We start from the raw sequence: 56,805 nt of genomic DNA on the forward strand, positions 1-56,805 counted from the left end.
CAGCGTTATTTCTGGTCACGGATATTGCGCCATTACTTAGGGACCGACCTACATAACTTTATTTATACTCCATGATTGTAGCAAGCTAGAGCGTCGGCTTCTGCACACGTTCTTACCTCTGCTGCCCTCTGCCGGCACACACACACACCTTTAGCGCAGCTTAGTAGTACGCATGCGCCGTTTCTCGACACTATACATGCGCACTAAAGCCCTTTTTTTTTTTTCTCTTGGCGCGTCTTAGACTACAATCCCCATAATGCAGTTCGCGGAACCGGAAACAGAGTCGATTTGAAAACTAGACAGTTACCGAGAAAATGTCAAGGCCGGGAAACGGAGAAAGCTACTAATGAGGGTGAGGCTGGCACTGCCCGTGCACACGTGACCGAGGCCGGGGAGTATAGTGTGTGTGTGTGTAGGGGTGCAGTGTGTGACTGAGGCCTTTCTGCACCTGGGAAAGCTGGGTGACCCTGCTGTGCCCTCCTCTGCGGTCACTGGTCTTGGCTACACTGAATTCTGGATTAGGGAGAGTTTTATGCAGTTATTTTTTTTTTTATAAAAAAATATATTAAAAATTGAAGTGTTTAACGCTTAGCGGTCGCCTGTCTCCACGTATGGGCTCGAAGCTACATGGGAGAACCAACTGGTGAGTATTAATCCCCTACTGACCTGAGAAGACCCCCCAACCACCACCGTCCCCCCACGGGGGCGCTGTCCGTGTCCTCCTGTAAGTGCCTCCACCCCGTCACCATGATTATTACTGTCGCACTGCGATCTATAGATCCACCGATGGCAGCTGTAAGGTCGCAGAGGGGAATGAGGGACTTAAAAAAATACATAGAAAAGTGGAAAAAAAAGTTTTTAGGAATATGAAAACCCCCAAAAAAACAAGTTTAAATAATCGTATCTGACATCGCCGCATCGTAAAAAGTCCGATATCAAAATGTAAAGTGATATAAACTACGGTAAATGCCGGAGAGAGGAAGAAAAAACCTGCAAGATGAAAATTAACTTCACCCCGTCGCTGCTTCTTCCAAATAAAAATGGCGGAAAAAGTGATCGGAATGAAAACGACGGCTGTGCAGCACAGAGGAGAGGTGCGACCGCCGGACAGGAGACCCGCCGTCGCCTCTCACCTGCCGGCTCTTCTGTAGGTGAGGCGCGATGACCTCATGGTGGTGTGACGTGCAATTAATCCCGTTAATCAAGAGGGGAGGTTGGCAGGCCTCTTGTCCAGCGATCTCAGATTACTGACCCGGCCGATGGACTGGAGTCCTGCAAATCTCTACCCGCTCCATCGTCAGAAAAAAGTTACTTGTTCTGAATTCTTTTATTTTTAATGAGGACATTTTTTTTACTGCACAATTAACACCAGGGCTGTGAAGTCGGTAAGCCAAACCTCCAACTCCACAGCCCGGCCTCACTACTCAGCGTGGACATAAAGTGCAGCACAGATTCATCTCAAAAAGCCCAGATCCTTAGATCAGAAATAGGACAGACATTGCATAACTTTCCCAAATTATTATGAAAATATTTATAGCACATCCTGCATTGAACTACTGTACCCAATTCATTATATATTTTAGGAGTCGGTCCATTTTATACCGACTCCATGACTCCGACTCCTCAGCCCTTGTTACAGAAGTACATGTACATAACTGTAGTTTATATAATTGATATTATATTTGTATTTCTTTCTTGCATATAACGTGTTTTCAATATCGTTCATGCTTTTACACTAAATACACAGATAAATTAATAATTCAGGTTATTACAGTCTTGCAGATACCTAACCCATGTAGTTTTTTATGTTACATATGCACAAGAAAAGAACACGATTGAAGAGGAAGCCTCCTTTTAATGCTGGTTTCACGGTCAGGGTGCAGACCGCAACACACGGACCAGATGTGACTCTTTTGACCCAAACTGACCTTATAGTCATATATTAGGCTACTGGGTTTGGTTCAGTAGACCCGCAACCGGTCCGTTTCCAAAGGCAATCTGTAAGCATATTTTTGTTAATCAGAAAGCAGTATGATGTAGGGGGCTGATGACCTGATTCCAGCGATGTGTCACTTGCTGGTCTGCACGCTGTCATTTGATGCAATCCATGTTTTCTCTGCTGCAGATCTGGCAGTGCACTCAGTGCAGAGCCCTATATAAACCCCGCCCCACCTCTGATTGGCAGCCTTCTGCTAATCAGTGGTGGGGGCGTGGTTACGCAGAGCAGTTGACTAGAAGACATGAGGCATTTAGTCCTGTAGTGATAATCTCCTGCTGATAAAACACTGATTTTTATTGAAACCATAGCACGCAGCATAGTAAGTGACACATCACTGGAATCGGGGTCTCGGCCCCTACATCATACTCCTCTCAGATTACATAACAACAACCTGTTGACAGATTCCCTTTTAAGCCCTTTCCGATGTGGTACGTAATAGTACGCACCATGTCGGCACCCCCCTGTTTAGCGCAGGCTCCGGCGCTGAGCCCGCACTGAACCGGGCACATGTCAGCTGATTCATACAGCTGACATGTGCCCGCAACAGCCGCGGGTGGAATCGCGATCCACCTGCGTCTGTTAACCAGTTAAATGCCGCTGTCAGTCTCTGACAGCGCATTGAACATTGCCGCACCAGAATTGCGGCATTATCCCCAGACATCGGTGACCCCGTCACGTTATCGCGGGTCACCAATGCATGGGCATGACAACCACGGGGTCTGCAGAAGACCCCTGTGGTTGTCCTCTAAACATTGCTATGAGTGGCACCTAATGGTCGGCGCTCATAGCACAGGAGCATTTCTCCTGCATACAGGAGATCTGCTCATCACCTCTTTGTAGCAGAGGCGATCAGACAGTTGCTGCTTCTAGTCTCCTATGGAGACTATAGAAGCATGCAAAAAGTGTAAAAGAAAAAATGTTTTAAAAAATATAAACGTTTAAATCAGCGCCAATTTTCCCCATTCAAAATAATAAAAAATAAACCCCACATACACATATTTGGAATCGCCGCGTTCGGAATCGCCCGATCTATCAATATAAAAAAAGAATTAATCCGATCGGTAAAAGAAGTAACGAGAAAAAAATTTCAAACACCAGAATTACGTTTTTTTTGTCGCTGCAACATTGCAATAAAATGCAATAACGGGCGATCAAAACATCTGAACTACCCCAAAATGGTATCAATAAAAACGTCAGCTCGGCGCGCAAAAAATAAGCCCTCACCCGGCCCCAGATCCCGAAAAATGGAGACGCTACAGGTCTTGGAAAATGGCGCCATTTTTTTTTTTTTAGCAAACTTTGGAAGATTTTTCACCACTTAAAAAAAAAAAAGAACCTAAACATGTTTGGTGTCTACGAACTCGTAATGACCTGGAGAATAATGACGGCAGGTCAGTTTTAGCATTCAGTGAACGTGGTAAAAAAAAATAAAAAAAAAACTGTGGAATTGCATTTGTTTCCCATTTTCACTGCACTTGGAATTTTTTTCCCGTTTTCCAGTACACGATATGGTAAAACCAGTGATGGCGTTTAAAAGTTCATCTCGTCCCGCAAAAAATAAGCCCTCGCACGGCCATATTGACCAAAAAATAAAAAAGTTCTGGCTCTGGAGCAAAAAACGGAAAATGCTCCGGTCATGAAGGGGTTAAGAGTGGCAGCAGCATAAATGGTTAAACAACCTGGATCATTGGTTCCTCTGACCTCGGTCAGTTGATAGGACAAGATACCCAAGCTGGCCTTCTTGCACAGCTACCTAAAAATAAGGCATTTCAGAAAAAAGTTCTTGGTCCCCTGCTGTGAAACTTTGTCTTGGAGGTCATCAGAGGTTAAAGAAAGTTCTCTGGCTCGGACAAATCCATTTTTAATTTGCAAAGGCTCCACAAATAAGTGTGACGGCCTCATTTATTTCCACTGTGGATTACTTTGGCGCATGTATGTACCGAGAGGTTTCCTGCTGCATGCGGTGGAGGTAATGTGAATACCGCCGTACAAGGCTGAATACTGGGGATGTATAGAAGTATGATACGGCCGTTGGCTTATTTCTCAGCGGTTGGCAGTATGTGTGTGGGCAGCGGGCCGGTGAGATGGTCTCGGCTCTGTCTGTAGAATGATGATGCAGAATAAGTCTTTATAACGCCGCCATGACTTCTCTGAATAATTGCATGTTTCCGGCTTATTTTGGCAGGTCACTGAAAGGGCGTCTGGTTTTCTGGTCTCTTGAAAAGGTCAGTTCCCATATTCACCGCTCTGTTCTATCACGTCCTCCCTCCCGACAATGTACTGAGGCTTAATTGGAGGCCTTATAATCTGATCGCGGTGTCGGAGGACTCGCCAGTGCTCCTCATCAAAGCGGCCACCACTTCAGTCACTCCATAACATAACGACTGCTTCATTGTTCAATCCTGGATTTCACTGTTTGGATTAAAGCTGACAATACACCTTAGATGGCGGTCGTCCAGCTACTACTTCTCCGGAAACTCCCACCCGCAATTTAGGCACGCTCGGCTCGGCCAAGCAAGCATGGGTTCTCAATAAGGAAATAGGAATAAAAGCCTATGGGACACCCCTGGCAGCAGCTTACCTTACAAGAGAACAGAAAGATTGGGCAGGTTGAAATCCGACATGTCCAACCATTCTTATCCCTTGACATCTGTCTTTAGAGGCATCCGTCCACAATAGGGACCCACAGTGAAAAAAGAAATCTATACGTTTTTTGCAGTGGCCCTCTGGATAGAAAATTGCAGACTGCTGTGCTTTACTATTCAACTGGACAAAAGGTGTATAGACACTTACCTGCCAGACACAAGCCGAAGAACAGACTTTTGCCCTCAGTCTGGTAAATGACGGCATACGGGAGTGTTAGAGTAGACATCAGGGAAAGTTCCCATGTGCACAGATCAGCGGAGTGTGAAGGAGACCAGGCGGTATGGTACTGCGATCCAAGAGATGGGACTAGCACAACACCTTGCCCCATATACAGTATAGATTTTTTTATCCGCAGAGTAGCTGATAAGTTAATTTAATCGCTGGGGGTCCCATCTCTGAAACGCACACCACCGATTTCAAGAACTGGGATCTCAAAGTCCCCATGTGATTGGTGCTGTAGTGAGCATGTGGGACCTCTGTTTACACATGTACTATAGACTTGGTGCCCCCTGCTCTCGAGATCAATGGGGATCTCTGCACCCAACAATCATACATCTCCCATCCAGGGCTGTGGAGGTGGAGTCGATATAAAATGGACCAATTCCTAAAATTATATAGTAATTTTGGTACAATACAGTACAATGCAGGATGTGCTGTAAATGTTTTCATAAGAATTTGGGAAAGTTATGAAATGTCCTATAAATGTCTGTTCTGTTCCCGATCTATAGGACCTCAGCTTTTAGTTGAGATGAATCTGTGCTGCATTTTATGTACATGCTCAATAGTGAGGCCGGGCTGTGGAGTCAGAAGTTAGGGAAATTGAGGAGTTGGAGGCTTGACTTTCTGACTCCACAGCCTTGCTCCCATCTACCCTGCACTTTGGTGATGAATGTGCTCTCTACTGTTCTGCACCGCCCTACATCTCTTCCCTCATCTGTTTACCACTCTACTCGTGCTCTCTACTGTGCTGCACCGCCCTACATCTCCCTCATCTGTTTACCACTCTACTCGTGCTCTCTACTGTGCTGCACCGCCCTACATCTCCTCCCTCATCTGTTTACCACTCTACTCGTGCTCTCTACAGTGCTGCATCGCCCTACATCTCTTCCCTCATCTGTTTACCACTCTACTCGTGCTCTCTACTGTGCTGCATCGCCCTACATCTCTTCCCTCATCTGTTTACCACTCTACTCGTGCTCTTTACTGTGCTGCACCGCCCTACATCTCTTCCCTCATCTGTTTACCACTCTACTCGTGCTCTCTACTGTGCTGCATCGCCCTACATCTCTTCCCTCATCTGTTTACCACTCTACTCGTGCTCTTTACTGTGCTGCACCGCCCTACATCTCCTCCCTCGTCTGTTTACCACTCTACTCGTGCTCTCTACAGTGCTGCATCGCCCTACATCTCTTCCCTCATCTGTTTACCACTCTACTCGTGCTCTTTACTGTGCTGCACCGCCCTACATCTCCTCCCTCATCTGTTTACCACTCTACTCGTGCTCTCTACAGTGCTGCATCGCCCTACATCTCTTCCCTCATCTGTTTACCACTCTACTCGTGCTCTTTACTGTGCTGCACCGCCCTACATCTCCTCCCTCGTCTGTTTACCACTCTACTCGTGCTCTCTACTGTGCTGCATCGCCCTACATCTCCTCCCTCGTCTGTTTACCACTCTACTCGTGCTCTCTACTGTGCTGCATCGCCCTACATCTCCTCCCTCGTCTGTTTACCACTCTACTCGTGCTCTCTACTGTGCTGCATCGCCCTACATCTCCTCCCTCATCTGTTTACCACTCTACTCGTGCTCTCTACAGTGCTGCACCGCCTGTTATGATCTGCTACAGAGACTAAGGAAAGGCAGGAGATCTGTCCCTACAATAGAACTAAACTAAATCCCTAAGATGTAACGGGGAACCTGATCCTGCGATCAGACCCGCTAAAGTCCTCGGCTAGTCTGAACGCAGACCTATAGATGTGGGGGAGGGATCCCTACAAGATCTAGGGACTGGGACAAGTTGGACACCTCCTAGCAGAAATAGTAGCAGTCAAAGACAAACACACAACAAAAAGCATAGAGGTCCGAAGACCTAGCAAAACTAACAGAGAACGGCAATAGAGCAACAAGCTAGCTCAACAGTAGTAAATACAAATGAAGTCTAGCAAAGCCAGGAGGGCGGAGCCGGATTAAATAGGCAAAATGGTCATGTGACCAGCAAACTAAAAAAAACCTAACAGGAGAGTTGTAACAGTACCCCCTCTTCTAAGAGGATCCTCCGGATCCCCTAGGCCCAGGCTTACCAGGAAACCTCCTGTGAAACGCTCGGACAAGTCTGGGGGCAGAAACATCATCCGCCCTCACCCATGAGTTATCCTCAGGTCCGAAACCCTTCCAAGCGACGAGATACTGCAAACTCCCTCTATACCGTCTAGAATTTAGGATGCGGGAAATTTCATATTCCCCGTCCTCCACCACCGGAGGAACAGTGGCAGAGGCGTCACCATCCGACACATCAGCTTTTATCAACAGAGAAACATGAAACACCGGATTAATCCTCCAGGACGTAGGAACCTCCAGCCTAACAGCAGATTGGTTAACTATCTGAAGTACCTTAAAGGGCCCTACGAACTTGGGACCCAATTTTTTAGAAGGAATCCTCAATCGCAGATTCTTAGAGGACAACCAAAACATGTCACCAACAGCAAACAAAACCTCTTGCCGTTTCCTGTCAAAGTACCTCTTAGATTTTTTGTTAGCCTCCTGAAGATTACCACGCACATCCGTCCAAACTCTCTCCAAATCACCGGCAAAACTCTCCTCCTCAGGCACAGCCGAAACCAATTTGGAGAATGACCCAAAAGACGGATGTCTCCCAGAACAACAAAAAAAAGGCGAACACCCAGCAGAAGAGGATGTATGGTTGTTAAGAGCAAATTCAGCAAGTGGCAGAAACTCAGACCACCCCTCTTGATTGTCTGCCACAAAACAACGCAAGAACTGCTCAACATCCTGGTTCTTCCTTTCTGTCTGGCCATTAGACTCAGGATGATATCCGGATGAAAACGACAAATGAACTCCCAACCTGTCACAAAAGGCACGCCAAAAACGAGCCATGAACTGAGGTCCCCTATCAGAAACAATGTCAGTAGGAACACCATGTAGTCTGACAATTTCCTTGACAAAGGCCTTGGCGAGTGTCTTAGCGCAAGGTAGTTTGATGAAGGGAACCAAGTGACACATCTTGCTAAAACGGTCCACGACCACCCAGATGACCGTGAAACCTTCAGAGGGAGGAAGGTCAGTAATAAAGTCCATAGCCAGATGTGTCCAAGGTGCACTAGGAACCTCCAGAGGGCAAAGCAACCCCGCTGCAGGAGTATGTGAAGACTTAGATCTAGCACACACCGTACATTGACGCACCCAGTTAATGACTTCCTTCTGCCATCCAGGCCACCAAAAACTGCGACCCACAAGTCTCTTGGTCTCAGAAATTCCTGGATGACCTGCCAACCGAGACTCATGACACTCAACAAACAAATCTCTCCTAAAGGTCCTAGGCACAAACAACCTCCCATGGGGAGTGTTAGATGGGGCATTCTCCTGTGCTTTAAGAATCTCATCCTCCAAAACGGAGTCCAAAGCAGCAATCACAACACCTTCTTGTAAAATGCTCTCCTCTTCCTCCTCAACACCGACCATGGGAGAAAAGCTGCGAGACAAAGCATCCGCTTTAACATTCTTGGTACCCGGGATGTAAGTAACGGAGAAATTAAACCGCGAGAAAAACAGTGCCCACCTAGCCTGACGGGCATTCAAGCGCTTGGCAGCATCAAGATAGATCAGATTTTTATGATCAGTGAAAACCTGAATGGGAAATTCAGCACCTTCCAAGAGATGACGCCAGTGTTCAAATGCGAGTTTAATCGCCAGCAATTCCCGATTACCAATATCGTAATTAAGTTCAGTCTCGGAAAATTTTTTTGAAAAAAAGGCACAGGGATGTACTCCATCCTTGTTTTCCTGAGACAACACCGCACCAACCCCCACCGAAGAAGCATCAACCTCAACCAAAAACGGCTTAGTCACATCAGGCTGCATAAGGATGGGAGCAGAGGTGAACCTCTCCTTTAGAAACACAAAAGCTTCAATGGCCTCAGAAGTCCACTGAACCGCATCAGCACCTTTCCTGGTGAGATCGGTCAGCGGTTTGACAATAATAGAAACATTTTTTATGAATTTTCTGTAATAATTGGCGAAACCCAAAAACCTCTGTATCGATTTAAAACCAATAGGCCTAGGCCATTCCTGCACAACTTGAACTTTAACCGGGTCCATCTCAAAACCTTCACTGGAGATAATGTAACCCAAAAAACTAATTCTCTGTACAGCGAACTCACATTTCTCCAGCTTAGCAAAAAGCGAATTGTCCATTAATAACTGTAATACCTCACGTACGCTCCGCCAATGAGACTCCAGATCAGGCGAATAAATCAGAATGTCATCCAAATACACAACCACATCTTTGCCGATTAAAGGTCTAAGGATGTCATTAATAAGATTCTGAAAAAATGCTGGAGCATTGGTAAGACCAAAAGGCATAACCAGATTCTCAAAATGACCCACAGGAGTGTTAAAAGCAGTCTTCCATTCATCACCCTCCTTCATGTGCAACAAATTGTATGCCCCCCGGAGATCAATTTTAGAGAACCACTTGGCCCCCACTAACTGGTTAAATAAATCGGGAATCAATGGCAGTGGGTAAGGATTGCGTACAGTAATTTTATTAATCTTACGAAAGTCCAGACAAGGACGTAAACCGCCATCTTTTTTTTTCACAAAAAAAAACCAACAGCCACAGGAGACTTGGAAGGCCTAATGTGACCAGCGGCCAAGCTTGTCTATATGTATTCCTCCAAAGCCTTTCTCTCAGGAATAGTAAGATTAAATAAACGACTCTTAGGAAGAGTCGCTCCAGGGACAAATTCAATGGTACAATCATAGTCTCTATGGGGAGGCAAAACTTGCGACTCCTCCTCAGAAAAAACTCTCCAAAAATCCTGAATAGGTACAGGCAATTCCCCTCTATCCACAGCAGCAATGCGCCCGTTACAACACTTGTCATAACACTTAGGGCTCCAGGACTTAATTTCATTGGTAGACCAATCCAGTACAGGATTGTGCAATTTTAACCAGGGTAACCCCAATATTACTGGAGAAGGCAAATTATCCAATACCACCAAATCCAACTTTTCTTGGTGAATACCATTAATAGTGAGGGGAAATTCACAGACCTTGTGAGTAACACTCTTCAAGGGAGAGCCATCGACAGAAACCACAGCAATAGGGGATGACAAAGTTTTAGGTTCTAATCTAAGTTTTTCCAAGAATCCCCCATCAATCACATTCAGAGTAGATCCACAATCCACAAATACCCGAAATTCAATTAATTCATCCTGAGCAGCAGTAGTAGCAGATAGGAATACTCCCTTAGAATTTAAACAGGCAATACGAGCATGACTGACCATTTTTTTTTCTTTCTTCTTACGAAGCACACAGCTCTTAATAAAATGACCAGAGCTTCCGCAATAGAAACACAAGCCTTCAGAAAGTCGGCGGTCTTTTTCCTGAGAGCGGGGTGCCATCGCCCCAATTTCCATCGGCTCTCCATTGTCAGCACAGAACCTCTCAGGACTCGAAGCTGACATAGCAGAGGATTTGCTCTCATTAACCCTTGCATGCAGTCTCCTGTCCACCCGTATAGCTAATTGCATTGCCTCCTGCAAGTTTCCAGGTGTGGGATAAGCAATCAGTAAATCCTTAACCCTTTCACCTAGCCCTGCCAGAAACAAGCTTTTCAAAGCTGAATCGTTCCACCCTACCTGGGCAGACCACCGATGGAAGTGAGAACAATATTTTTCCACATTACCTGATCCCTGCCTCAAACGTCTTAATTCAGACTCAGCAGATGAGACACGATCAGGATCATCGTACAACAAACCCAAAGCAGAAAAAAAACTATCCACTGAACTAAAGCACGGATCACTAGGTTGGAGAGAGAAGGCCCATCCCTGAGGATCTTTGCGCAAAAGTGACATTATGAACCCTATGCGCTGTGATTCATCACCAGAGGATCCGGGTCTCAAACGAAAATATAATAGACAAGCATTTTTAAAAGAAAAAAAAATCATGTTGTTCGCCAAAAAATAGATCAGGCAGACGTACCTTTGGTTCCACAAAATGCGCTCCAGAACATCTACTCATGTGTTGTTGGAGCTTGGTCACCTCCAGAGAGAGTCCCTGCAAGCGTTGAGCCAAATCTTGCACCGAGATCATGATGGAAAACTGGAGGTCTTTCCCCAGAGAAAATCCTTTCCTTTTTATTTATTTTTTTTTTTATGGCTGGACTTACTGTTATGATCTGCTACAGAGACTAAGGAAAGGCAGGAGATCTGTCCCTACAATAGAACTAAACTAAATCCCTACGATGTAACGGGGAACCTGATCCTGCGATCAGACCCGCTAAAGTCCTCAGCTAGTCTGAACGCAGACCTATAGATGTGGGGGAGGGATCCCTACAAGATCTAGGGACTGGGAAAAGTTGGACACCTCCTAGCAGAAATAGTAGCAGTCAAAGACAAACACACAACAAAAAGCATAGAGGTCCGAAGACCTAGCAAAACTAACAGAGAACGGCAATAGAGCAACAAGCTAGCTCAACAGTAGTAAATACAAATGAAGTCCAGCAAAGCCAGGAGGGCGGAGCCGGATTAAATAGGCAAAATGGTCATGTGACCAGCAAACTAAAAAAAACCTAACAGGAGAGTTGTAACACCGCCCTACATCTCCTCCCTCGTCTGTTTACCACTCTACTCGTGCTCTCTACAGTGCTGCACCGCCCTACATCTCCTCCCTCGTCTGTTTACCACTCTACTCGTGCTCTCTACAGTGCTGCACCGCCCTACATCTCCTCCCTCGTCTGTTTACCACTCTACTCGTGCTCTCTACAGTGCTGCACCGCCCTACATCTGCTACCTCATCTCTGTTTAGCACTCTACTCATGCTCTGTACAGTGCTGCACCACCCTACGTCACCTCACTCATCTGTTACCATCCTACCCTTCCTTTCCACAGTGCTGCACCGCCCCACACCTCCTCCCTTATTCCTGTCTACCATCCTTCCCATGCTCTTCACAGCGCTCTACTGCTCTTCTCCTCTCTCATATCTAACAACTCGCCTGTTTTCTTCACAGTGCTGCACTGCCCTACATCTCCTCACTCATCTGTTTACCACCCTACTCATGCTCTCTACATTACTGCACCGCCCTACATCTCCTCACTTTTCTCTACCACCCTACCCATGCGCTTCACAGTGCTGTATTGCCCTTCTTGTCTCTCATCTTTACTATCTTGGCTATACTTCCCACAGTGCTGCACCTGTCTACATCTCATCTCTTGTCTATTACCTACCTGTTCTGTCCATTCTCCTAATGATCTAGGACCTAACATCCTCTAACATCTGACCCTCTCACTCCTGCCTCCAAGATTTATCTCGTGCTGCACCAGGTCCCTGGAATGCACTGCCCAGTAAATCCAGTTAATTCCTAATATCCACAGTTTTAAGTGTGCCCTAAAATCACACCTTTTATAGACAGGCCTATCACATCACCTCACTAATCTAATTTATCTTAACTCTCCCTTTCTACTTTTCCCTCAGAATCTGGTCCCTCTTATGATCTGTTTCCACACCCTCAATATACTCTTGTGGGCAGGACCCTCACTCCTCTTGTAGGCAGGACCCTCGCTCCGTTTCTCTATGTGACTGCCAAAAAAAGCCACAATACAATGTCTTTGGCAGTCCCATAGACATGGATGACCTCCTCACATTTCCCACAGTGCATTCAGAGCCCCGTTCTCGGGATCGGTGGGGTCCCAAACGATCTTATCCTTAGGATCTGTGATGACTTGTGTGTGATTGTTCACGTGACACATGTGGTTGTCTATAATGTCCCCGTCTTCTCTTCCAGGTGTTGTAGATCATTCCCATAAGATCTTGGACTTTTCTCTGTCGTTGTCCCTCTCTGAGAAGTGCTGCACTCTGACGAGCTGAGTCCTATCCTTTCTGCACTCTTTATGGTGTCTTTATCACTCTTTTGTGTCTAACTTGTTTTTGAAGACCACCATGAGCTCTGTAAGTATTATAGTGAGTGTCCTAGTGAAATATATGGTGTAACCCTACATATAGATTTAGTTCTCGTCGGGAACCCTCGACTATAGTAACAGCTAAGCTCATATGTAATTATCACATGTGCTCGTGAAGTTTCCTTCTTTGTGCTCCCCAGGTCTCATATTTGATGAGGCTTTTCCCTTGTGTTTATAACAAGGATGAAATGTGGTATTATTTTCCACCCATTCAAATGAAAGGCTGACCACTTAATTTATCGAATAGCCATCTGTGCCACAGGGGGGAGTCACTCTTTACTTTGCTGCTCTCCACCATGGCATGGAACTTTTTGCAATTATAGGAAAAGGTTGTCCTAGAGGTTATCTGAAACTTCAGACAGTTTGTGTTCTTCCCATGTTCTTAGTAAATGGGCAAAATGAGGACTTGGGATGTTATTGGGGGAAATTCTTTGCTTCAGCTTTTTCATTTTGCTTTACACTGTCTGTCCCCCCACCCTTCCCTGTTGTGTTTTTTTTTAGGGTCAGAGAAAGCGTAAAGCATCAGCGGTGGGTAAGTCACGATTGTCGCAGAGAAGGAGAGGCGCAAGTACGACCAGCGCAATGGCAACAGTGACCGAACCCATCGAAGTAGAGGAAAGCGGTACATCCAGCTTACAAATCTTACGTTTCTTATGTTTTCTTCACATTTCATCATTGTCTGATCTGGTTATAATGCTCAAGTTGCTGTGTTGGCCCCAGAAAACTTAAGTAAATGTGTTTTTCAGGCAAGAAAAGTGTAACCTTTGTATTAAGGCCCAATGTAGATTTAGTAGAAAATCTGATTAGAGGGTATGTCCGGGACTTTGTTTTTCTTTACTTTCCCCCCAATGGGGCTAAGAACTTACTGGCAGGTAGTTGCCATCTACCTGCCTGTTCTGCCCTGCAACGATCTCTCCTGACTCTGAACAGTCAAGGACCGCTCCTGCCGGGGAATTCTCCTGCTTCTTTTGACCTCACGTCAACAAAGCAGCTCTTCTTATTCTGGGCTGCTTTGTTGACAAGTGTCACTGCTAACGTCCTGCTGTCTGACAGCCGGATCCCCGCTGCTTAACTGAGGGGAGTAGAAGAGAAGGAGCTGCCTGTGAATTCTGCTGTTTATGGTCAAGTCATGTTGACAGAGCAGTTCCTTCTCTTCTGCTCTGCACTTTCATCGGGGCATGACTGCCAATCTCCAGCTGATTGACAGCTGGCTCCCCACAGTTAGGCAGCAGAGAGCTGGCTGTCAGTCAGCATGACGTTAGCAGTGGCGCCTGTCGACAGAGCAGCCCAGAAGAGGAAGAGCTGCTCTGTTGACGTGAGGTCAAAGGAAGCAGGAGAATCTCCACCTGAGCCGGGAGAGATCATTGCGGGGCAGAACAGGCAGGTAGTTAGCAACTACTTGCCAGTAAGTTCTTAGCCTCATAGGAAAAAAAAGTCCCGAGTAGCCCCTTTAAAATGGCAGAAAAAGTAGAGGAGAAAAATCCTGAGGCTTCAGCTATAGACTTTGGTAATGGGGAAGCAGTTGCAGTGTACCTGTCCTTAGAAACCAGTCTACTGCCTGGCATGCATTAGTTATTCCAGAAGGTCATTTTCTGAACGGCTTAGGTTGTTGTTTTTTTTTGTGATTGGTTTGTAAAAGGTTTTTGTTTTGTCTTTTTTAACTTGACTGACATAGCAGAAAATGCTCTACATAGTCCTTCCTGCAATCCAAAATCTCTAGTGCATGGCAACCTCTCATCAAATAGCTCAACAGAGAATATTTTATAGACTTTGCCACAAAGTTTTGAGTTGTGATAACTGCGGTTATTTGGCTTTACACAAGGTTATTTATCTCTTCGGACAGGAGAAGAAGTCGTTGACCTAACGTGTGAATCATCATTTGAACCAGTGGTTGTGGACCTAACGCACAATGTCGACCAAACGCTCAATGACTCGGTGGTTGTAAGTGCTCACTTACTCACAAATATGCTTTATAGGCTAGTTCTTCATTGTTAAGTCTCGTCTTTATCATAGGGTTCGTGACCCGGAGTCTTATTCAGGTTTTCTACAAGATTTTTGAGATGTTTGTGGGAATTTTTTGGCCCCTTCATCCAGAAGAGCATTTGTGAAGTCAGACCCTGATGTTGGGGAGACTCCGGGCTCACAATCTATTCATTCTAAAGGTGTTGGATGGGGCTGAGGTCCGGGCTCTGTGTGGCCGGTCATGTTCTTCCCACCAAACTCTGTCCGGGCTCTGTGTGGCCGGTCATGTTCTTCCCACCAAACTCTGTCTGGGCTTTGTGTGGCCGGTCATGTTCTTCCCACCAAACTCTGTCCGGGCTCTGTGTGGCCGGTCATGTTCTTCCCACCAAACTCTGTCCGGGCTCTGTGTGGCCGGTCATGTTCTTCCCACCAAACTCAGTCCGGGCTCTGTGTGGCCGGTCATGTTCTTCCCACCAAACTCAGTCCGGGCTTTGTGTGGCCGGTCATGTTCTTCCCACCAAACTCAGTCCGGGCTCTGTGTGGCCGGTCATGTTCTTCCCACCAAACTCAGTCCGGGCTCTGTGTGGCCGGTCATGTTCTTCCCACCAAACTCAGTCCGGGCTCTGTGTGGCCGGTCATGTTCTTCCCACCAATCTCCCCGAACCATATCCTTATGGACCTTGTGCACTGGGCACAGTCATGGGGAACAGAAAAAAAGGGGCCTCCTTAATTGTCCACAACATCTTGTATGCTGAAGCATTAGAATTTTCCTGTACTGGAAACACCCCCATAGTATTGGGTGTATAGGGGGCAAGGGGCTGGGTGTTGTACACCAGGGGGGAGGGAGAGAGGAGTGAAGTGGGGTCGTATGTTATACACCTGGGTGAGTGCGAGGGGACGGATGTTATACACCAGGGGTGAGCAGTCCCGAATGAGAAACTGGAATTCATTGATTAAGAAGTGTTTCCCAATACATTTGTCCATATATTGTATAAGGGTTTTATTTCAGGTCTCAGAGCCTGAAGTCAAGATGGAAATTGTGGCTGTAATACAGACTATAGACTGCCATATAGTCATGTAAGGCCTTCCTTAGGCCGCTGTTGGTTTGGAATAGGTCAGTGTGATTCAGACAGTGCCGACAGGCCTGTCCCCGTTCCATTACACATCCCCCCCCCCCATGGTGAGGGCTCGGCTGCAGGGGTTCTGCGGTGGCTTCTTCTCCGGCAGCTGTACTGACAGTCCTTTGATCTGAAGATGTCTATTAATTATATTGAAAATAAGATCGTATTTATGACTTGTGTAACTATTTTTTTTTTTTCTTTTTACATTTATCTTCCGAACATGTGAGCAGATTGTTGCAGGTGAGATGATTTCCTGTTCCACATATTAGATTAATAGGAAAAATTGCATAATTTGTGTCACTCATGAGAAAGAGAAAAAAAAAAATAAGTGCACCCTTTTTGATTGCTAACTGCTGTGATTTTCGGGTCTAATCTGCTTTAACCCCCTTTACAACGAGTGCAGTACATGTACGTTGATCGTCGGGAGCGGGTTTATTGATCAGGCTCAAGAGCTGAGCCTGCCATATTCCCAGCAGATGATGGCTGTGTTTTTCAGCTATCATCTGCCTCCAACATTCACGGGTGGAACTGAGTTCTGCTCACTGCTGTCAACCTATTACATGCTGTTGTCAATCTCTGGCTCATATTTACTGGTTATTTTTATAGCAATAATGAGCATCATAAAATCAAAACCCCAAAAAATAATTGTGGAATTTCGAGGTTTTTTTTTTTCACAGTTTTAAAGCACTGGGAATTTTTAGATCCCCCCCCCCAGTATATCGCATGGTAAAATGGATGGTGTCATTCAAAGGTACAACTCGTCCTGCAATAAATATAAGACTTGTGTGAACAGAAAATGAAAAAGTTATGGCTCTTGGAAAAAGCGGAAGCCCAAAAAAAGCTAAATTTGGTTAGTCCTTAAAGGGTTATCCCGCAAACAAAGTTAAATTTAAAGTTGATTTTAATCCATACATCTTTGAATAACAGCAATTTTTACAATTGGATGGGTTTAAAAAAAAAAAAATGTTCCTTTTGCTTCCTCCCCTGCCCAGGAGCTGTGGTATGATCAGACCATGTTCCTGTACGGTCAGACTCAGCCATTACACAGTACACAGCAGGGGGACATTCATAAGATTATCTCAGCACAGGAACATTTTTTTTTTTTTTTAAACCCTTCCTATTGTGAAAATTGTTATTATTCCTAGATGTATTGATTAAAATCAACTTTAAAATTAACTTTGTTCATGGGAAAAACCCCTTTTAACTTATTCAAGCCTATGTTATATTTGGTGGTCTTCCTAGGCACTGATGGGCTGACAGACGGGACCCTTCCCTGCTTGTCAGGTTTCTTAGATGCTATTGTCAGCAGCGTCTAAGGATTTGGATTTTCTTTTCAACAAAAGAAGAATACCATCATTCTAATATGAGATTTCTGTATTCCAGAGCACCCAAGTCGTCGGAGGAGGAATGCCGGCCGCACCACCAACCAGACAACCAGCTGTATATTAAGCAGCGATGATGAGGATACAAGAGACAATGATATATTGGCGAGCACAAGATCCAGCAATCCCCAATCTACAAACCATACCAGCTCAAGGTATAATCTGCTGATATCATGTCATTGATGCTGTATATGGCGCAATGTCCCACCGGAGAAGTATAACATCTCCTATCCAGCCAGTAAAAAAAAAAAAAAAAATGCACTAAAGTTTAACTAATGAATTGATAAAATGCAAAAACTTTGTAAAACTTAGAGTTTTGTTCTGTATTACACTCTAGAGCTGCATTCACAATTCTGCCTGGTCGTTCTTTGAAAGGGGTAATCTGGTCACAAGACGTTATTACTTATCCACAGGAAGGTTGCCAACTTCTGGATTGGAGGGGCTCTGACCACTTAGACCACCACCGATTCCCAGATCCTGGGCACCATCGTTTGAATGGTGCATGTTCCCCCACTGATCCATTCATTCTCTGTGACTGCCGGAGTAAGACGGCTGCCTGTGTACTTGATTTTTATCTTTTTTAAGCGTCTAATAGGATAAATGACCAGTTGTCTCAGGCAGACAACCCCTGCATGCCGGCAACACACGGCCTGCACCAAAGAGAATAGCCAGTAAGCACGGTGTCTGGTTGGTGGGGGGCTACCAGCCATCAAAACTCTGCCAACCTGATATTAAAGAAGTTATCCACTACTTTTTCATTGATGCCTTATCCATAGGATAGGGCATCAATATTTGATCGGCCGAGGTCCTGCACCCGGCACCCCCGCCGTTCAGCTGCCATAGCTGCTGCCTGCGGTGGCCGCCGCCTAGAAGTGCTTACTTGCAGTGTTTGGCTGTCTAGCTGTAGTGGCTGCCATGGAGTACTACACATCCGCCTCGCATTGAATTGAATAGGAGGCAGATGTGTAGCACCCCATGGTGGCCACTACAGCTGGACGTCCGGCCACCGCCGGCACCAATAACAACTGATCGGCGGGATGCCGGGTATGGGACCCCGGCCGATCGAACATTGATGCCCTATCCTATGGATAAGGCATCAATGAAAAAGTAGTGGATAACTTCTTTAATATCAGGTCGGCAGAGTTTTGATGGCTGGTAGCGCCCCACCAACCAGACACCGTGCTTATTGGCTATTCTCTGCTACTGGAGCTTGTCACCTATTGAAGCAAATGGGAGCTGAGCTGCAGTACGCCAAGTACACTGTGCTGTTCTGGATCTCTACGCCTTCAAACAGATGATCGCTGGGGGTGACGGGTGTCGGAGGCCCACCAGTCCAACATCCTCAAGAAGGCAACCAGTCTTTAGTATGGAGTACTAGTTGTGGGAAGGTTTTTACTTGCCATCTATCTCGTACCTTGTGACATATATATTTTCATCCAGTTTAGTGACTTGTTTGTTCCTTGTCTCTACAGATTGTCTGGGAGCGTGACTTGTCCAATTTGCATGGATGGCTACTCAGAGGTGCGTTCTGCTATTTAAAGCATTGTCTTACTCAAATCTGATGTATTCGGTGTGCCTGTAATTATTAGTGACTCTTCCTTCCCGTGATGCACCTCTGTAACCCACTCGACTGATGGTGTTGGTAGCGTTGCGATGTAGGCTTATGTTTGCATAAAGTAATCTTTCTGCAGATTTTGACGCATGTCTGCTCCGTAATCCAGGTGGATGCCGCCTTCCATTAATTAATACATCTTGAGAACCGTATCAGCCAGCCGTACCCAAATTAACCTTATTGAATCAAACCAATCCATTTGCAGATCTGCAGCACATTCTGTTGCAGATACTCTTGAAAATGCGAAACAGATTTTTCCCCTCACCCTTGACAGCACCTGAGAAAGTGGGATCCGCCCCGTCACTGGACAGGAAGCCAAGAGCACAAAATAAAAAGGCAATATGGTCTCCTGTCCTCTGGATGTAGGAGCCTTGAGCACACTGCTGGAGCAGCTGTGAATCATGGAACACTATGGCATGTTCTATAGCAACCTCTAGTAATAATGGCAGTGGGTACAGGGGCCCAGTTGGGTGATAAAATGCTAACATCAGTTTGGGAGAATCTACATTTAATGCCTTAGTACCTGCCTCATGTCTGGCCTTGTGGCTTATATGTTGGGCCGGCGGCCTTGTGCGTTGGGCCGGCTGCCTCGTGTCTGGCCTCGTGTCTTGTGCTTTGGCCCGGCTGCCTCGCGTCTGGCCTCGTGTCTTGTGCTTTGGCCCGGCTGCCTCGCGTCTGGCCTCGTGTCTTGTGCTTTGGCCCGGCTGCCTCGTGTCTGGCCTCGTGTCTTGTGCTTTGGCCCGGCTGCCTCGCGTCTGGCCTCGTGTCTTGTGCTTTGGCCCGGCTGCCTCGCGTCTGGCCTCGTGTCTTGTGCTTTGGCCCGGCTGCCTCGCGTCTGGCCTCGTGTCTTGTGCTTTGGCCCGGCTGCCTCGCGTCTGGCCTCGTGTCTTGTGCTTTGGCCCGGCTCCCTCGCGTCTGGCCTCGTGTCTTGTGCTTTGGCCCGGCTGCCTCGCGTCTGGCCTCTTGTCTTGTGCTTTGGCCCGGCTGCCTCGCGTCTGGCCTCTTGTCTTGTGCTTTGGCCCGGCTGCTTCGCGTCTTGTGCTTTGGCCCGGCTGCCTCGCGTCTTGTGCTTTGGCCCGGCTGCTTCGCGTCTTGTGCTTTGGCCCGGCTGCCTCGCGTCTTGTGCTTTGGCCCGGCTGCCTCGCGTCTTGTGCTTTGGCCCGGCTGCCTCGCGTCTTGTGCTTTGGCCCGGCTGCCTCGCGTCTTGTGCTTTGGCCCGGCTGCCTCGCGTCTTGTGCTTTGGCCCGGCTGCCTCGCGTCTGGCCTCATGTCTTGTGCTTTGGCCCGGCTGCCTCGCGTCTGGCCTCGTGTCTTGTGCTTTGGCCCGGCTGCCTCGCGTCTGGCCTCTGGTTTGCCATTCCACCTCATGCCTGGTGTTTGGGCTGCCTGAAGGTTTTCCAGTTGCTTCATAGTTGTTGAATGGCCTACCACCTCAAGTCCAGGGTTTTCTTCGGCTGCATCTGTTCATCTGCCTCACGGCGTGACTTGATGTGGCCTTCAGGGGAGTATGACATTCAGTGCTATGTACAACTTTGGGGGCTGTGACTTTTGCCCGGTTAGCCAGTCAGCTTGGGGCTTGTAGGTCTGTTTTCACAATTGTCTCAAAGCTTCACTACCCTTTACTAGCAATACTGCTCATATCGGTAAAGATGGCTTCTGGATGATGCCGTCGGTCTGTGGTGATGCTATTAATCGGGGGCCTTAATAAAATACAGTCCTGAGGGTCCTGAGAGTCAATTTCCAGTCAATCGCTCATTCTTGAATGGCATATTGAACTGGTCTGCATTTAACATCTCCAGGTGCTTCTCACAAAATTAGAATATCATCAAAAAGTTAATTTATTTCAGTTCTTCAATACAAAAAGTGAAACTCCTATAATTATATAGAGTCATTACACACAGAGGGATCTATTTCAAGTGTTTATTTCTGTTAATGTTGATGATTATGGCTTACAGCCAATGACAACACAAAAGTCATTATCTCAGTAAATTAGAATACTTTATAACATCAGTTTGAAAAATGTTTTTAAAATCGGAAATGTTGGGCTACTGAAATGTATGTTCAGTAAATGCCCTCAATACTTGGTCGGGGCTCCTTTTGCATCAATTACTGCATCAATGCGGCAATGTGGCATGGAGGCGATCAGCCTGTGGCACTGCTGAGGTGTTATGGAAGCCCAGGTGGCTTTGATAGCAGCCTTCAGCTCGTCTGCATTGTTGGGTCTGGTGTCTCTCATCTTCCTCTTGACAATACCCCATAGAGAATGGGGTTAAAGAATTTGTACACTACTTTATATTACCCCCCTAATGTATCCCCCAGGGGCCCCTAAGCCTTTTTGTAAATACCTTACGTTGCAGATAATGCCTGTGAGTGGCGCTATTGGTGGCCGCTCACAGGCATTACGTGACCCCCAGCGCCGACGTCACGACAAGTGAGGCATGACTCAGCGCTGGGGTCCCCGCGGTGGCTGCTGGGTTGTGGGCATGGTTACCCCCCGTGTCACACCCGGCATCCACCGTGCGCTTTCCCAATGAATGGGGAGAGACAGAGTGCGTGGTGGATGCCGGGTGTGACGCAGGGGAATAACCCCGCCCACAACCCAGCAGCCACCGTGGAACGCAGAAGACACAGACCCCCGACTGCTGCCAGCACTTGTGACATCAGCAAATGTCAGAGCCGGCTGCAGCCCGGGGTCACGTGATGCCTGTGAGCGGCTAGTGATAGCGCCGCTCACAGGCATTATCAGCAGCAGAAGGTATTTACAAAGAGTCTTAGGGCCCCGGGGGGATACATTGGAGGGGGGGGGGTAATATAAAGTAGTATACAACCCCTTTTAAGGTCAGGCCATTTTGCTGGCCAATCAAGCACAGTGATACTGTTGTGTAAACCAGGTATTGGTACTTTTGGCAGTGTGGACAGGGGCCAAGTCCTGCTGGAGAATGACATTTCCATCTCCAAAAAGCTTGTCGGCAGAGGGAAGCACGAAGTGCTCTAAAATTTCCTGGTAGACGGCTGCGCTGACTTTGGTTTTGTTAAAACACAGTGGACCTACACCAGCAGATGACATGGCTCCCCAAACCATCACTGATTGTGGAAACTTCACACTAGACCTCAAGCAGCTTGGATTGTGGCCTCTCCACTCTTCCTCCAGACTCCTTGGCCCAGGTAAGACGCCTCTGGCGTTGTCTATTGGTCATGAGGGGCTTGACACAAGGAATGCGACACTTGTAGCCCATGTCCTGGATACATCTGTGTGTGGTGGATCTTGAAGCAATGACTCCAGCAGCAGTCCACTCCTTGTGAATCTCCCCCTCATTTTTGAATGGCCTTTTCTTAACAATCCTTTCAAGGCTGTGGTTATCCCAGTTCCTTGTGCACCTTTTTCTACCACACTTTTTTCCTTCCACTCAACTTTCCATTAATATGCTTGGATACAGCACTCAGTGAACAGCCAGCTTCTTTGGCAATGACCTTTTGTGGCTTGCCCTCCTTGTGGAGTGCGTCAATGATTGTCTTCTGGACATCTGTCAAGTCAGCAGTCTCCCCCCCCCCCCATTGTGGAGCCTACTGAAACAGACTAAGGGACCTTTTTAAACGCCTAGGAAGCCTTTGCAAGTGTTTTTTTTGTTAATTACTCTAATTTCCTGAGATAATGACTTTTGTGTTTTCATTGGCTATAAACCATAGTCATCAACATTAACAGAAATAAACACTTGAAATAGATCACTGTTTGTAATGACTCTATATAATATAGGAGTTTCACTTTTTGTATTGAAGAACGGAAATAAATTAACTTTTTGATGATATTCTAATTTAGTGAGATGCACCTATATGTTCAGTTTATCCTCTTGGAAGGGAGTTTAAGGTGTTCGACTAATCAGAATGAAGTCATTGCAAGACTTTTAGCTTGGCAAAATATCTACGTCCCAGTTATCCTTCTAGTTGGAATTGGTCATGGTTGTGCCCATGTTAATCTTTGGGGTCTGGAGTCAGAATTTGGACTTTAATTTGGGTAATCCTTTAGGTATTAGGTTATCCTTCAAGTGGGATTTGTAGCTTAGGCATGGCTAAGCTGAACAAAACCAGTGTAAGTCCAGTTGATTCTTCCAGACGGGAGTCATCAGATGGACTGCTAAGCATTTAACTTGATAAACATTTACATTTCAGTTTACCCTCCTAGTTGGAGGTATAAAATGGACATGGCTGCCCTAAGCTGAATAAAACCACCGGAGGTCCAGTTAAGGCTCCTAGTTGGAGTCACAAAATGGCCTAGTGAACACTAAGTGATTTTAAACTCTCAATTGCCCAAACTATCCTCTTGGTATGGAGTGGTAAGATGAACTTGATTGTGCCAGGTCAGGTGCCACTATACCGGTCTGTCCTCCTAATGGATGGGGCTGATAAACCATCAATATCCCAGTCTATCCTTGTAATTGAAGTTGCATGACAGACATGTTTATATCGGATCTGGTGAAAATATTCCAAGTGTATCCTCCTGGTTGAAGTCGAAAAATGAACGAATTGGAAATTAAATCGGTGGAACCATTATAACTAATAAGTATTTCGGGATTGAAGTCATAAAACAGGTAGATTGAACTAAGTGGTGAGTTGGTTAAATATCCAATCAGTGCGATTTTGGAACGATAAATCGGCAACTATGCAAGAAACCTATAAAGGGAGGAATCGATGGATGAGTTAAAATGTCCACTTACCTGTCAGACTCCTGTGGCGAAGGAAGAACATCTTCGCTAGTCTAGACGCATGCCTTCGTACTGAGGCAAGACTGTTCTGACAAAAACAGGATAATATGTCCATAAGGGACATTGTTGAGGTGTCGAGGTTCTAATACCTTCGTTTAAGACCATCTGAGCTTTGACCAATACCATAAGAGGTCTAAATCTCTTTCTAAGTCACTTCCTCATGGGGAAAAAAGTGTTATATCAGAGGTGATGGTTATCACTTGGGTTTTCTGAGTCTCTTTGCTCGAAAACAAATTTATTTTGCATTTAACTGTTTTCAACTAACAATCTTCATGGTTGTATTGGATTGTTAGCATTGATTTTAAGTTGCGGAATAGATGCCGTTATAGAGAAATAGCTATTGAACCCTTTCTATGCCCGGGTGGCGAGCATTTTTATTGGTATATGGTCTTCCATCCTGTTATGTGCGCTGCCCCCATCCTGTTATGTGCGCTGCCCTTATCCTGTTATGTGCGCTGCCCTTATCCTGTTATGTGCGCTGCCCTTATCCTGTTATGTGCGCTGCCCTTATCCTGTTATGTGCGCTGCCCTTATCCTGTTATGTGCGCTGCCCCCATCCTGTTATGTGCGCTGCCCTTATCCTGTTATGTGCGCTGCCCTTATCCTGTTATGTGCGCTGCCCTTATCCTGTTATGTGCGCTGCCCTTATCCTGTTATGTGCGCTGCCCTTATCCTGTTATGTGCGCTGCCCTTATCCTGTTATGTGCGCTGCCCTTATCCTGTTATGTGCGCTGCCCTTATCCTGTTATGTGCGCTGCCCCCATCCTATCCTGGTATGCATGGTACCCCTCATCCCTATCACACTGCACATACAAAAAAAAATAAACACTTATACTCGCCTTTCTTCCCTGTGCTCCAGCGCTGCGTCCCATTCTGCTGGGGGAGGAGTGTGGTGCCAAACCATATCCTGGTATGCATGGGCCCCTCACCCCCATCCTGGTATGCATGGGCCCCTCACCCCCATCCTGGTATGCATGGCACTCCTCATCCCCCAATCCTGGTATGCATGGCTCCCTCATCATCCTGTATGCATGGTACCCCATCCCTCATCCCTATCCTGGTATGCATGGTACCCCCTCATCCCCAATCCTGGTATGCATGGTACCCCCTCATCCCCAATCCTGGTATGCATGGTACCCCCTCATCCCCAATCCTGGTATGTATGGCACCCCTCATCCCTAATCCTGGTATGTATGGCACCCCTCATCCCTATCCTGGTATGCATGGTACCCCATCCCTCATCCTGGTATGTATGTATGGCCCCCCTCATCCCTCATCCTGGTATGCATGGTACCCCCTCATCCCTATCCTGATATGCATAGTATCCCTCATCCCTATCACACTGCACATACAAAAAAATAGACACTTATACTCGCCTTTCTTCCCTGTGCTCCAGCGCTGCGTCCCGTTCTGCCGGGGGAGGAGTGTGGTGCAGGAGTACGCGTGTGTCCATACCGCGCTGTGCGCATGCGCCGATTCCGACGCCTCACTCCTCCCCCGGCCTCCGGACCGAACAGAGGCGCCGCGGCAACACTCCTCCCGGTCAGGTAAATATGGCGCCGTAGATTGCGTTCAGTGTCTACACATACCGCAATCCCTGGCGCCATACACTCCTCTTACCTGTAACGGCTCCATGCGTTCTTCTATCTGGGGCCAGACTGCGCCGGTGTGTCGCACTTTCGCAGTCTATAAAGGCTTCAGACAGAGGGACGCATCTATGATTATATTATAGATAGGATAAATTCTCTCATCCCTAAATGAATGTTTGATCGTGGCTCTTCTTTATATTGAATAGCTTAGACCCTCGCTTTTTTTTGTTTTTTTGCCTTTTCTAGTTTTATCAGCTCTTGGTACTTGGCTAGGATGCGGTAACCAGAAATTCTCCAAGTTGGAAATCTCGAACCACAGTTGTCCATTTCGACTTAAATAAATTTGTGAGGAGGACTTGACGTTACATCTTAAGGGACACACCAAAAAAAAAGATTGGTGAAGTCGGATTGTAATAAAATACTAAATATTTCTTCTGGTTTCTGGAACCCCTTTGACTTTCTGGGATGCGCAATCTACACTTGATAGCGTAGAGTTGGCTAGCTATTTTGAACCATTAGGTGATCATTGACACTAGAAGGGTTACTTACAGTCCAGATCATGGTCTTATTAGGAGGGGGGTGGCTTACATCAATGGAAAATGTCAACTATATCTGGTTTGAGGTTATGTAATATTTTCAGCAGGTGCAGTTGTTGCAACCATTGGCCACTAGGAAACCTAGTCAAGGCCTTGTTAAGGTTACCAGGTCCTTTCAGTCACTTGACTTCTGTTTCCATTAACAAGTCTTAGTACCAGTTCCTATATATTTCAGTTGTTGGCAGGGCTGTGGAGTCTGTGTCCATTTTGGTGGAGTCTGTATAAAATAGATCGACTCCTAAAATATATAATAAATTGGGTAATACAATGTAGGATGTGCTGTCACTGTTTTCATAAGAATTTAGGAAAGTTATGAAATGTCCTATAAATGTCTGTTCTGTTCCGGATCTAAGGATCTCTTAGTTGAGATGAATCTGTGCTACACTTTATGTACACGCTCAGTGGTGAGGCTGTGGAGTTGGTGGTTTGGCAAACCGACTCCACAGCCCTGGTTGTTAGGTGATTTAACAAGTACCAAATATCTAATTAAATCCGAGGAAGATAACCTACCATACATATAAGCAGGTCTGTGGAGTCAGAAGTCAGGGAAATTGAGGAGTCTGAGTCTGTGGTTTGGCTTACTGACTCCACAACCCTGCAAATAAGTGAAGTCTACAAATATAGACCTTATTTGGAAAGAAAAAAAGTTGTTCTAACCAGTAAAATAATTCATTTTTTACTTTTGTTGGTGCTTTTTTGTTGAAGCTCCAAATCAATAGAGACATTAACTTGATGGAATGATATCCTAAACTTTCACAAACTAGAACTAGGATATTCTGGGGATCTTTCTCTAGGTGTAAGATCCTACAGTAGTGCTCCCTCCCTATCAGAGGATTAATTGGTCATCGTCTCTCAGGTGCTGTCATGGGTGAGGGGAAAAATGATTACTTACCAGTAATTTGATTTTCCTGAAACCCATGACAACACCCCTATTTATTCCCTCCCTGTGGCTTACGGTTAGTGGTGATTCTCAATCTTCTCTTCTCACAATGAAGAATGAGCTTGAATGAATGTATAAATAATAAGAATAATTATTACAATTGGGTGACTTCTAATTGACTTCTTGGAAACCACATTGAAGGAGGAAGTGGGAGTTTCCTTTTTATTTTGTGCTCTTGGCTTCCTGTTCAGTGATAGGGGCGGATCCTACTCTCTCAGGTGCTGTCATGGGTATCAGGAAAAATTCCTGGCAAATAATTATAATTTTTCATGTGTGAACATACACTAAGGAGGAATACAAGTGTAATGGGTTTTCAATTGCTGAAGGTTTATATATATATATATATATATATATATATATATATATATATATATATATATATATATATATAATACATACAGTACAGACCTAAAGTTTGGACACACCTTCTCATTTAAAGATTTTTCTGTATTTTCATGACTATGAAAATTGTACATTCACACTGAAGGCATCAAAACTATGAATTAACACATGTGGAATTATACACTTAACAAAAAAGTGTGAAACAACTGAAAATATGTCTTATATTCTAGGTTCTTCAAAGTAGCCACCTTTTGCTTTGATGACTGCTTTGAACACTCTTGGCATTGTTTTGATGAGCTTCAAGAGGTAGTCACCGGAAATGGTCTTTCAACAATCTTGAAGGAGTTCCCAGAGATGCTTAGCACTTGTTGGCCCTTTTGCCTTAACTCTGCGGTCCAGCTCACCCCAAACCATCTCAATTGGGTTCAGGTCTGGTGACTGTGGAGGCCAGGTAATCTGGCGTAGCACCCCATCACTCTCCCTCTTTGTCAAATAGCCCTTACACAGCCTGGAGGTGTGTTTGGGGTCATTGTCCTGTTGAAAAATAAATGATGGTCCAACTAAACGCAAACCGGATGGAATAGCATGCCGCTGCAAGATGCTGTGGTAGCCATGCTGGTTCAGTATGCCTTCAATTTTGAATAAATCCCCAACAGTGTCACCAACAAAGCACCCCAACACCATCACACCTCCTCCTCCATGCTTCACGGTGGGAACCAGGCATGTAGAGTCCATCCGTTCACCTTTTCTGCGTCGCACAAAGACACGGTGGTTGGAACCAAAGATCTCAAATTTGGACTCATCAGACCAAAGCACAGATTTCCACTGGTCTAATGTCCATTCCTTGTGTTCTTTAGCCCAAACAAGTCTCTTCTGCTTGTTGCCTGTCCTTAGCAGTGGTTTCCTAGCAGCTATATTACCATGAAGGCCTGCTGCACAAAGTCTCCTCTTAACAGTTGTTGAAGAGATGTGTCTGCTGCTAGAACTCTGTGTGGCATTGACCTGGTCTCTAATCTGAGCTGCTGTTAACCTGCGATTTCTGAGGTTGGTGACTCGGATAAACTTATCCTCAGAAGCAGAGGTGACTCTAGGTCTTCCTCCTTGGTCCTCATGTGAGCCAGTTTCTTTGTAGCGCTTGATGGTTTTTGCAACTGCACTTGGGGACACTTTCAAAGTTTTCCCAATTTTTCGGACTGACTGACCTTCATTTCTTAAAGTAATGATGGCCACTCGTTTTTCTTTACTTAGCTGCTTTTTTCTTGCCATAATACAAATTCTGACAGTCTATTCAGTAGGACTATCAGCTGTGTATCCACCAGACTTCTGCACAACACAACTGATGGTCCCAACCCCATTTATAAGGCAAGAAATCCCACTTATTAAACCTGACAGGGCACACCTGTGAAGTGAAAACCATTTCCGGTGACTACCTCTTGAAGCTCATCAAGAAAATGCCAAGAGTGTGCAAAGCAGTCATCAAAGCAAAAGGTGGCTACTTTGAAGAACCTAGAATATAAGACATATTTTCAGTTGTTTCACACTTTTTTGTTAAGCATATAATTCCACATGTGGTAATTCATAGTTTTGATGCCTTCAGTGTGAATGTACAATTTTCATAGTCATGAAAATACAGAAAAATCTTTAAATGCGAAGATGTGTCCAAACTTTTGGTCTGTACTGTATGTGTGTATATATATATATATATATATATATATATATTTTATACTGCATTTACTGATTTCCCCATCACTTATTATAGCAAATTGAAAACTTTGTTTTTAATTTTTTCATATTCTTAAACTTTTTTCTCTCTATTAAATCCTTTTCAGGAACCTGCCTTTTTTTCCTTATTTTTTTTCCTCCCCTTATACTATAGACTCCAATACTTTTTAGTATTACAGTATACAGTGAAAATACTAATCTCCTTTTAATAGGCAGCAAGGGGGAAGTAAGGTATTAGATAGTGAGCGATTAAATGAAAGTATGTACTGGTCCTTGGCGGAGCAAGAGACTCTGAGCCTCGGCTGCTCTCTGCTCTGGCTTACAGGGGACCAAGTGGAGATGCCGCGCTATGATGTCCATATGTTTATAGGGAACCTATAAGAGATCAAAGGATCAGGCAAAATTTAAATTCACCATCTTATTTTCTCGAGAAATTTGATTGGCAGATAAGTTATTTGCCACAAATTTAATGTCCCTTATTTTCTGGGGTCTATCCCGACCCCTGATTATAATAACCGTAATATATATGCAATAAAGAAAACCTCCTTTTGGGCTCACCTTTTATGGCCCCTCCACTTCTCATAGTAACCAGTCAAGTCCTTGCCGTATCTTCTTATCACCTCCTAGGTCTGAGCTTCCGGTTTTGATTGGACCCTGGAGGATACTGCGCGTGTGCACGCATAGTCACAATGCACGCAATGACGCTGTGACATTTTGCACACTTGCACTGAAACAGTCAGGGTCCTCATCAAGGCAGGAAGCCATGGACCCGGGATTTCGGCGCAAGCGGAGGCACTCAAGAAGGAGTGAGGACCAGACAGGTGACTGTGAGGGGCCAGAGACGTAAGGTATAAGGATTATTATTTTTTTTAACATTTTGATGGCCTTTTATATTTTGGAAAAATTGCTGACAACGGCCGCCATGTCACTGACTCCATGCGGAAGAGAATTAAAGAAAAATCAGCATTTTAGCGAATGTGAATTTTTGAAGACTGCAATTCAAAGTTTTTATGTATTATTTGTGCGGTAAAGTGCTGCTGATCTTTGGAGGTCCGGGCCCTTAGACTACCACCGCTTTCAAGTGTTCAGCTCCTGCAGGAGTTTGTGTAAGGAGTCAATACAAACTTTATGGGTCTCTTTCTCCCCTGAGATCAGTGTAAGAATCCATAGATTTACTCATGAGCCCGAACAGCTCCTATAATATTAAAGAAAAAGTTTTTGAAAATTGGTGGTGGCGTCTTTGGTGGCCAGCCCTTACACATTGCCTGTTCTTCCTTTTTCATTGTACCCTTTTCTTTTGTACGTTCTCCAAGTCCTCTCACTTTTTTGTTTTTCCCCTCTCTCTCATAGATTATACAAAGTGGACGTCTCATCGTTTCTACCAAATGTGGCCACATTTTCTGTAGTCAGTGCCTCCGAGACGCCCTTAAAAGTGTCGCAACGTGTCCAGCCTGCCGGCAAAAACTGACCGCTAAACAGTATCACCCGATCTACATCTGATGTGTTGGTCAGGAGCTTCCTTACATAATGCACTACCTTCTCCAGCTTTCCCTCAGACCTCCCTGAGATGGTCGCAGTAAAGCTATGGGAATATGACAAAGTACTTTTTGAACTTGTGCGTTTTTTTTGGGTTAATAAATTGCGGGTACAGTGATGAGAGTAAATGTGGGTGCGGGGCGAACAAATTATGCATAGCCTTCCCAGGAACTGAGGGTATAACCGGTCCAGGACGGTGATGATGAGTATGTGTGGATTGCACTAAGACTGGGGCGCTGTTTGTAGAATATCTTCTGTCTCGGTGAACACCAGACAGATCTGTCTGTTATGTGTATAAGGGGAAGCTGCTTAATTATGGGCAATAACCTTTCCATAAACTTTCAGCCATAGCAAAGAAGCCAGCGCTACCAGAAACGTACTCCTTCTTAAGTACATATGGCCTTGAGGTAGTGATTTTTTTTCTTAATGAGGCATCACCAAGTAATAGCCATATTCTGCTTTTTTTGCATTAAAAAAAAAAAAAAAGTAAAGGATAAAAGAATGCTTTGGGTTATTAACTTTTGGTGATCATCAGAAAGTTGTGATCTTTAAAAGTTGTACTTCATGTTAAAGTTCTATATTTTAAGTTTTATGATATTTTGGTCATTTACAGGGATATTAAGTTTTTACCTTAAGTGCTAAGCATTTGGCAAATAAAGATTGATTTAATTGGAGAACGTAAGTGACATTTAATAAAAACACGTTTATTGCAAAAAAAAATTGTACTGGCCTCTAGGGATTGTCCAAGATTTTTGGAGAAGTAGTAATGTCATAACCATTACTCTCCTATTCAATCCCTCGCTGAGCCTGGAGCAAAGATGCCACGATCGTCCCTCATGTAATTGGCTGCCGCCGTAATGCGAGTGATGGACATGACATCTGTCCAGCAGCGTCGCATTGTACCAGCAGGGCTGGCGTCATCACCTAACGGTGTGGCTTGGTGATTAATAGAAGTGCATGGTGCACCATTTAATCCTCCATGTTCCACCGGTGTGTGCCACTTTGTGGTTTGTACTGCTCCTTATCCTGATATCCTGACCACTGCTCTGTTGATTTGACCGTAGAGTATTTAACGCCATAGCTTGCTAATGTTTTTGATTGGTTCCATCCATCTGGTTTGACCCTGCCTACTGATTCAGTGATTGTCCAGCTTATTAAACATTTTTACTTCCAACTCGCTCCAGCAGCTACTCTGTGGAACCAACCTAGGAGTCCTCCCTACGAAGGTAAGATGGCTAAACATGGGAGAAATGGTGAACACCAAAGTGTTTCCTGGGAGCTGCTAATTGGAAAAATCTGGGCAAAGACAGTCCATTAAGGCCTATATGTCAGAAAATACTCAAAAGTGACACCATTTTAAAAACTGCACCCCCTCAAAGTGATCAACACCACATTCAAGAAGTTTATTAACCCTTCAGGTGCTAAATAGGAATTAAAGCAATGTTGAAGAAAACAAATTAAAATTTTACTTTTTCCCACAAAAATGCTGCATTACCCTTAAATTTTGCATTTTCACAAAGGTAACAAGAGAAAATGGACCCCAGAATTTGTTGTGCAATTCTTCCCGAGTACGTCGATACTCCATATGTGGGGGAAAACTACCGTTTGGGCACACGGCAGGGCTCAAAGGGGAAGGAGCGCCATTTGACTTTCGGGAGTGCAAAATTGGCTGGAATGTCGTGTTTCCAGAGACCCTGATGTGCCTAAGCAATGGAAACACACCCCCCCCTCCCAACGAGTGACTCCATTTTGGATGCTACACCTCTCAAGAATCTTATCTAGAGATGTGGTGAGCACCTAGAACCTATAGTTGCTTCACAGAATTTTATAACCTTGAGCCATGAAAATGAAAAATTGCATACAATACACGCACCTCGTAAATAAAGCGGGCTCTCATTGCTACAGATATGTCAAACATGTGGATGCTAAATTTGGTTTGGGCACACTGTGGGGCTCAGAAGGGAGTGGGCATTTTTGGATTTGGGAGCACAGAAGTCGCTGGATTTCTTTTGGTGAGCGGGGAGCCATAGCACTTTTCCAGAGCCTTTGTGCTACCAGTAAAGTGGAAACCCCCTATATTTCCATTGACAAATGACGCACGTAAGTGGAGCTTTTTTTGTGGATTGATTTGAATCTTTTGTTGGGAACATTTTACATAACATTTAGGATCACGTTTATCCTGCGCTCTACACTGAGCACTTACATCAGAGTTTCCATCTAAATCTCCGAGTGATGTGATTCAGATGAAACCTCCGGGATCCATTCACTATAATGAGGCAGCAGAGTTACTCTGGACTCCGTCTGGCCTCTGTTCAGTGGTGTCCTTCTTTTCAGAAGTGCACAAAACTGTGGCGGACCTCGCTTTTATGCACGCCTAAAAAGGTCATAGGTCAGACAGCGTCCACAGTGCCTCCATCTGCTACATTATAGGGAATCTTCCGCCTGGGGTTCTCTCGGAATCACGTATTTCAGAGATTTACACGGACACCCCGGTGTAAGTGCTCAGCGCAGAGGACAGGATAAGTGTGAGCTGAGCCTTGCTGTAATTTTTGGAAGGCAGAATGAACAAATCAACACCAGGTGAAGAATTGGTTTTATTTATTTTTTTATGCCGTTCCTAGCGCGGTATAAGTGATTAGACGACTTTATTCTTCGGGTTGGTGCATTTACAACGATACCAGACTTATTTATTTTTATGTTTCGGACTAAACGCCTCTTTTTGCAAAAAAAAACAAAAAAAAAACACGTTTTTGCATTGCCATATTTTGAGAGCTATAATTTTTCTAGATTTCTGCCAACATGTAAGGGCTAGTTCTTTACGAGACGAGTTGATGTTTTTTTTAGTACCATTTTTGGGCACATAACATTTTTTGATCACTTTCTATTTCGATTTTGCCTCCCAAAAATGAACAAAAATCTGCATGCAATTTTTTTTTTTTTGAGGGGCTGTGGGGGGGGGGGGGGGGAGACGTCCCACATGTGGTAAAATTGAGAAAGCAGCTTTATTCTTCGGGTCAGTATGGTTGCAGCAATACCGCATCATATAACCATTTTTTTTGTTTGTTTGTTTTGCCGCTTTCACACAAACTATTTTATAGGAAAAAAATTATTTGTTTTTGCATCGCTATATTCTGAGAGCTATAGCTTTTTATATTTTTCCACTGATGGAGCTGTATGGCGGCTTGTTTTCTGCGGGACAAGATGATTTTTTTCAGCAGTACCATTTTCTATATTTGACTTTTTGATCACATTTTATTCCACTTTTTGCTCGGTGATATGATGAAAAAGCTTTTGTTTTTTTTTATTTTTTTAGTCCTTCTATGGGACTTTTACTTTTATTACTCTGATCGCTGATATAATGCATTACAATACACCAGCATTGCAGTGTATTTATAATTGTCAGTATTACACTGACAGAAGCCTCTTAGACCATGCTCCTGGCATGATCTAAGCAGGCCACCGACGCTGGCCGACACTGAGGTCATCATGACGATGATTTTGTGGGGGCGCTGATCAGAAGGGAGATCCTAAATATTGCGATCTATATCAATCATGACATTTAGGGGGTTAAACAACCGGAGGTGGTGCAGACTCCTGGCTATGATAGCTGGGACTCGGCTACCACAAGTTGAGCACCCGGTGGTGATCACGCAGGCACAGCTCCTGTGCTACGCACAATCGTCATGACGTAGAGTGGGTACAAAAAGTATTCAGACACCTTAAAATTTTTCACTTTGTTTCATTGCAGCCATTTGGTAAATTCTAAAAAGTTCATTTTTTTTCTCATTAAAGTACACTCTGCACCCCATCTTGACTGGAAAAAAAACAGAAATGTAGAAATTTTTGCAAATTTATTAAAAAAGAAAAACTGAAATATCACATGGTCCCAAGTATTCAGACTCTTTGCTCAGACACTCATATTTAAGTCACGTGCTGTCCATTTCCTTGTGATCCTCCTTGAGATGGTTCTACTCCTTTGGAGTCCAGCTGTGTTTAATTAAACAGGTAGGACTTGATTTGGAAAGGCACACACCTGTCTATATAAGACCTCACCGCTCACAGTGCATGTCAGACCAAATGAAAATCATGAGCTCAAAGGAACTGCCCAAGGAGCTCAGAGACAGAATTATAGCAAGGCACAGATATGGCCAAGGTTACAAAAGAATTTCTGCATTACTCAAGGTTCCTAAGAGCACAGTGGCCTCAATAATCCTTAAATGGAAGAAGTTTGGAACCACCAGAAGTCTTCCTAGACCTGGCCGTCCAGCCAAACTGAGCAATCGTGGGAGAAGAGCTTTGGTGAGAGAGGTAAAGAAGAACCCCAAAATCACTGTGGCTGAGCTCCAGAGATGGGAGATAGTTCCACAAAGTCAACTATCACTGCAGGCCTCCACCAGTCAGGCCTTTATGGCAGAGTGGCCCGACGGAAGCCTCTCCTCAGTGCAAGACATATGAAAGCCCTCATAGTTTGCTCAAAAACACATGAAGGACTCCCAGACTATGAGAAATAAGATTCTCGGGTCTGATGAGACGAAGATAAAACTTTTTGGTGATAATTCTAAGCAGTATGTGTGGGGAAAACCAAGCACTGCTTATCACCTACCGAATACAATCCCAACAGTGAAACATGGTGGTGGCAGCATCATGCTATGGGGGTGCTTTTCAGCTGCAGGGACAGGACGACTGGTTGCAATTGAAGGAAACATGAATGTGGCCAAGTACAGAGATATCCTGGATGAAAACCTCTTCCAGAGTCCTCTGGACCTCAGACTTGGCCGAAGGTTCACCTTCCAACAAGACAATGACCCTAAGCACACAGCTAAAATAACACAGGAGTGGCTTTAGAACAACTTTGTGACCATTCTTGACTGGCCCAGCCAGAGCCCTGACCTAAACCCAATTGAGCATCTCGGGAGAGACCTGAAAATGGCTGACCACCAACGTTCACCATCCAACCTGATAGAACTGGAGAGGATCTGCAAGGAAGACTGGCAGAGGATCCCCAAATCCAGGTGTGAAAAACTTGTTGCATTATTCCCAAGAAGACTCATGGCTGTACGAGCTCAAAAGGGGGCTTCTACTCAATACTGAGCAAAGGGTCTGAATAGTTATGACCATGTGATATTTCAGTTTTTCTATTTTAATAAATTTTCAAAAATGTCTACATTTCTGTTTTTTTCCAGTTAAGATGGGGTGCAGAGTGTACTTTAATGAGAAAAAAAAATAAACTTTTTAGAATTTACCAAATTGCTGCAATGAAGCAGAGTGAAACATTGGAAGGGGTCTGAATACTTTCCGTACCCACTGTACCTATACATCATCGGTTGGGAACCTCTATCTGACCATGATGTAAGCAGACCAGAAATGTCGTTAAGCAAGGAACTAATGATTGGCCGTGATTTCCGGCCATTCAAAGCTGCGGGTCGCATGATGGTTGAGAAAGATTGGCGCGGTGCTGGATGAGTAGAAGATGGCGATACAGTGAGTGTTTTATACACCCAGTGAACATCTGATACCTAACTGGTGGTGAAATAACGTACCACACCGGCTTCTCCGCTTTGGACAATCCCTAAATGTTAATAGTCCGATTATTGTAAAGGCATCTTTCTGCGTTCTCCTGCTTTGAGATCTCTACTGAGTATCTGTCATTTGTGAGAAAACTGGTCCTTTTCCCTGCAGCGCCTCCACCGGATAAACTAAGCATTACATTGTGCCAGTTCATTTCAATGAGTTGTCTATGTAATGCAGGGCATTGTACCAGTTCTCTGGTCGATCAAGACATGAAGATTCTGAACAGAAAACCCCTACTATTACCGTTCTTTATTAGGCTGAATGAAGATGGGTTTTCTAAGCCTGAAAACCGCTTCTGAACAGTTTTATCATTCAGTCCCATTTTCCCATGGTGTATTACACCTGACCCCTCTCCGACCCCCTCCCCGTTGTACAACACCGAGACAGAATGGCCGGTGGTAAATATCTAACTAATACCAGTGTGGATCCACCATTATAGCAAGACCGTTCATGACGTTTCTTCCTCCTAAATCTTCCACCGTCACTTGTGAGTGATATTACTGAGAAGTGGAAGGAACCGCAGCAACTCTGCAATGAAGTGGAGACCTCGTAATGTTACAGAGCCGAGTAGCAGAGAGCAGAAAAGTCACCAACGCTCTGCTGACTCCATAACTGCAGAGTCCAGAATACCTCTGGTATTAACATCAGAACAAAAACATTGTGCCCACACTGGGAGATCCATGGTCAAACAGTTGCATACAGCCTTACATCACCAAGCACAATGCCAAGTGGTGGATGGAGTTCTGTAATGGACGGTGCCCCTGAACTCTGGATCATCTTCGCAAAAGAGGGATAATGATGCAGGGTTGTTTTTCAGAGGTTGGCTTAGGCCCAGAGGCATAGATGTTTAGCACAGAGAGGTGGGGGAAAACATCTGAGTGGGCCCCTAACCTAGTTAACCACTTGTAAACGTAATTTGTGAAGTTTTATTCTTCATCAATTTATACAGTAGTCAAAATGTGACCCGTTTCGGCTCAACACAAGCTTTTCTCAACATGATGTTGTTTGAGAGAGGCTTGTGTTGAGCCGAAACACGTCACCTTTTAACAGTTTGTATATAACTTTCAGGAACTTCACCAAACTCAGAATATAGGGTCTGTAGTGCATCTTTAAGGGAACCTCTGCCCTAACCCCCCCCCCCATAGTAAATGTGAATAAATATTTCCAATGTATTGTCAGAATACTGAATGTTGTCCACTCTATTGCTGCTTTTTCCATATCTGAGAATAATACCCATTCTCTTCCTTTCTAAAATGGCCACTGGAGGATTATAGGGTGAAAGTCTGAACCACTCCTCCTTGGCTTGTCTGCTGTGGGATGGACATATACAGTTACATCCAGAAAAATTTGGACAGTGGCACAAGTTTTGGCATTTTGTTTACCAATATATTAAAGATGCAGTTATATAACAATATGGGTTCAGCTTTAATTTGAGGGTGTTTGTTCACTTCCTAAGTGGAGTGTTTAGGATTTACAGCTCCTTAATGTAGCTGCCTCTTTTTCAAGGAACCAAAAGTAATTGGACAATTATTTCAAAAGCTTTTTTTAATGGGCTGCATGGGCATTTCCTTCATTCATACATAATCAATTAAACAGGTAAAAGATCTGTAGCTGATTCCAGGTGTGGCATTTATATTTCGAAGTTGTTGCTGTGAACCCACAACATGCGGTCAAAGCAGCTCTCAATAGAAGTGAACCAGACCAACATTAGGCTGAAAAAAAAGAAATCCATCAGATAGCAGAAATGTTAGGAGTGACCAAATCAACAGTTTTGTACATTCGGCAAAATGAAATCGGACTGGTGAGCTTGGGAACGCAAAAAGGCCTGGACGTCCACGGAATGCAACAGTGTTGGTTGATCGCAAAATCCTTTCCATGGTGAAGAAAAATGCCTTCACAGCATCCACCCAAGCAAAGAACATTCTCCAGGAAGTAGGTGTTTCAATTTCTAAGTCTACCATAAAGATAACACTTCATGAGGGCAAATACAGAGGGTTCATCACAAGGTGCAAACATTAATCAGCCAGATGAATCCTGTGTGTACAGGGCGATACTTTCTGCTCAGATTTAACCAAATGCAGCAAGGTTGTTTGGACGGCGCTTTACAGGACAGATGGACCATGACCCAAAACATACCTCGAAAGTTAAGTGGAATATTGTGCAATGGCCGAGTCATCACCAGATCTTAACCTCAGCCAGCAGCATTTCACATGCTTAAAGAGGTTGTCCACTACTTTATCATTGAAGACCTATCCTTAGGATAAGTCATCAATATCTGATTGGTCAGGGTCCGAAACCTGGCACCCCCGCCGAACAGCTGTTTGTCGGTGGCTGCCGGTTGGAACTGCTCAATTGTGGAGGTGCTCTGTCTTCTGAAAGTGGCCGCAGCTGGCAACTGCACATCCGCCTCCAATTTATTTGGATAGCTAGATGTTCACATGAAGGCAACATTGCCCCTGTAAATGCTGCATATCTTTTTTTGTGTATGAGCAGAGGAAATGAAGCATAACTTGCTGTTTGCAATGAATGGACTTGAAGCCTCTATGATGAAGGTCTGATCCACACGGGGTGATGCAGTGATGGCCTCCTTGTAAATAAATAAGCAGTCTCATACTGCACACATGTCTGGTGACTCCTGTAATAAGGAAATTCTCAGGTCACTTGAGAATTGTATATTGTAGGGAAAAATTGCAACGTATGTACTTAAAGGAGTTGTCCATCCCTGTAGAAATTTTTGGCAAGTAGTGCAGCTTCTAGAAGATGAACAGTGTGTAAGATATACTGCTAGGGTTTGGATATTGTCACGTGACCATGAGAATGCGTTTTGATGACTATTTCTACTGGCTAGCAAAGCCGAAATCTAACTGTGTATATTACATACTGTTAGGGTCTATTTGCCAAAAATTATCCAGGGCTGGACAACCCCTTTTTAAATATAAGCAATGGTGCATAATAGTGATATCAATTATATAACACTCAACACTTGTAGCAACATGAGGAGAATGTGCTGGTTTCAGAATCTCAAATATACACTAGGACAATTAAACTTTGGGGATATCAAACTGTCCAGTTAGGAATGCATAAGTGATTGTGGATATAAAAAGTCTACACACCCTTCTTAAAATGCCAGGTTTTTGCCATGTAAAAAAAAAAATCATACCAAGAAGAATTGTTTCAGAACTTTTTCCATCCTTAATGTCACCCATAATTTGTACAATTCAATTTAGAAACAAATCTTTTTGAGGGGGAAAATAAAAATAAAACTAAAATAATGTGGTTGTATAAGTGTGAACACCCTGTAATAACTGGGGCTGTGTTTATGTTCAGAATTAGCTAATCATATTTAAACTCATGTTACATAGTGCACAACTGCCATCATTTACAGTAATTCTGATTTAACCTCATTATAAAGTTTAGCTGTTCTAGTAGGATTTTGCTGACATTTTCTTAGTTGCATTTTACTGTAAAAGCCAGCGTCTGTAAACAGCTTACAACATAGCAAAGGAATCTCATTGTTGAAAATATCAGTCAGGAAAAAAGTACAAATTTTCTTCCAAGGCAGTAGATATGCGATGGATGGAGCACTGTAAAAACGGTCATCAAAAAGTGGCTTAAATTTTGCACTATAGTGAAAATACCTAGAACTGGAAGTCAAGATTGATAAGACCAGAAGAAAATTCGTCTGCTAAGCTGCCAAGAGGCCTACAACAACATTAAAGGAGCTGCAGGAATCTCTGGCAAGTACTGGTGGTTACTGCATTTGACAACAAACTCCCATATTCTGCATTTGTCTGGCCTGTGGGGTAGGGTGGCAAGACGGAAGTCTTTAGTTACACAGAAAAACATCCAAGTATGTTTTGCGAAAACCTACATCAAGTCTGCCAAAAGCTTGTGGAAAAACGTGTTAAGAACTGATGAGATCAAGGTTGGCCGTAATTTCAAAAGGTATATTTGGCAGAAAGTCAACACTTTGCATCAACAAAAGAACACCACACCCACAGTGAAGCATGATGGAGGGAACATTATGCACTGGGGCTATTTTTCGGCAGCTGAAATTGGGGCCTTAGGCAAGGTGGAGAGAATTATGAACAATTCAAAATATCAGTCAATTTAGTAACAAAACCTTCAGTTTTCTGCCAAAAAGCTTAAGATAAAGAGGAATTTCACTTCTCAGCACGACAACGATCCTAAGCATGGCCCTAAATAAATTTAAAAAAAATGGCTTTAGCTGGAAGAAGGTAAAAGTTTTGGAATCGCCCCGACCTGAATCCATTTGAAAACCTGTGGTTGATCTTAAGAGGGCGCTATACTCAGGAGATGCCATTGCAATCTGCCAATTCTAGATGTGCCTTGCTGGTAACTTCGTATTCAAAAAGATTGAATGCTGTCATATATTAAAAGGGTATTTCAACAAGGTATTTAAGGGTCTAAATATTTATGCAACCACATTATTTTAGTTATTTTTCTTTTTCCACCCTAAAATATTTCAGTTTATTATTCAATTGAATTGTGCAGATTACGGGTGACATTAAAGGTGGAACAAAAATCTTAAATGATTCTATTTGGTCAGTATTCGGTCATTATTTTTTCTCCGGAGTGGAAGCTGTCGTTCACTTGCTTCTTCCTCTTGTCCAGACACCATGATGACTTTTCCCATCCACAGCTCGTCTCTGCAGACTTCCATCTTCTCTGGCCTTCTGCAGCACATCCCCACACGATGCCCTTAAAGATAGCAGTGTCATTATAATGCACTTGAATAAAAATGTCTGCCCTACGCTGAGCCCCTGAATAAATAATTGCCCCTCACTATATTCCCCACACTGTCCCCTCTTATGGTACATGCCCTCCACACTGCTCTATCCTTACCATACCGGGCCACCTCTTCCCACTGTCCTCTCAAACCGTGTCCCCCCCTATAGGGCCCAGTCTCTGTACTGTGCCCCCACATCACACTCCCACCTCCTTGGCATACTGTCCCCTCCTGGCTGTGACCTTACACTGTCCCCCCATACTACACACCCACACTACTCAGTCTCTATTCTGTGTTCACTCACAATTTTCTCCCCTCATTATTTCCCCCTCTCTTCCTCCTCATACTGTTTTCTCTCACATCCCCCCTTGCTAACCATACTGTCTGCTCATTTACTTCCTCACACATCTCCCCCAATTCTCCATACTGTGTCTGCACACATCCCATCACCCTCGCTCCCCATACTGTGTCCGCATACATTCCCCTCCTTCGCTTCCCATATTGCGTACTCACCCATTCTGTGTCCGCACCAAATCACCCACACACAAAATCTCTCCCACCCCTCTCCCCACACGAAATCTACCCCCAGCCATGCAATAAATCTTCCCCAGCCGTACAATATATCACCCCCAATAGTAAACCACCCCCCAGCCATACCATAAATCCCCCCCCCACAGTAAATCACCCCCCAGCCATACCATAAATCAACCCCCATAGTAAATCACCCCCCCAGCCATACCATAAATCAACCCCCATAGTAAATCACCCCCCAGCCATACCACAAATCACCCCATAGTAAATCTCCCCCCAGCCATACAATAAATCACCCCCCATAGTAAATCACCCCCCAGCCATACCATAAATCACCCCCCAGCCATACCATAAATCACCCCCCATATCACTCCCTAGCCATACCATAAATCACCCCCCATAGTAAATCACCCTCCAGCCATACAGTAAATCACCCCCATAGTAAATCTCCCCCCAGCCATACCATAAATCACCCCCATAGTAAATCTCCCTCCCAGCCATACCATAAATCAGCCCCCGCCATAACATAAATCAGCCCCCAGCCATACCATAAATCTTCCCCTCCATTACATCTTCGGTGTCTTCAGGTCCAGTGTGGAGCACTTTCCACCAATGTGTGCTTCTGCGCCGGTGAGTGACTTCAGCAGCGTGATCACATGACCGGATCACGCTGCTGGATTCTCTCTGACCCGGTGGCCGGTCAAAGGTTCAGTTGTACTCGCGTGTGAAAGACAATTGAACACTGCTTGCCGGCTGCTGCACGATCTGTGAGTTGGGTGTCAGCTTGACACCCGGGCTCAGAGAACTGCCAATTCCCGGGGGCGGAAGAACGCAGCCGCCGGGGGAGACACATTGGACCACCGCCCGGGGCACATGCCGCTCCTGCCCCCTCCCTCCACACCAGATACGCCTCTGCCATGAGGGTGGCATGAGGGCTTGTTGTGGGACCTGTACCCACAGCCCAGCACTATGCAGCTCAATTGGCAGTTGCCAGAGAATACCAAAATAGCCAAGTCCAAAATTGGTTCTTTGTTCTCTTTACAAACAAGAGCAAGTTCACATGGAGCACATGTGATAGTCTGGAGGCGCCATGGTGAATGTTATTCTGCCTGCAGGATCATCCAGCATGACCGGTTTGGTAGTGAATCGGTGATGGTTTGGGGAGACCTATCCTTTGAGGGTCACACAAACCTCCATGTGAGAGCCTATCTGCTGTTAAGTACCAGGGAGAAATCCTCAGAGCCGTTGTCAGACCTTACACTAGGTTCCTTCTGGTGCAGGACTACCGGGCTCATATGGCAATAGTGTTTAGGCAGAAACATTGATGCCGTTGATTGGCACTCATGTTCCCCAGACCTGAATCCAATTGAGAACTTCTGGAATATAATGTATCACTGTATCCAATGACACGAAGTAATGCTACAGAAAGTCCAGGAGCCACTGATTCCCTGATTAGGGTCTGGGAGGAGATCCATCCATAGTCTCATCAGGAGCATGGCCAGTCGTTGACGGGAGAGTAACTGGCATGTGGGGACCATACACACTATGGAGTTACATGATGAGCTGCCGTGATGAAATTTATGGAAGTTAGATTCTTCTGTTATCTCATTTTATTTATTTTTTTTACTGTGATTTGTTGGGTGGTTTGAAATTCAGACCACTATTGGTTGATGCATTTGGTTTCCATTGGCCATTGATGCTTCATCTTGTTCTCAACTAAGGGTCCTTTTACATGGACCGACCAGTGGCACGATATGACCGCTGACAGTGGTTTAAAGCACCACTCCAGTGTTTTGGTTTTTTTTTTTCAGCGCTCGAGTGACGCTTTTAATGTGAGCCCCCTGGCCCCGTTCTTATACTCGCCTTCCGGCAGCTTCACCTTTTACCGATGCTGCTCCGGTCCTGTGATGGCATCTTGTGCCCATAAGTTCTGACTGGGCCAGAACGAAGCTCTCATAGAGATGTATTGAAAAGTGACCTCCGGCGCGCTCCATAAAACACTGGAGCTGCCAACAGGTCACTTTTTGCCGGAGAGCGATGGGAGCTACGCTGGAAAAGGATGAAGGTGGTGGCAAGTGAGTATGAGACAGTGGCAGAGGAATTACATTTAAAGCACCAATGCAACCGTTCAATATATGCTGTAAAGCAGCTCCTAGACTAGGACATCAATATTAAAAGTCCAGAGAACCTCTTTGAATTTTTTTGAGTAGTGTAGGTAGAGCAGGACTGTGCGGGCTGGTTAAGTTCTTCCACACCAAGCTCACCCAACCATGCCTTTGTGGACCTTGTTTGGTGCACCAGTCACAGTCTGATGGGTAAGAGGATAACTGTGTGTCTGTTCTTTGTGCTTGTATCTGTTCTTTCCATTCTTTGTGTTTGTTGTAGCAGAGAAATATTGATATTTGTGTAGCCAAAATCACTGCAGGCTGAAAATATTGATCGAGTCCACCCTTGTTCCAGATGAGACCTGGGCAATCTAACCATCCACCAAAAAAAAAAGGGTTTCCAACATATGGTATTCAAGCTGTTGCAAAAGTACAACACCCAGCATGATCAGACAGCCTCCATTTTGCCGACCCCCCCCCCCCCCCAAAAAAAAAAAACCAGCAAAAAATATCTAGGTAATAGATTAAACTTTACTGTGTATTTAAAGGAAACCTGTCACCAAGTTTTCACCATATAAACTAAAAGGACCTTATTTAAAGAGGACCTTTCACCAAAGTTTTCATGTTGAGTTGAACACACAGCTGCAGAAGAATAAAACTTTTTTTTTTCCTCTCCGTTGCAGAGATATTGGCAATCAATGTATTTGGCATCTTAAGAAAACAAAAACTGTTTAAGTCCAAGTGGTCATTACCGAAGAGATTTCACTGGAGGGGTGTACTTTTTTTCCTCTTTCTGACCAGTTATAAGCGGGCAGCAACAGACTGGGGAGAGAAGAACACACCCCCACAATAGCACTAACATACAGTCTGCTCTCCTCAATTCAGAATGATGACGTGCTGAAGCACAGCAGACCTGAGTATGGCTAACCAATATTATTTTCTGTCCAGCATTCAGTGTCTGTGGAGGAGCAGTGTTGTAGAAGTTGAGTCTCATTACAAATACTTCTAGTAGCTCTCCTCCCAAATTCAAATGAGCTTTATTGGCTGGCTCCCCAATGAATAAGGCTGAGTGAACTGTCAATCAACCTGGCGCCCCGTCAACAGAGCGGAAGAGAAGTAACTGCTCTGTTACAGGAAGCACTAGAATCGCCGTCAGGAGCGGATCGTAACCTCTCCGAGTCGGCAGAGATCATCGCTGGGCAGGGGAAAAAATAACTGTCCCAGATAACCCCTTTAACCACACTCGGGTCTGCTGTGCTCCAGCACAAGTCATCACTTTGCAGTGAGGAGAGCAGACTGTTTATCAATGCTATTGTGGGGGCGGGTTTCTTCTTCTTTTCCCAGTGTGTTGCTGCTTCCTTATAACACTGACCATTCAAAGGAAAAAGTACACTCTCCAAGTGAAATACCTACTTGGCCTTTAAAAAAAAAATTATCTGTTCAAGTGCCAAATACTTTGATCACTAAAATCTCTGCATCGGAGAGGCAAAATTGAATGCATCGGCTTTACTTCTGGGTCATTGGCTCCCTCTGGACAGAGCAAAGCGCGTCTGACTCAATATTTGCAACGCTGGGTGGATGACATAGGTGTAGGTGCGTGACGTCACCCACGTCCATCATGGTAAGACGGCCGGCTATTGCTGGGAGAGCGGAGGCGCCGTGTGCTAACTAACGAGGCTCATCAGACTGGACCGAAGCAATTAGTATACGACATGGGAGAGTAATAAAGGGTATTTTTTTTTATCTGCGGAGGAGTGGGGGGCTTATACACAGGTTGCTGGAATGCTGTGTAAAGAGGGCTTATAGGTGGTGCTTTTAGCTTACAAGGCAAAAACCTGACGACACTTTCCCTTTTATCATTGAAGTAAAAAAAGGATGTATTTCAAAACTGAATGCTGATATTTATGAATACTTACAGGGATTTCCTGCACTCTTAATATGGCAGATATCCCACCACCGTAATACAAAACTGTATATATAGCTTCCAAATGAATAGCTGAGAACGATTGAGCAGATGGCAGGAAATCTCCGCGCGGCTCATATTTATCTATCACTTTCTATTGAGTGATACTACCTCCGGGGAGATGTTGGATCAATAGCTTTGACTCTATCCCGCTAAGCTAGAACACACATTGTGTGTAGACCTCCGCTATGGAGTTACATAGGGCAGCTGTAATCTAAGGAGTTATCTAATTAGCTAAAACTGCAGGAGAGAATCAAGGTTGTAGCCCACTGACGATCCATAGGCTTTTGTATGGTTTTCTGGAGTTTGTCTGTTGATGAATTGCAGCATTTTTTTTACCATGGAAAACTCCTGATTAATAAACCCCCACCACTCCAGGGACGTCTACAATTACCACATCCCTTGTAACAGCTGTAGCCGTCTTCCAGGGAATCCCAAGGACTTTGCTGCTTACAAAGACCATGGTAGACCACAGCAAGCTTAGGAAACAGCACCGTCTTCATTGTCACCCTTAAAGGAGTTGTCCGGCTTTAGGGCACAAGTCTGCAGCTACTGTATGTGACTGCAGACTTGTGAATGTTCACAGCGTGTGCACTGCGCTTTGTGAGGATTCTTCAGTGACAGCGCCAACAGCGACTAGTCATGTGAATTGCGTATTTCCCGCTACATTCCGACTAGACGTGTCCTGTCTCGCTCAATGCACTTGAATTGAGTGAGGCTGCGCATGTGACCGCATGTATGCAAATCACATAGAGTGACAGCAGACGTCTACCCTAAGGTCGAGAAACCCCTTTAAGTTTGCACAGTGCATACAGTCCTTCTCATCGTTATTGGCACCCATGAAGTTTAAGTACATCATGTGGAATATCTCCTGAAAAAAAAATGAATCAAGTGAAGCAACAGTTTTTTGGATAGAGCACTCGTGTTAAATACAAAAGAGCAAATAATAATTATTAATTTAAAACAAAAAAACAATGGGAGGGAAAAAATAGAAAAGCCTAAAGCTTGCTGTGTCACTGGTATTGGCACCCTTTACATTAATTTAGTATGGAAACACATTTTAACTATCCTGTGGTAAATCACAAAAGAGATTCACCTGTGGCTAATTGTCAGTGCCCATCTGACATGAATTAGCCAATGAATGATGACTTCAGTGTTTTAAAAAGCCACATGGTAGGCCCTGATCCTTTGTCACAATGGTGAAGACAGAGAAGCTGTCTGAGGACATCAGAACTGCTATTATTAGCAAACACAAGACTTCCAAAGGGTATCAGGCCATCTCCAAAGACCTTGGTATCCCAGTTTCAACAGTGCATAGTGTTATTAAGAAGTTTACCAATCATGGAACCATCAAGAACCTCCCTGGATGTGGGGAAAAGAGGAAAATTGACAAGAGATGTCTTCGAAGGTTGGTGCAAATGGGTGGAAAAAACACCACGTCAGACATCCAAAGACCTGAAGGCCAACCTGGAACAGTCTGGGGTCATGGTTTTAACAAGTACCATACTCCGCACACTAAACCAAGCAGAGATTTATGGGTGAAGGCCAGGGAGGAAACCTTTGCTGAAGAAAAGACAAAAAAAGGAACAAGTGATCTTTGCCAAAGAGTACCTTGACAAACCACAATCTTTCTGGGAAAATGTTCTGTGAATAGATGAAACAAAAATAGAGCTTTTTGGCAATACAAAGCAACAGTTTGTTTACACACGGCGCAATGAAGCTTATAAGGAAAAGAACACCTTACAAATAGTTAAGCATGGTGGAGGATCCATAATGCTATGGGGTTGAATCATGAAATCAGAGAATTATCAAGAGATTTTAGAGCAAAATATCCTACTAAAAGAGAGTAAGAAAACTTGGTTTGAGCCAAAGATCATGGGTCCTCCAGCAAGACAATGACCCAAAAGTACACAGGAATGATTGAAAAATAAAAAATGGCCAGCAATAAGTCCTGACCTCAATCCCATTGAAAATCTTTGGGTTGAGCTGAAATCTGCCATTGGGAAAAAGAATCCTGCAAACATTCAAAATCTTGAACATACTGCAAAGGAAGAGTGGCAGAAAATTCCAGCTGAGAAGTGTGTGGCACCCCAGGGGTCTGGTCTCCACAATAATAGCAATATTATGTCTGAGAGCAGGTGGGAGGTCTCTTGGTCAGGAATCCTATGCATGCCACACCTCCTGCCCAGTCCTGGGAGGGGAAGAACTTCCCCTATATAAACCTGGGCCTGAGGCAGGGTTAGAGAGTTCAGAGGGAGAGTGCAGCCAGGAGGGCTGACAGGGAGCTGTGGCTCCGGCTGGGCCCAGCTCCTGGGCCATGCCAGAAGTAGAGAAGAGAAGCAGCATAGGAAGAAACAACAGGAGCTCTGTGGGAGCAGTGTTACAAGGAGTCAGGGGCTGGCAGCTGCAGAGCTCGCCCTGACTGAGAAGATTTCTTACCGGACCCGGAGTCCGAGGCTGTGGGGACTAACTCCTACCCAGCAGCAGAATCCGTCAGGCAGGGGATTTCAGGTCCTCTGGCCAAGAAACCCGAAGGCACGGTCACACGCATGGAACCAGCACCGCCGTCATGGAGCGGAAGCTACTAGAAGGCCCCGAGTCACCGGCCATACGGGTGAGCACCACACGGTACACTCAGGGACGTGGGCTACTTATACCCGCTTCTAGCAAGGTAGCCGGAAGAGTATCGTTAGTTTGGGAGGCCTACAACTCCGCCTGGCCAGGGGAGATCCCATCTGCTCAAGGACTGACCAGGCCCCAATCGCTAGCCAGTACTCCGGGAGGGTCTATCTTTGTCACCAGTAAAGACCCTGAACTACACCGTACCGTCTCCGAGTGGTTCCTGCTACCCCCATCATCCACGTCGGCTGCCCTGAGGCCATACCCCTCCCGTTGGGGGTTATACGATCACGCTGCACAATCCTACCACCGGCCTCAGCGGTCTGCCCTGCAGCAGCAGCTCCTTAGCTGTACTCAACGGGTGGCGTAGTCGTCCAACATCTACCGCTAATACAGCGCCACTTAGTCTGACTCCCTGGGCACGGACCGGATCACCGCCACAAGACTACAACCCTAAAGAGATCCGGCTCCGGGTAAGCTCCCGCGTGCGCAACGCAGCGCGACACAGGCCCAGGGGCGCCTCAAGTGCAAGAAGCTTATAGATGGCTACAAGAAACGTTTGGAGGCTGTCAGCAATGCCAAAGGGTGTGCAACCAAGTATTAATTAGGGGTGCCTTTATTGCTGCACATGCTGTTTATTCTGTTTTTTCTTTGAAATTGCAACACGGAAGTTGAAAAACAATGTTTTATTGTTGTATTACTTTGGACAACTAATTAAAAAATCCTGAGGATATAACTTTGGTACATTTCCATTTATTTCTGAAGATATTGTACAGTCTATGAAAAAAATGAAGGGGTGCCAATAATAGTGAGCAGCACTGTATTAACTACATGTTATATTTAGTTGCATAATTTGTTGCAGATTTGATGCAGACTTCATACTCTGCATTGCAAAAGCTAAAATCCGCCTCTGAATCTATACAAAGAATTAACATGCTTCAGATTTTATAATCTTCACCGCAGATCATTTTCCATGCAGATAATATCTGCAATATATAGATGAGATTTAATGAAATCTCATCTTTTGAGCAGGCGCTGTATTCAGCTGCCTATTTTCTGAACTTAAGTCTGTGAGTAAAAGCTGCACAAAATCCATCACCTGTGAACTTAAGGGAGTCCGCATATTTTCCACACTTATTCATATGTTTTCAAGTGCGTTTTTTGTTGCAGAAGCTTGGCAAAACAAAAATTCAATGAAAAAATGGCAGGCCAGAGGTTTAACCTGTGGAAAATTTAAACAACGGTTACTCTTTAAAACTGATCCACTTTTCTGGTAATAGACAGTGCTGCAGATTTTTACATGCAGAAAATCTGCATCAAATACTCAACGCTATGTTCACACGTAGTTTTTTTTATGCAGTTTTTTTGCATCATGTGTAAAAAACATAGCGTTTTACAGTAACAGCAAAATGAATGCCATTTCTAAAATCTCATGCTCGTGTTACACAGGCGACATTCACAGATCTGTGATTAGTTCTCCAAGATGTTTGGAAGAACTTCCCTGACAAGTTCCTTCAAAAACTGTGTAACAAGAAACAAGTACTTCGAAATAGTGATGTTTTGATGACAAATAATGTTCACACCTAATATTGATTTGATTTAGATTTCTCTTCATTCACTTTGAATTTTTTTGGAAAAATAATCTATTAACACTTCTATTTGTGAAAGCATTCTTGCTTTGCATCATTTTTACACACTTGCCTGAAAAATTTTGCACAGTCCTGTACGTTCAACTTGTGCACTGTGAAAAATTTTCAACATATGCAACCGTATGCCATGCAAATGCATATATCCCCCATTGACTCCAAGTATAAAAAACATATTGAGCGCCATATGTTCTCTGCCGGATGCCTTTTTTAAAAATTTTTTTTTTAAGCCTTATCCAACTTCACTTTTTTATGCAGTTAAATACGGTAGTAATAATAATAATAACAATAATAAAAAAAATACAAGTTGAACGATACTGCCCAGATGGCTGGAGCCGGCTCTGGCACTTGGACCAATGTCATTCAATGGGGCCATGCACAGGTACGTTTTTTTTCCTTGGACAGAGACGTTCTGAGGAAATAATCGCAGCACTCCAGAATTTGATCCAATATTCAGATTGCAGTCGACCATTCTAGTCAATGAGTCCGTGGAAAACATTGGACTGCACTCAGATGGTATCTTATTTCTTGGAAAAGTGTAGTACAGCAGACATGTCAGTAGAGAGGATTGTTACAGTGCTGAACATTACAGGGGTATTCCAGTTTCGCTCACTTCCACAATGAGCGGTGAGTGGAGCCGGTGAGGTCAGGTATCGTGCCACAATAGGAGACTTCACGTCTATTGATACCTGCCGGTTTGAAGGCCATGTTGGTGCCATATACCTGCCGCTCAAGCCATTGAATTGTCAACTATCAGTTGACGTGATATCACCATTGTTGCTTACCTCCTGATGCAGAAGTGAGCAGAGATGAAGCATCCCTTTAATCCAGTCTAAACTGAGCCACACCTTGTGGGGTTTGTTTTTCGCCTTCCTCTGGAATCCATTTTTGTTTTCTTTCATTGTAAATGTCCTGGACTTACGTGTTTTTATTACACTTTCGGAGTGGTTCCTGGTGATAAACAATACTCACTGCTCTGCAGCGCTCTGCTGTGGCGCCTACACTTTAGTGGTAGAGGAACCAGCGTTAGATAATGGTTCCCAATGGAGCAATTTACCTAAAGCTTCTCATTACGGGATTTAGGAGCAGTGACTTGCAGATATGGCTTGCTCTGGGAGAAGTAATGGGATAATTACTACACCTGGATCTTTACTGTAATAATCGGCCCCGAGGAGCGGGGCCGGGACCTCCGCTGGGCTTTGCTGCAGGTGTTCATCATCATGAGAGCTGCAGCGAGTTCTGCTGGTACAGAAGACAATGCTGTGATTATTCTTCATGCCGGACATGAATTTAACAAGCAATTCCCGCAGTATTACAAAATTATTACACAGCCTTCCTATTGTCCTGAAGGGCAAAGGTGACTAGTAATGTAGAGATATGAGAGAAAGGGAGAGGGAAGGGAGAGAAAATATCAAAACTAGTCATTAAAAAATGCAAAATTTTTCCCTTTTCCCCATTTTTGGGGGGTGCATCTCACTACAGTCACTGCCTGGAGTAAGGTTTCTGGAGGAAAAATTGCTCCAAAAAAATTCAGATGTACAGAAAATCATTCCAATGGGGCACTGGAGTATATTTGTGACAAATTTTGAAACTTTTTGAAAAGTTGCAAATGATGAATTGAGTGAAAACAAGACGCCAGCGGCAAAGCTGGGACAAAAGAGGTCCGAGAAAGAATGTCTTGAAGCTTCTTCACCTTGGAAAACTTGACTCTCAAAACATGTCTTTTGAGGAGTTTTTGGAGCAGAAACCATCTATGTGCACACAGAGGTCCCGATTCATCTTTTCCCTTGTGCCTTTTTTTTTTGTATAGTTTTGTATGTTTTGGACCCTTTTTTTTACCTGCACCCAATTCGTTATTGTATTTTTTGAAGTCTATTTATTTATATCTACTCGCCTGTTGTTTTTTTTTTTTGTCTTTGTGGATTGAGATTAGTGATTCCAGATCTTTTTGGCTGATTCATCAATGGGGACTTTTTAAAAAAGTGCCAAAACAGTTCCTCCCTGGTGTGGTTTTATGCACGTCACTCAAAAGTCACCTGTTTTACAACATTTTGATTAAGAAAAGTTCAAAAAGTTGCAAAAAACAACAGGGAAAAAAGACAATTTTTGACTTTGCGCCAAATTGATGAACCACAGGTGCCATTTTCATGAATTTGACGCAATAAACATCAGTGAATACCACAAGACAAAAAAAGAAAAGTGGTTTAAAAAAACACGCAAATCAGGAATTGGAGTCTTTTTGCAGTATTTTTTCTTTTGGGGGTAAAGCTGAGCAGAACATCCAAGTTTTTGAGTAGTTTAGCATTCTTGATGAGGAATTGAAGAGTTTCCTCTAAGTTTCTGCTCCAAAAACTTCTTGAAATACTCTATGTGCAGTGTGGGTGCTCTCGTCCGCTGGCCCGGCTGTCTTTAGAAAGACCCCATGGACCCGGGCTCATCCCTCTGAACGTCTGCACTCCTTCCCCGTGGGCAGAATACTACTCAGACAACACAGGGTGAGGGTAAAACAGTGTGGCAATACTTTATTGAACCAGACAATAACGTGTAGAACAGTCCCAGCAAATACACAAAATGGTGAAAATGACACAGTCTCACCCTTCCGCTGACTTGCTGGGATTAGAGCAGCTGCGACTTCGGGGCTTCCAGGGCCGATTACCCCCACCAGTGGCATATCAGATATAGTGAAAATCAGGTAGTAAAATATAACTTTTATTAATCTATTAAAAATAAAAAAGGAGCAAAATGCAAACAAGGTGCAAAAGTTCTATTTAAAAATATGGAAGTAACAACAGAGTTGCTTGTTACCAATGTACAGAGAACAAAACTACTCAAATCCCCTAAAGATAGTGAAGAAGGGACACAGTAGGTTTATGAGACTCCAGGGGTTCCTGGAATAGCTGTACCAGTATATACTTAGACTACAAGGTATCATACCCACTCACCCTCTTGAGTAGTATTTTGCGCCACCTAGAGGTAATGGGGATAATATCGGAACAAGTATTGTCCCCTTACCCAGATAATAAAATTGTCCAGTCCAAATATCAACCATATATAATCAACTGGTCAGTCTAAATCAAATAAATGATCTTAGTATATTGCTCAGTCCAAACATAATAACTAGAACAGTATAGAACTTTTACCGTACAGCAACAGTACATGGTATACCAGCGCTGATATGACAAACATCATGGGGATAATACCCAGAACATATACAGCATAATTAACCATCATCATATAGCTCAAAGAAGAAGGTTTGATGGTGGCGGACCAACCTAAATCACAGCCGCACCATCCCTAAACCATCACAAAAATATGATACCATAAATGCGGTTAAATGGATATCTAACAAAGCAGTAGAACGATCTCACCCAATGGCCCAGGTCTTGCAGTAACAACGCAAAGATAACCTTGCCCAAAATGAGTGTGTGTTATCCTTTATGATGTCTCCCATAATAGATTAATTAAAGTTATATATTGCTACCCAATTTTTGCTATTTCTGATATTCCAATTTAAATTGGGTCTCATACTCTGTTTACATTCTAGCCTTTCCCTGTTAGTGGCCCTCTGCTTTTGGCTGGCACCTACAGCGAGGTGGTAACGACAAGCTTAGGAAGCTGACAGGCCATTGAGGTCTGTGGCCTGGTGACCTGATTGTCCCAACCTGGCTTCTCCAAACGTCTCCATGGGGCCAGGTGACTGGAGGATTCCAAGCTGGCTTTTCCGAATGTCTCCATGGGGCCAGGTGACCTTATTGTCCCAACCTAGCTTCTCCGAACGTCTCCATGGGGCCAGGTGACCGGAGGATTCCAACCTGGCTTCTCCAAATGTCTCCATGGGACCAGATAACTGGAGGATTCCAACCTGGCTTCTCCGAACGTCTCCATGGGGCCCGGTGACTGGAGGATTCCAACCTGGCTTCTCAGAACTTCTCCATGGGGCCAGGTGACCTTATTGTTCGAACCTGGCTTCTCAGAACGTCTCCATACGTCTCCATGGGGCCAGGTGACCTGATTATCCCAACCTGGCTTCTCTGAACGTCTCCATGGGGCCCGGTGACCTTATTGTCCGAACCTGGCTTCTCCGAACGTCTCCATGGGGCCAGGTGACGTTATTGTCCCAACCTGGCTTCTCAGAATGTCTCCAAGGGGCCAGGTGACCGGAGGATTCCAACATGGCTTCTCCGAACGTCTCCATGGTGCCAGGTGACCGAAGGATTCTAACCTGGCTTCTCCGACTGTCTCCTTTGGGGCCAGGTGACCTTATTGTCCCAACCTGGCTTCTCAGAACGTCTCCATGGGTTCAGTGATGGTCAATGGAACAGATCTTTATCCCTTCAGATGGGGCCGTGGTCCCTTAAGCTGGCGTCCTGTAGAGTACTGTATTCCTCCGGTCAGAGCCATGGTGCCTTGGCTGCTGTTCGGTAGAGTCTCTCTGCAGAAGGATAGAGTTCCCTTTTTATACCCACAGCTGTCCTCCAGGGCATCATACACAGGTCAGGGGGGAAAGTGTTATGAGGTCAACTCTCATTGTTTGAGCATTCAATCAATCTGCATAGTTTGTCCATCAATGTTTGCTGGTCAACAATCTTCAGGGACTGATACAATGGGTAATCAACATTTTAGCAAGCATCAATTGTTCAGTTACCCTGCATCACTGTCTCACAAGGCTAAACATCAATTCAAGAGTCAATGTTCAGGCTCATATGAACAATAGTCTATGTCTCCTGATCTACTGGAAAATTTGTCTTGTCTGGTATAATTAATAATAAATGCTGTGTCGTCACATGCAGACTATGTGCACATGGAGTATTTCAAGGAGATTTTGGAGCGAATATTTCCAGGAAACTGTGAGGAAACTCTTCAAATCCTACTCCTAAGGCCAAGGCCCCACTATCAGTATTTAGTCAGTATTCGGTCAGTATTTTTTCTCAAGAGTGGGAGCCAAAACCAGGAGTGGGAGATAAATGCAGAATTGGTGCAATTGTTTCTGTTATACCTTTTCTCTGATTGTTCCTCACCTGGTTTTGGCTCCCACTCCTGAGAAAAAATACTGACCGAATACTGACCAAACTCTGATAGTGGGGCTGTGGCCTAATTGTAAAACTCCTCAAAAACTTGTAGGTTCTCCTCAGCTTCTGCACAGAAAATGCTACAAAAAGATGTAATGTGCACATCGCCACTGAGCATAAAGTCATAGCTTTTAAGGAGTTTTGAGATTTGGAGGAGGTTTTGGTCTATGTGTACACAATGTCTTTATTGACCGCCAGAAAATTCTATGAATTTTTTTTTCAAAAGATTGAATATAAGCAATAATATGTAAAAACAACTTGATGTTCATATGTTCAGACTTTTGAACCACTTCATTATTGTCCCCCATCTCCATCATTGTCATCTCCCCCACCTCCATCATTGTCATCTCCCCCACCTCCATCATTTTTCTTTCTTCTACATCCATCTCCCCCACCTCCATCATTGTCATCTCCCCCACCTCCATCATTTTTCTTTCTTCCACATCCATCATTGTCATCTCCCCCACCTCCATCATTGTCATCTCCTCCACCTCCATCATTGTTCTTTCTCCCACATCCATCATTGTCATCTCCCCCACCTCCATCATTGCTCTCACCTTCTCCATCATTGCTCTCCCTCACCTCCATCATTGTCATCTCCATCACCTCCATCATTGCTCTCACCACCTCCATCATTGTCATGTCCCCCACCTCCATCATTGCTCTCCACCACCTCCGTCATTGCTCTCCCCATCTCCATCATTGTCATCTCCCCCATCTCCATCACTGCTCTCCCCCACCTCCATCATTGTCATGTCCCCTACCTCCATCATTGTCATCTCCCCCACCTCCATCATTGCTCTCTTCCACCTCGATCATCATTGTTCTGCCCCACCTACATCATTTTTATCTTCCCCATCATTGTCTTCCCCACCACCCTTAATTTTCCTGGACGTCTCCCCAATGTAGTAGTGAAAAAACAAACAAAGAAAAAAACACTCACCTCTCTGCCCGTTCTCCCGCAGCATCGTCGTTGCCAGCTACTTTCTCCTTGACACAGGCCCGCGCTGCATGCTGACGTCATCAAGCCTTGCGCGCTTGTGTCAGAGAGAAAGCGCTGGGCAGGAAGCGGAGGACGAATCCCTGCAGCTCTGCTGCCATTTTCCTCCTGTCAGCAGCGGAGCTGGAGGGATCGCTCCCTGCCCGCCGAGTATGATGAGGGGAATCTCGCGCTCCGAGAAACAGGCTAGATTGCCCTCAGTATTAGCCGACCTGCAGGGGCCCCCCTCCAACTCCTGGTCCCGCTGCAGCTGCACCGGCATATGTCCGCCCCTGGGTAGTGGCAACATCATGCTGTGGGGGGGCTTTTCTTCAGCAGGGACAGGGAAGCTGGGCAGAGTTGATGGTAAGATGGAGCTAAATATAGGGCAATCCTAGAGCAAAACCTGGTAGATGCTACAAAAAACTGGGGCATAGGTTCACTTTCCAGCGGAATGACCCTAAAACATCATGGCAGAGCTACAATCGATGGTTTAGATCAGAGCATATTCATGTGTGTGAACGGCGCAGTCACAGTACAGACCTGAATCCCATTGAGAATCTGTGACAAGACTTAAAAATTGCTGATCACAGACGTCTCCATCCAATCTCACTGAGCGAGAGGGCAAAAAGGGGCAAAAATGTCACCTCTAGGTGCGCCTTTTCTGGGACAGCTGCGAGATGCTATTTTTGGGCTGGGGAAGGCCAAATATCCATGGACCTTCCCAGCCTGAGAATACCAGCCCCCAGCTGTCTGCTTTAGCTTGACTGGTTATCAAACATGGGGGGGAACCCCACACCGTTCTTTTTAATTATTTATTTAAATAATTTAAAAAAACGGCGTGGGGGCCCCTCTATTTTTGATAACCAGTCAAGCTAAAGCAGACAGTGTGAGGGCTGCAGCTCCCAGCTGTCTGCGTTACCTGAGCTTGTTATCAAAAATAGTGGAGACCCCACGCCATATATATATATATATATTTTTTTTTACATGGTTCACAGGCCAATCACAGCCATTGCCAATACTTGACAAGGCCAGGTTCACAGATCTGTGTTTTGAGGCCGGGGGGCCTCCTGACCCGAGCTTGACGGCTTCATTGACATGTATGAGGAGGGCGAGTCACTTCGGGTCAGGACGCCCGCAGTCAGTACAGCGAAGTGTGAATCCGCC

At 44.7% G+C, this 56,805-nt stretch overlaps 1 protein-coding gene across 1 annotated transcript; it reads left to right on the plus strand.

Moving 5' to 3' along the window:
* Positions 1 to 210: 210 nt before the first annotated feature.
* RNF4 (ring finger protein 4) lies at positions 211 to 30,472 on the plus strand. The gene is made up of 8 exons (XM_073648621.1): positions 211 to 352; positions 4,185 to 4,224; positions 12,669 to 12,832; positions 13,345 to 13,465; positions 14,687 to 14,788; positions 17,310 to 17,463; positions 18,781 to 18,829; positions 30,220 to 30,472. Exons 3-8 carry the CDS (start codon positions 12,824 to 12,826, stop codon positions 30,367 to 30,369), a joined length of 585 nt encoding a protein of 194 aa, XP_073504722.1. The 5' UTR covers positions 211 to 352; positions 4,185 to 4,224; positions 12,669 to 12,823; the 3' UTR covers positions 30,370 to 30,472.
* Positions 30,473 to 56,805: the final 26,333 nt, after the last annotated feature.

Source organism: Phyllobates terribilis, unplaced genomic scaffold (assembly GCF_046119375.1).
Source record: "Phyllobates terribilis strain yellow unplaced genomic scaffold, ASM4611937v1 Scaffold_1__5_contigs__length_1240528914, whole genome shotgun sequence".
Lineage (NCBI taxonomy): Eukaryota > Metazoa > Chordata > Amphibia > Anura > Dendrobatidae > Phyllobates > Phyllobates terribilis.

What these genes read in the sequence shown, in the direction of transcription:
- RNF4 (XM_073648621.1), top strand. An exon ending in CATCGAAGTAGAGGAAAGCG is followed by an intron (nt 13,466 to 14,686) that starts GTACATCCAGCT and finishes CTCTTCGGACAG; the next exon opens with GAGAAGAAGTCGTTGACCTA. An exon ending in CAATGACTCGGTGGTTGTAA is followed by an intron (nt 14,789 to 17,309) that starts GTGCTCACTTAC and finishes TCTGTATTCCAG; the next exon opens with AGCACCCAAGTCGTCGGAGG.